This window comes from Leptidea sinapis, chromosome 25 (assembly GCF_905404315.1).
Source record: "Leptidea sinapis chromosome 25, ilLepSina1.1, whole genome shotgun sequence".
In the NCBI taxonomy this organism is placed as follows: Eukaryota; Metazoa; Arthropoda; class Insecta; order Lepidoptera; family Pieridae; genus Leptidea; species Leptidea sinapis.
Genome location: NC_066289.1, coordinates 2,930,738 through 3,002,826, shown reverse-complemented (window position 1 = coordinate 3,002,826; position 72,089 = coordinate 2,930,738). Strand labels below are relative to the sequence as shown.

General features: G+C 35.3%; 2 protein-coding genes across 2 annotated transcripts; both read left to right on the top strand.

The window, feature by feature from the left end:
* The first annotated feature begins 37,312 nt into the window (after positions 1 to 37,312).
* LOC126972228 (uncharacterized) lies at positions 37,313 to 39,047 on the top strand. The gene is made up of 2 exons (XM_050818871.1): positions 37,313 to 38,816; positions 38,914 to 39,047. Exon 1 carries the CDS (start codon positions 37,354 to 37,356, stop codon positions 38,665 to 38,667), a length of 1,314 nt encoding a protein of 437 aa, XP_050674828.1. The 5' UTR covers positions 37,313 to 37,353; the 3' UTR covers positions 38,668 to 38,816; positions 38,914 to 39,047.
* Positions 38,993 to 48,950, top strand: LOC126971984 (uncharacterized). Its single transcript, XM_050818510.1, has 3 exons — positions 38,993 to 39,134; positions 39,189 to 39,824; positions 48,817 to 48,950. The coding sequence occupies exons 1-3, from the start codon at positions 38,993 to 38,995 to the stop codon at positions 48,948 to 48,950; spliced, it is 912 nt and encodes a 303-aa protein (XP_050674467.1).
* Positions 48,951 to 72,089: the final 23,139 nt, after the last annotated feature.

Sequence of the window (72,089 nt, the reverse complement as noted above, 5' to 3'; positions counted from 1 at the left end):
TCAAGTCAAGTCTCGCTCTTGTAATAAATTAAAGAACTTAAAAAACTACGAAAAAGGTTTTATATGCGTCACGCGTAGAAATGTCATCAAACGCACGTGACAATTACCCTATACCTCTCTGGCGCCATATTAACGAACATTACACTTTGATTACTTACTTTACCTCAAGTACAATCACGGAGAAAAGTGAATATATTATAATAAATTTTATCTTTAAACAAATGAGAATTTTGAATATATCAAATATTGAAACATTTTAAAAGCATTAGTGGACAATTGGTAAAACTATTGTTGCTCACCACGGTGCCCCCGGTTCAATACTCACACGCCACGTCCCATATCCCGTATGTTTTCGGTATTCGAATCATTCTAAAAAAGAAATGGAAATGGAGAAATGCGAAAAAATGTCAAAACCTTATATCACTCGATCAATAAATCAGCAATAAGTAATGTATTTACAGAACATTTTAACACACCAAGTAATTCACTTATATAAAATCCATCTTCAGATGTTCCTCTCACATTTAAGTTTACATACTAATTTAAGTAAATCTGCTTTTGAAATATTTATAAGAGTGATTATTTACATGTGGTATTCATAGGTATGTAATTATTAAAGTTTATTTTATGGCTTTGAGAATTATATACCTGGCAAGATTCCTATTTATTGTTATAGATTTATATAAACATTTCATTCAAGATTTTACTTTTTACTGTAGAAAAATTAAAGGAGATGAAAGATTCATATTAGTGTCCCCGGAGATAAAGCCTTCAGCTCACCAGGTGGTTGGCTTAGAAGTCAACTAAGAGTTAAGAATGCTGTAGATGTTATCTTCGTGGCATTGGCTTTGGATCCCAGTTTGTACTAAAATTTTGGTAATAGTAGTAATATTATTGTTAAAAGAATCGCAGAAGTTAGAGAATTAACTAAAAATTGTTTAAGCCTTACATAATTCGCATTATAAAAATAATTATAAATTTTAGTAATTAAAACTGATTTTGAATTAAAATGGACCATTTAAATTCCATGAAATTGACATTTCATTATTTTGTTGTTGACTGTACTTCCTATTGTGCCAGACGAAATATAGAATAATGATAGTATGTTATCCACGGATGTTGTCGATACAGGATCAATTTGGCTGTTATTTATAATTCATAGAATAGTGATTATTACATTAAATCAAATAGTAATTGATGAATGTATATACGTATATCATTATTCGGATTGTATCTTTTTAGTGTTTGAAAAAAATATTTATTGCTCATGATCTCGACAATAATCAAAAGTTCCTCGTTTTGAACAATTATAATGCTTAGAAAATTTATACGTCTGGATAGAGTCTCTTGTTGTTATAAAAATAAAATAAAATAAAATTATAAAAATAGACAGATTGCAATATTTTTTTTTTTTCAAATTCATCTATATTTTTATAATTATTTTATACTTATCGATTTCTTCTATACTAGTCTTTTATGGATGATTTATAATTTCTTTTCATTTCAAATGTTGTACTTCCAGACTTGTTCAGTCATTAAAATTAAATTTAAAATCTGTTGTTATTAATCTATGCGCAATTCAAAGAGCGTCTTAAAATTATTAGGTTTATTATTATTTACCAGTGGCAGGCTCCTTTGCACAGAATGCCGGCTAGATTATGGGTACCACATCGGGGCCTATTTCTGCCGTGAAGCATTAATGTTGTTTCGGTCTGAAGGGCGCCCGTAGCTAGTGAAATTATAGGGCAAATGAGACTTAACATGTTATGTCTCAAGGTGACGAGCGCAAATTGTAGTGTCGCTCAGAATGTTTGGGTTCTTCGAGAATCCTGAGCGGCACTGCATTGTAATGGGCATGGTGTATCAATCAACATCAGCTGTACGCCCTGCTCGTCTCGTCCTTTATTTTCATAAAAAAAATACAAATTAAGTTGTATTTGAGACTAAAATAATGCCTGCAATACAGAAAGAATCCAATTCAAAACTCTCTCACTCTAATGGCCACCTTAACATAACAATTACTGCTAAGCTAACAGCTAGGTCTTAGCGCTACTGTGAAATACTTGTCATTTGACGAATAAGTATGTAATTAAGCTGACATTAAAATAATATTAATATAAAATTTCAGGTATTGGTTTTCAAAAATGAAATAAATCCCTAACACAGATTCCACTCACGAAGGTATGAAAGTGTCATCGAAAATTTTAATGCGTTAGCTAATTAGCACTATATTTATACTAATATTAAATATTTGAAGCGTATATTAACCAAGCTATAGTTAACATGAACCGCGGCTTGTTAATACAATATTAATTAATTAAGCTCATAAATGTACCGAGAGTGTAATACGAGGCGTTAAGTTTGTCGTCTGGCCTTTAACTACGGAGTATATTCTTTGAAGTTAGTTGAGTTGTTATGGTTGCTTTTACAATGACATGCGAGACGTTGAACTATATATATACTATTTAGAATGTTATGTTTTCTTGTAAGTTAATTGAAACGAAGAAGAATTTTTGTATTATGTACCTATTTGTTAAAATTTGTAAACTAATTATTCAACTCTTCAATTAATTTTAAAGAGTAAATTAATAAGAATTTAACGGAAAAGATATTTTTTTAAAACAATTTGCTATTTTTTAAAGTGATAACCCTCATTTCTGGATTTAATAAAATTATCCCAGAAGTGAGGTTTATCACAAATAATAATAATAAATTGATTAGATTTGAAAGAGTGAAATCTGAAGTCAATTTCCTAATATGCAAATATTTTGGTTGAGCAGGTAAGAGTATCTTGTATGTCTTGTTCAACCTAAGAGTTGAACAAGACATACAAGATTTATCAACAATATGTCACTCGAACGGTTGGCTCACTGGAAGAGCCCACGCATGGAACGCGAGAAAGCTGTAGAATGAACATCTTTGTGCGGTGTTTCCGGATCGATACGATTTAGTTAACATCAAAAAAAAGCGCGTACACCTTCCTCAAAGACCGGCAACGCCCCTGTGATTCCTATGATGTTGCAAGAGAACGTGGGCAACGGTGATCACTTAACAATGGTGACCACGCTCGTTTGCCCTCCTTTTCCATAACACAAAAAATTTTTAGTCGCTGACAATATTTTATAATAGCCATATTAAAATAATTACATAATAGAATAAAAATGTCAATTGTTGATTGAAAATATTTTTTTTATTATTTTACAATCAAATGAGTCGTGCTTTCGTGGACTTTCAAAACTTTTTCTTGATTGGGTATTGTTTTATTTACGTTTGACGCCTTGCTGTGCTTAAGTACCATTGCAGATGTAAACAACATTAAATACTAAGATTTAGCAAACACCTTAATAATCTATTCCAGTGCATCTGATAAATTAACAACGTTAATGAAATATTTGATAACGCCACGGTGGCAGTACAAAGCGCCCCAGACGCCAGCCACCGACGCGGAAAGCCCTTAACCGCTAAGGAACTTTGATGAAGACATTCCAGTCAAATTACACCCTTATGGTGAATAGTGGTTATACTCGGTTGGTTATAACGTACTCCGCAATATTGTACTATTGTTCTGTACCTTGAGTAATCATTATTGGTATATAAGTGTTTCAATAACGTAATAGCACTATAGAATGTTAACATTAAATATAATTTAATCACTTACATAACTTAGGTATAGAATCTTCATTATTTACTACATCGATCTGTGATTCTTATTAAGAATATGCGAATATGCACAATTCAAAATTGGTCATTGACTATATAAAACTAAACAAAATCTAGTAAATTTTTAGTCTTTAAAATACTTCATTAAATTTAGGAACAAACATATAAAGCGTTATATAATTTTCATTAATTCCAAGGCGTATAATTAACTTGAATGTTTGCACACGTCTCAATGATTGATAAAGGACCTCTGATTATTAAAATTGATAATTAAAAAAATCTAAGCGGTCTCTACATCGCTAAAGAACATTTCCCATCATCTCTCCGCACCTCAGCCGGAAGACGTCCATTGCTTGACAAAGGCCTCCCCCAAAGATTTCCACGACGATCGGTCCTGCGCTGCCCTCATCCAACGTATTCCGGCGATCTTGACCAGATCGTCGGTCCATCTTGTGGGGGGCCTACCAACACTGCGTCTTCCGGTACGTGGTCGCCATTTACATTTCCCAAATTATTTTATAATTAATTTCTACTTCTCAATGCTTGTTTTTTGGTATTTTAAACGTCATTTTTTTTATTAAGAAGTGTGTATAAGGTGTATGCGAGATATGTTTATGGACTTAATTTTATTATGTACATTTATTTATTACTTGTTATTAATTTTTATGTAGTAATACAATAATTCAAGTATGATATTAACCCACACAAGATCATTAAATGAGCTATTTTTGAATTTTTATTTAAGTACAGTTATTTTAAGACTTGTATTTGTATGTCTTATACCAAGTATAAAGTGTACATGTATTACATTGAGCATTCACAATCTAGTTTTTTTTGTATGAAAATCAGGGACGAGACGAGCAGGACGTTCAGCTGATGGTAATTTAAACGCCATGCCCATAACAATGTAGTGCCGCTCAGGATTATTGAAAAACCTAAAAATTCTGAGAGACACTACAACTGCTGTTGTCACCTTGAGACATAAGATTTTAAGTCTGATTTGCCCAATAGTTTCACTAGCTACGGCGCCCTTCAGACCGAAACACAGTAATACTTACACATTACTGCTTCACGGCATAGGTGCCGTTGCGGTAACCATAATCTAGCCGGCATCTGATGCAAAGGAGCCTCCCACTGGTAAAAAAACACTACAAATCAATTAATTGCGTATAATTAATTATAACAAATCAGGCTAATTATCATGTTTAGTTGACATACTCACTTCAAATTTAGTAACAAGAATATATAGCTAAATGATAACCGGATACGTAATAAATTCATCAGAAGACTGTGATGTCATTTCCCAAAGGTTTATTACTAATGAGATTAAAATAAAGAGGGTAGGTAATTTATTTTCGGATGTCACAAAATTCCAGGATTCGAAAGGGTCGAGGTTTATTAAAAGTTTTAAAAACGTTGTTATATGATGATTAAATTTGAAAACGGATTACCTACGCACAAAATGGCACTTGCGATATGACGTTATATAAGGCAGTATGGAAAATTTATAAAAATAGTAAGCTTTTTTCATGGTAATATTGAATAGCCCATGATAATACTAAAAATTCACCGGACGACGAAGTTAAATATTAAAAGATACCCTAAGATAGATTCAACATACTAATGTAAAAAACTAGCAATGTATAAAACTGGCAATGTACTAAATCGGCAATGTACAAAAATAATATTTACAGCAGGCAGTGACGACTCGCGAGATAACAATTTGATATACGATGAGGTAAAACTAATATTGGGGGATTTCTTAATGCAATAGATCCCATTACAAGGTTCTTAGAATGTTTGTTTGTTTTTCGTACTTTTGTTCTATTCTTTATGGGCGAAGAGGAAAAAAGAGCGTAAAGATCACCAAATCTTAAGTGATCGCCGTCGCCCAATATTACAAAATTTTTCGTTTTTTTTTTATTTATTACGAGAGGATGGTTGTTTGGCTAGTCCTAATGAGGCATAGTTCAAGTCTGGCATAAACGATTATGTTCGCCACTAATACTTATAGCTCGTCGTCAAGCCCTGCCGCATTTACAAACCACAGTATCTTCTTGATGCGAATATTACAAGCAGCATCTGGGAGCAGGGTAAAGTTGCCAAGGATGGTGTTACCAAGATGGTGTACCAGAGGATATGAAGAGGCGTTTCATCGGCTTCTAGGCAAAATGTGCAAAATGTTTCGTTTTCGATTCAACACTGAGATGCCTGTTTAGGCGACACGTGGGGTGTTCTCCAAAGACCCCACAGCCAACTTAATTTTCCATTTTGGGCATTGGCACGAATTGCCGTGAACCATAAGAGGCTCCTGTCCCTTCACGAGACTTTGTAGTTCATCCAGTCGTCCCGAAGTTTTTTGAAGTTACTCATATCGTATGGTCCTGGAAAAACCGCGCATGTAAGTTAATTCCACAGATTGGTTGTAAATGGTGATATTCAAATTTGTAGCGTATCATGAGAGGTTAAAATGCGGCGGCAGGAATCAGGTCAAACAGCTCTTTGGAAGAGAAACCAATTTTGATTGGGTTTAAATTGTTATTTTATTTTCGATCGGTTCTCAAGCAAAACAATAATCTATATTCACTCGGACTTAGATGCGGGGAAAGCACACTGTTGATTTACTTTAAAGGAAACGTACAAATTATAATACCTTTAAAATACCCTCGCAAATTAACCACTTCGTGAATTTTGTCACTTCATTTCTCATCAGCATGACTTTCAAATCACATTCGCTCGAAGTTCTGTAATAAAGCAGTCCACTGCTTCACTAAGTGGGGTTGTAATAATAAGGTCGGTAATGTCAACGGAAAGGCAAATTTGCAAGTGGGCTCAGTAATTCAAATTGATTAAACGAGCTTTCAATTATTACAGTCTACTATTTTAGGCGAGTCCTTTGGTCATATATCATGTTCCAGTTAAGTATCTCGTGATAAAGCAGGGTTTTTACTATGCGAGTTGTGCCAACAAAATATATTGTTTAAAGGTTAATTGAGATTCTGATTTACCCACGTTACGAGTTTAGCATCAATGGGATAATCACGGACGAGTAAAAACAGAAGGACTCCGTGTCACCTTGCAAAACAATGAAGCACCAAAACAAGATGGTAAACGTGTAAATACATAGCCCCACGCATACACTTACACTAACACCAGCCGATCGGCCGCCATTATGAGATTAGCCATCGTCTTTGACAGATCAGTTTGCGTCACAATAAAATATTTTTAAAATGCCGTCGTGCGTTCTGAAAAAGTGTAAAAATAGTAATATAAAAGTATTTGTGGATATGTGATTATTTAAGGGAGATAAAATTGTGTAACTGGTATACCCCGTAACCGCACACACACTAGCATAAAGGTGCTTCACTTGCTAATATCACGGCGCGGAGTCCTTCTTTTTTTTTATTGCCCGTGGGGATAATCTAAGTATTAAAATAACATTAAAACACCTAAAAAACATAAGACACAGCGTATTTCATATAACAAAAATGCTAGTTATTAAGAAAAATACGATAGTAAGTCACGGAGCAAAGTTATTGAAGTAACACCCTTACGCCGAATTGTTTGCCCCTATATTATAGACTCTTATTAAAAATTTATACACGAATTTGCGTTAGCAAAACTTAAACTAGTTAATACAAGTGATTAATATTGCATTGACGAACCGCGAGCGCGAATCTTGGATAATGTTGCTGAAACGAAGTGTTATAATTGATAGACGGAACATATACTAAACTTACTTACCTATATACTTTATCTTAGAATATAATATATGAATGTAAGAACAGTGACACAATGTATTTTGAATAAAATATGCATTCACAGTTGTCAAAATATAGTCATGGGTTATCCTTTGTGATATGCTCAGGGTGAAAGGTGATAGTAGACTTCAAAAACACTATTCCAAAACTATAGGTATAATATGCACTTAAAAGTATAAAAATAATTGCGTATTTTTATGGAATCTAATTAATTAATCTAATTATAGTAGTAACGATTATTGCTATTTTTGGAATCAGTGTCCTCCCGCCGCGGCCCGCTCTCGCCTGTGGCCTCCGACTCGCGTGCGACTCAAGCACATCTCACCTTTAACTATGTATGTAGTTATAAAGCTACCTTGGCTGACACAGACTCCAAAAATAACGTAATCGTATCTAGAATTAGATCAATTAATTAGATTGTATAAAAATACGCAATTATTTTTATACTGATTTTAAGTGAAGGTCAGAAATAAGATCAACTCTAATACAAATAATGATAATATCGTATGTTTTAGTATTCAAATTCAAAACTAGACTCATTGTTTGCTATTATTAGCAATTAAAATTTTGGGTAATAGGACTTGCATCAGGTCTAAAATATAAGTCAGTGTTTATAGGTGTTTGGCCGCAATACAAAAAAAAATTTGTTTTACAAAATATTTAAAGCGTCGTGTCTTGTATGATAGTACGGAACCCTTTTTGTGTCTCCGCTCACACTGGATCGTTTTTTTAAATTAGTTAAAATTAGAATTAAATGTTAGTTCCTTAAATTTGTTCAGTATTTGAATTACGTCTAAAGGTGAAAGAACCGTGTGGTTCTTGGCATGTGTATGCCGCCGGGTTTGGTCTGCGGTATGGAGCCATTTTTTTATCATTGCCGCTGTATGCCGAAGAAGCCGCAGTGTCGCTGTGATTATCGTTGAAGTTAGTGGTACATTCCTGTGTTGAAACGACCGTTCAGCCGGCGAGTAACATCCGCTTTTGAGCTTTGATGTGTGCCGCTGAATGACGCGAACAACGCCCGTCAGTCAAGTCCGCAAGTCAGCTGTCGGGCTTGTGTGGATCCACCTTACATACATACATACATATAATCACGCCTCTTTCCCGTAGGGGTAGGCAGAGACCACTTCTTTCCACTTGCTACGATCCTTCATACTTGTTTCGCTTCGTCCACTTTCATTATTCCTTTCATAACTGCTCTTCGGTACTCTTGACTGGCCTTTTATCAAGACGTGCCTGATTTGATCTCGAAACGTCCGCCTAGGTTACCCCTTCCAACACTTTTATTCACACTGGCCTTATACACTTTCTTCGTTCTGTCTTTATTATATAAGCAAGAAAGCAATATGAGCAAGACATTCACCTGATTGTAAAGATTACACCCTGCCCCCTAAGATTTATAATTAAGCCCATATAAGGCATCATAACCGCGCTTGTCACTTTGAGACATGCGATGTTAAATCTCATCATTTCAGTAATTTCACTAGCTTCGGCGCCGTTCAAACCAAAGCACAATTATAATGCTTTCACATTTCTGGATGGCAACATAAAAAAGCATCGCTGTGGTATCCATCTAACTGGTAAAAAATCAGAAAAAAGTTTATGCGGCTATAAAATTGTGTTCAATAAAATAACTAGCTGATCAGGCAATCGTTGTTTTGCCATATATTATAGTAATAACAAAATTTAATAATAAAACTTGCCCCTAAATAAATAAAGAAAAAAAAAACTTTTTGTGGTATAAAAATTAGATGATGACCGATTCTCAGTTCTATCAAATATACCGTACATAAAATATATCATACTACAATAATTATTGTTTTCGATTGCCATCTTGCAACACTTTTGCGGATCTGTGGATGGAACAGAAAAATATAAAAATCGTGATACAAAAATAGGTGTTTATCGTAGAGGTAAAAATTTTAATTTGTATTTATTTTTCAATGCTGAATAATAAAAATTGACAAAAAATAAAATATTAAATATTTAGGGGTGGGTCTTATCATTACGCACACAAAACTTCATACAAATCGGTTAAGCCATTTCCCAAGAGTTTGACAACAAAAACCGCGACACGAGAATTTTATATACTTATTAGATTGGTCTTAACTCCTTTGAGTTAAAATAGCAGAAGGGTTGGTGAAGAAAAACAAATGTCCACTCTAAACTTTTCTATATCTGAAAGCGCGAGATATAATGAAACGTATAAGGATGGTGTGTTATGAATACAGACTACCCCAGGCATCGATTTAACTTGTCAACAGTATAACAAATGAAGATACCGCCAAGATGAGATAATCACCTCACAACATGAACATACATCAATTTTCGTGATGATTTGCAAATTAAATAATGTTTAGACTTGACAATGCTTCGAATGCGTATTCTAGTGTATAAAATAGAAGTAATGATATTTTTAACTAACATAGTAGTCCTTTATTTATTTATTCAATCTATCAGTGATAATTACATTAAATCAAGCAACAATATAATATTAATTAAACTAAAGTTAATACTAAATGCATTATCTTTTAAGGCAGATACAGCATGCAATATAATGGAGCTTACAAATATATATGGTATAATCAAATGAAGTACTTAATAAAACATAATTTAAAAAGCGTATTAACTTATTACTGAAAAATAATCACAGTGAAATAGTTCTAGGTCACAGGTAGTACGCTATATTGAAATCAACTCAACTATTACAATGAAGTGCCGCTCAGGATTCTTAAAAAAACCCCAAAAATTCTGAGCGGCACTACAACTGCGCACGTCACCTTGAGAAAAAAGATGATTAGTTTCATTTGCCCTGTAATTTCATTAGCTACGGCACCCTTCAGACCGAAACACAGTAATGCTTACACATTAATGCTTCACGGCAGAAATAGGCACCGTTGTGGTACTCATAATCTAGCCAGCATCCTGTGCAAAGGAGCGCGCCTCCTAGTGGTATAAAATGATATGATATCAGTAGATATAACATTGTATCAGATCGTTAGGTGCTAAAATATAGTCTTTAACGTAAACAAATTGGATAATTACGAACACTTCTCTCGAATTACGAGAGCACTTGCACAGTTCCCATGGGGTGCATTACATATTTGGCATGTATAATTTATATGTACCGATATGCAAATTTCCCAACTAAGGGCCCTCTCTATTATTCGAAGTTATTCGATTCGCTCCGAGTTTCCTCGAATCATTACTGGCTAAATCTTTTGTGAATAAGATACGAGGCTGTTTGATCTTCGAGTGAGACGAGAATCAAAGTATTCCAAAGTCGAGTTTCATGTTAAAATGAATTAAGTTTTGTAGACATGTTAAATGGTGGATTGAATGGGATTTATGAATTAATTTGGATGTTTATCTTAATGGTTTTAAAAGGTTTATAAACTAATTACATTTAAAATATAAATTTCTTAAAAAAATATTGATTTAGGCGTTACTTTGCGGAAATCCATAATTATCCAAATGTTTTGAGTTTTATTTAGTGTTAATTCCGCCAATATTTGTCTACTACTGGGTCTCGTCCCAGATTTTCGCGAGTCAACATGTTCTGAGGATGCCTCGTGTAGAGCCGAAACACGTGTCGAATTGTTTTTAAAACAAATATTGGCGGAATTAACACTAAAGAATACTTAAATCTAGGGGAATAGAGAATATTAAGGGATGATTTTGATTCCAGCATTTCGATTTGTAAATAACAGTCCACCGTGTGCGTTGACACACAGCCCCAACCCTGAAAATAATAGTTTTCCGCGCTTACTAGATCTTAATGTTTCGTTTATAAAAAAAAATGGCTCTGTCGTCAATCCTACTACTCCACAGCTGAATATCTAAGTGATCGAACAGCTTGGGACTAGGTTATGATTATTTTATAGCAATAACAATGACAGTACAATATTTTATTAAAAGTAGCGCAAAAAAATAATGATGGGAGAGTTTCTTGCGCCGCTTCTTCCCTCTCAGAGCGTAGTAGTATTGGTAGTAGTATTGGAATTCTAAGGGAATTTTGAGAAAATAAATGCCTTTTATGCCTTTTTAAAGTTCTAACTACACACATTTTAGTCAGTTTGAAAAGTATTACATTATCTCTTATATTAGTTACTCTGTGGCTAGAGATATTATTAATTACGATAATGCTTATCTGCTCTACGGATTCTCATAAAGCACAGCTTATAGTGACAAACAATTTCAACAAATTGTCATGTTAATGCAACCAAACTGGGTTTCGCTCCGCAATTAATCTGCAATTACACCTCGCTATAGCATATAATTAAACATCTGACTGATTTTGCCAACGCTTTAATTTCACATTGTGTATTCTGCTGTCACACAAAGCCTGTGCAAATAAATAATGTTTTAGTTTTCGTATCGAGTAAAACTCATATTACATAATTTAATTAAACTTCCGAAAATACACCTTAAAATTTATTGTTTCGTGATGAATTTCGAAATTAACAACTGAAAGTTTAGCGGCGAGGTTTTTCGACAGTATTAATTTATCGCATACGGTTTTCGGTCTGTCGATGCAATCTATTAATATATATCACTAGGTAAGCTTCATTGAGACATTTTACCATTAGGAATAATGAAATAGTGATAAATAAATTATAAGTAATATTTTGAAATAACACCGATAAACTTAATAAATTCTGACGTATAATAATATACTACATATTTTGAACCAGAATAGATTCTTACTTTGATTTTGACGAAATTGCATAATCTTTATCATCAGCCCTAAAACATAAACTGCTGAAAATAGGCTTGCCTCCAAAAACTTCCACATTTATTGATCTGAGGCGGTCTGCATCCAACGGTTCCCCAATACTATAATGGCCGTTAGTTCATCTTGTGAAGGCCGTCCCATACTTCATTTTTTCTAACCGTGGTCGCCACTTGAGAAGGTTCTGTACCCATATTCTGGAACGGTTCCCATATGATGGGCTCCTGTTCCTCCTACCGAACAAAAACCTTCACTATGCTGGTAGCTAGGAAAGGTTTTCCAGTGACATAGGACGTGGGTCATAGAGGCCGCATGTACTACACACCAACAGTTGCGGGGCCGTCTCTTAGGGATACTCGAACATCAGACCGGTTGTGTGCTTGTGGGAAGGAGAGAAGATCGCTTACGATCTAATATGATCTGATAATCCGATGGACTTCCGACAAAAGAAATGACACACTCACCGGTGAGTGCTGTGATGCATAAGTGTAGTGTTTTAAGTGCGTATGTATGTGTACGTATGTAAGAGTATTTATTTAATTAAGGTACAAAAACGATTACAAAGTAAAACATATGAAAAATAAATTAAAAATAAAGATCTTATCACTATAAAATTGTAAATCTAACTTTTGTACACAGCGTTATATTATTTACAATCACATTGAAAATATGTAAGTACAACTAATATTTGAGTTCTATGTTACAGTGCTTCTTAATTGTTATTTTTAAATTATATAAACTTTGACTAAATATGTCGATTTCACAATTTTTATTACTAGTTAATTCGTTATATAATTGACACATACGATGAAGTGGATTATTATATGCGACATTGTTGTAACAGTGCGGTATTGCAAAATTGTAGGCATACGAGTGGCTTGCTTGCGAGTAATAAAGTGAACATCTGTTAATAAATCGTTGCTGAAAGTCCCATACACAATCCTGTGTAGGATAGCCATGTCAGCAATTTCTCGCCTGCATTCAAGAGTTTGAAATTTAAAATATACCAAGCGGTCCTCATACTCAGGTATGGCTCGTTTCAATCCCATTCACATACTTAAATTCCTAATGAATCGCTTTTGAACTGTTTCTATACTATCTTTGTCAGCTTTGTAAATGGGTGCCCAGACTGAGTACTCAAGTTGCTCTCTTACTAGTGAGGTGTAAAGTATCTTTAGCGAATCTATATGCTAGAATGGTTTTGATGTGCGCATCATAAATCCTAGCATCCTACTTGCTTTTTTCACTATGGTTTCATAGTGATGTTTAAAACTCAATGATGAATCGAACCATATTTTTGTTTGTGTGTGAATGTGTGTCAGTGCGTCAGTGTGTCCGTGTGCAAGGGCGAATCTGTTAGCGAATTTCATGTTAATAAAGAATCGTACAAACCATATTTTATTCCCTTCAGCTGAAATAAAAAAATTCTCCGGCTTCATTTTCATTATTTACCAAAATAATTATTCCGATCATATAAACTAATATTATATAATTAATATATAGATACTATTAAAATCTTATTGATAAACTTTTTACTCGATTTTGTGTTTATATTTAATCAAGCGTATAATATGGGAAGTATTTACGCACTGTGGATGAACGCACTGTTTTGAAAGTACACATGGCGTTTTGTATTGGAAGCACCGCGTTTGAAACACATTTCCAGGCTGTATGTAAAAGAAATATCCTTGAAAACCTCGCCTTTTATGTTGCACTTTATACATGAAATATGTTCTGATAACACAGCTAATGTTATTCTGATGTGCTTAAAAATAACTCCAGTCGAACTCGAAGGCTCGTCTAAATTACCAACAACATTTAATTGCATTAAAAAAATAATGTATTATTTCAACAGTAACAAACCTTGTGGATTTAAATCAAAAGCGAGTAATGGTAGGCGAGCTTTTTGATAAAAATATCTGCACATTTTTTAATTTTCGATAGCCTCAAGGCGTTGTAAATATAGGATTCGTTAGGATAATAATACCTTTTTTGATATACAGGTCTATGTTATAAGCGTTTAGCACATTCGAGCTAACTGTCTTGAAATAAACTTATGCGTGTTTCATACTTATAACATCTCTTTGTGTATTCTACCATACATTTCCACCGCAGTCTATTTTGGGACAAGCTCGTCTTATACCGTGGCTGTCAACTTTCATCTTATCTATATATATAAAAATGAATTGCGAATTAAAACACGAGAACGGCTGGACTTTGGCTAATTTTGGTCTTGAATTATTTGTGGAAGTCCAGAGAAGGTTTAAAAGGTGAATAAATATGAAAACGTTCGGAATTTAAAAAAAACAACAATTTTGTTTTTCCTTTGATGTGTCCCCCGCCGTTCAGAAATCAAATTGAAAGAATAGTTTAAAATGAATAACTAATTAGAATCTTCATATCTGTCTAATTTTCTCAGGAGTTAAAAAAACAAACTTAATTATAGTTACCTATAGTTCATACTTTAACTACAGTAGATGCTGACACTATGATGGCAATACAACGTTTGCTGGGTCAGCTAGTTTTTATAATAATTTCTTATAATGCTATTACTATACATATTTTTCCTGATATCTTAATAAGATGGGGCAGAAATCAAATGATACGTTGCCGAATTTTGAGAAGGAAGTATACTTGAAGGTCCCTAAGTCGTATCAGATCGGGAATAGAGCAGCCGATAAATCATTCTAAAGAGACTGTCCGATGCAAGTTTCAAATGATATACTTTGTTGTGGAATGCAAGATATCAACTTGATTCATCATATTAAATGCCTTTTATATCTAAGGTACAAAATGCCTCCACAATATTCTATGACAACTATATTTCACTTGCCTGATGATTTTCATTCTTCTGATGATATTCACTCTCTCTCTCTCTCTGGGTCAAGATGTGCTGGTTTGTTTTCCGCATTGTTTATCTGATAGACTGCGACTTTCGAATTTAAATATCTGATCCTTATGATTAACTAGGATTACAACTACTAAGCTAATTAATTACTAATGGCTTATTTACTACAATGTAAATAATTAAATTCATTAAACTTAAAATTATTGAAGCTGCGAATAATTTTAATATAAACTGGAATTACTTACTTGTCTTTTTCTACAATTTTATACTATTTATTCGGCGTTTCTTACTCTTTCTTCTCATCTCGTCCTCAATATCAGATCGATATGGAGAAGAAGTCTCATCAATCCTTTTCAAAGATGACCTCTTGCCAGGCCTTCTTAAGTCTCTCGTACTTTGTAGACAGCAGAACTATCACATTCATGGCTTTCCAAATAAAATATATACCGTTTGTTTTGTTAGGTATTTCAAATTAATTACAATCTTCGCTAGACTAATAATAAAACCTCATTAACTAATAAAAACAAGCAACACATTCCATTTTAGTCACTAATATAATATCTTTATTAACATAAGTCTCTCACTCCTATAGATTGTGCCTTATTATTACAAAAAAATAACGTTATATTTTATTTCCCGACTCAACCCCAGACTTATTTTAACAATTTAAGGCATTCTTCCTTTATAAGCTTAACTTCCTCCTCACCTGTTTGCTTCAGGGCCCAACTCCTTTGTAAACAGTAACATGCTACCAATAAGAGCTTTCTAGCCACTTTAAGAAATGGATTTTCATTTGAAATGGTCTATTTAAAAAATTCTATTTTTATTACAGCTTATCTGAGTGCTTTGAATATTGATTATTTTATTGGTTTAAGTTTCTTTTCAATGTAAACTTGATTTGCAAACTTAAGTTTATTTGCATTACTAAGTAAGTACAGTATGATAAATTAAACTTACATTTATGTATAATATTTCAATATATTTAAGTCAATAATTTTTGTTTCAAATGATATTGTCTACTATATAGAGAGTTAACTAATTTTTCTTTCAAAAATGGCATGATTAAATATTTATTGAAGTAGGCGTTACTTTGCGGAAATCCGTAATTATACAAATGATTTGAGTTTTCTTTAGTGTTAATTCCGCCAATATTTGTCTTTAAACAATTCGACACGTGTTTCGCCTCTACACGAGGCATCCTCAGGAAGTGTTGTCTCGTCAAAATCTCGCACGAGACAACACGTCCAGAGGATGAACGTGTCGAATTGTTTAAAGACAAATATTGGCGGAATTAACACTAAAGAAAACTCAATTCATTTGTATGAATATATATTATGTTACGGTTATTTTTCGAAATTTTCTATAAATTTATGTATATATTTCTGTGATCATTATTTGAATTATAATAGATATATGTAGATAACCTATACACGAAAGTTATATATGTCTGATAATTTTGAGTTCAAAGTTTGAGTATGACTAAGCTACAGGCTATGTGAAATCTTGATAAATACTAAACTATATTAAATAGTATTATTTATAAAAGGTATAATAATTCATGTTAATAAAACTTCTCTCAAATTGTATGAGGGGCAATACCCTCAGATGAGATGGAAGCTTCCTGAAGTTAAAGCTGGTCGTATTATTCTACAGACGGTTAGGGTCAAAAAGTCTTAATATATAAGTAAAAAAAAAGTCTTTTACGTGATGACGGGAAGTGGTGAAAAAACTTTCAAATTATGATGTGACTCTACAGAAGCCACAGTAGGAATAATAGAATATAATAGTTTTTGGGGTTTTCAAGAATCGTGAGCGGCACTGCGTTCTAATGGGTAGGGCATATCAACTACCAACAGCTGAACAGCCTGCACGTCTCGTCCCTTATTGTCATAAAAAAAGAATACAGGCAACAAAACTTAACTAGTCAAGGATGTGTTCTGAGTTCAATCGATTTTCCGCGTCCATAAAAGATTTTGATATTTTTGACTGTTCTGTTCGTAAATTATAATTTTATGTTGGTTGATATTCATGTAAATTATATTTCTTCTTTTTATTATTTCTATTATTTTAATAATTTGTTTCAAATCCTTGTCAAAATTTTAGATCGAACTTTATTTTGTATATAATTTAAGTCTTCCAATGAGAGTTGTGTATTCACCAGTAACTGGCATTCATACCAGATTATGTACCATTAAGAACATGATTATTTTAATGTTTGGTATGTAATGCTGTTGGTGTGTCAGAAAATAAAAAAAATAACTTTGCAGCACTTATCATTAGGTCCCAGAAAATGTTCAAAACAAAAGTATTACGTTATTCAAAAGAATTGTTAAGAAACGTTTGTGTGGTAAAGGTTACTATAACATATATGACTTTCTTATTGATACCACAGATGGTAATGGAGTGACCGCCCTCAGGTTATTAAATAATAAGTTTAATTACTTTGTAAATATATTTATTCGATGAAAAAAAATGCCCGCCGAGTTTGTTGCGCCCATTCTTTTCAGGTCTGATATACATTCATTTTGGAATGGGTGGTAGTTTTTGACTTTCAATATGTGATGTCACATCCTATTTCGAATAAAAATATTTGAATTTGAATTTGACCCTTGGTGCTACGGATGGCTATGGGCGGTTGCCTCACCACTCCCGATCACCTGAATCTCTTGCTCGTATTGTAGTCTTATATAATAAAATATCAAATTTTATGCCTACAAAGTCATCTATCGGCGCATATTTCTGCCGTAATGTGTAAACATATTTGAGTTTCGGTCTGAAGGGTGCCGTAGCTACTGAAATTACTGGGTAAATGAGACTTAACATCTTATATCTCAAGATGACGAGCGCAATTTTAGTACCACTAGAATTTTTGGGACTTTTAAAGATTCCTGAGTACTACAGCTACTACACTGTAATGAGCAGGGCGTATCTATTACCATCAGCTGAACGTCCTGATTATCTCGTCCCTAGGAACAAGGAATGGTAGTATCTATCTTTAAAATTATGAGGAATAGAAAGCACAGTGACTTGAATAAATTAATTTCGAATGTTAAACTCAATCCTATAAATAAACTGTAAAATAATATCCTTGGTGCACGGTCCATCTGTTGCCGACAACTGGGCGTCAGTCGGCGTCGCGAAGGCGTCATGTCTCCGTCTTATTGTGTGTTAGACAATCGTATTTTAAACGTTACATATTCTGAATAACTAATCTTGACGAGCCACTTGGTCAAGAGGCATACATATACACCTATCATGTAACTGGTTGTGGGTTCGATACCGGCTGGGATCTATAAATATTTTTCGACTTCTGCGATATAATGTGTATTTTTGACTTGCAAGTATTTTCTAATGCAATCTTTTTTTTAAAGAAAATAAGGAACAAGACGTTCAGGTGATGGTAATTAATACGCCCTGCCCATTACAATGCAGTGCCAATCAGGATTCTTGAAAGACACAATAATTCTGAGCGGCACTACAACTGTGCTCGTCACCTAGAGACATAAGATGTTAAGTCTCATTTGCCCAGTAATTTCACTAGCTACGGCGTCCTTCAGACCAAAACGCAGTTATGCTTACACATTACTGATTCATGGCAGATATTGGCGCCGTTGTGGTACCCATAATTTAGCCGGCATCCTGTGCAAAGGAGCCTCCCACTGGGTAAATCTAATCAAATCAAATCAAAATAAAGATTACAGATATTAATTTCACATAATACATTTAAATATTTACCATAACTTCAATAAAAGGTTGAGCAATAATGAGAACAATTGTCAAGAAACTCATTGCCAGTCTTTTAAATCATAATTTATAAGATAGCCGATGACGTCATTGCTATTTACATAGTTTGGTCACAGTAGACATATATCACAGTATGGAAACTAAGCATTGTTGATAATATACTTACCTACAAGCGCCTTCACTCCATTAAAGCAATAGGGTTGTAAGGTTATTTTTCTAACCGACTTTAAAGAAGGAGTAGGTTCTTAATTCGACTGTATTTTCGGTACGAAGTTCCATAAGGGGCCTATCGGAGCGTAATAAAGTAAAAAGCGTAAGATTTTTATGTAGTCTATGCATTATGGCTATACAGGGCTATAGTCTTCATGATGACTGTTTGTAGTATTTTTAAGCAACATTTTATTAAATGCCTTTGTTGGAAATATTTTTTTTATGTACATATATGTCTACTGTGGTTTGGTGTTAGATGTTTGTGTGAAAGCGCGTCAGTAAGAAGTACTTTGTATATAACGTTGGCTTGGTAACTCTATATTAAACAGTATCGTAGAAGAACTTCATAAGCCATTTATCATTAAAATTAATTTGACTTCGTGTTGCTAAACGCTCCTTATTCATTTCGATTCCTTAATTAAGCAATCTGTTAACAACAGGCCAATTAATTGGTATTTCCTCTGAATGCTCTCCAACTTTATTAACGTTGCGGTGATATTCAGGAGGCAACAAAATATTATATCGGAAATGAATTATTCAATTTGGTTCCATTTTTAATTGTTTATTTTTTTTCGAAAGCAATAAATAATTGTTTTGCTTTCCAAATTCTTGCGTTATTTATATACTAATCTTAATATATATAAATTACGTTGCTTGTCCGCGATGGACTCCTAAACTAATGAACGGAATTAAATGGGGATTACTTCATGGAGTGCAGTTTAGTCCAACTTGAGAGATAGGGTAGTTTTTATTTCGATTTGGGACCCATAATAATTTTTATTTCCAATATTTGTTTTGTATGGACATAGTTTCTGTGAGAGAATTTATTGACGCACGGTTTGACAGTTCTGCTGTGAAACAATTTCATTATAACAACAAGGAGCATATTATGTAACAATGAAATTAAATTATTGGCAAATTCATCAAAAACTGTATTTTATTTATTATGTACAGAACAACGTCTGTCGGGTCAGCTAGTTTTATATAAATTAATTTATAGGTGGTCAAAGTTAAAGTCAAATGAACTTTATTCAACTAGGCTTAAACTTAGCGCCTTTGGATTGTCACTACAAATATTTATTTTAAATTACTAAATTTACCATATGGTCTTAAAAATTGAGCTCATGAGAAGAAAATATAAGAAACTCAAAGCCACTCTTTTCAATCAAACAGAGTATTTTGCAATGGCTGTAGGGGAGCGGGGGGCTAGTTGTAATAGGGCTAAGTAGTAACAAGCATTTTTACCTACATAATAGAAGAATATTCGTTTGATTTTCAACCTAACCTACTACGTAATACCCATTCTATAATATAAGCGAGAACAGTATCACACTGAACGGAGCAGGTCGCGGTGTTGAGCCGGCGTGCCGATTAGGCCAGGTAATGGACTTTTTTTTGTTTATACAAAATTGTCTACCGTAGGTTTCAAAATGCTTAGCAGTTGTTATTTTATTCAAATACACTTAGCATTTGTTTAGTTTGATTATATTAAATGGAATTTCACACCAAGTAAGCGTCTTTTTTTAATAGAGGTTATTTCAAAAAATCTTGCAGTGGGGTATGTTGTAACACTTTTACGGAGCAAGTTGTAACATGTTACTTATAAGTTATTTATGAGTATAAATCCTATAAGCAAACATAATTGCATCTAAATTAACAACAAAATATCTTCCTAATGTAGATTTATTCGATAAGTAATCTTAAGATACCTATAAGAGTCAGTGAAATCATAAGTTCCATGGAAAATTGAAACACTGTAACTTAAATTTAACAAGAATTGAGGATACTTAATTTACCACAGCTTTACCTGGAGGTCAACCTGACTTTGAGCCGACTCCTGGACGTTCTGGTATTTAAAAGCACAATTATTTCTTTCCATTTAAAATAACACCTTATCCGAAAGTTCCACCATGAAAATTTACTAACTGCCCTCAACGTTAAAGAAAATGCTGTGTCTTAGACTAAGAAAGGCAAAAGAACGATGACAAAAGATAAGATAAAGTTATTTGAAAGACAAGGGATAAAAAGTAAAAAGGAAAGTTTTAAATTCTGCTTTGGATTCTGAACCCGAGAAATGATTTTGCTTAGCTCGTAGGGAAACTTATGATAATTCAAACGATGAGAAGATACAATGCATCTTGTGCAAGATGTGGGCACGTGTAAAATGTGCAACAGGAAATAAGATCTCACTTGTGTGTCTCAAATCAGTGATTCTGATGAAGACTGATTTCATATTTTATCTACGTCAATTAAGGCTAGGCTGATTACTGAAGAAATTGAAATATTGTTATTATAAATGGCTGTGACCCTAAAGTTCGTTTATAGTTTAAGAAATGTTTTTGTTAATATTTGATTATTTTTCTTTATATTACTAGTAAAACTTAAAAGAGTAAGTTTTTTATAACGTGCCTAAGGTTTTTATGTTAAAAATTAATCAAAAGTCTGTTTACTGAAGTAGTTAAGAATATTTTTTTTTATATGAGAGGGGGCAAACGGGCAAGAGGCTAACGGGATGGGGAGAGGTGAGCCAGCCGCCCATGGACATCCGCAATAACAGGTGTGTCAAGAAATGCGTTGCCGTCCTTTAAGGTGGGAGTATGCTATTTCTTGAAGGTCCCTAAGTCGTATCTGTTCGGGAAGACTGCTGCCGGAAGTTGATTCCACAAAGTGGTTGTGCGAGGCAAGAAATTTCGGACAAAACGTGCGGTTGTGGAATGCCAGACGTCTACGTGATGCAGATGGTACTTTGCACGTAATGTCCGGTGGTGGAATTCGGCCGCTGAAATCAACCCGAACAGCTCCTCTGAGCACTCCCCGTGATAAATGCGGTAGAAGATGCAGAGAGAACCCACATCTCTACGCAATGCTAGAGAATCAAGCCGATCGGATATGACTCGAGCCGCTCTTCGTTGTATGCGGTCAAATGGTAGAAGCTGGTACTGGGAAGCACCCGCCCAGAGGTGAGAACAGTACTCCATGTGAGGCCGAATTTAAGCCTTATAAAGTTGCAGACGGTGGCTTTTAGTGAAGTACTGTCTCGCCTTACTGAGTACACCAAGCTTTTTTGAGGCCAGTTTGGACTTCTCTTCCAAGTGACCAAGGAACTGAACGTCACTCGATATATCGACGCCAAGTATGCCAATACAGGCTGTGGCAGTTAGAGGAGTGTTCTCGAATCGAGGAGATACGACAAAGGGAGACTTTTTAGCGGTGAACGCACAAACTTGTGTCTTCTTGGGGGTGAATTGGACTCAATTTTGTCGGCCCCATTCCGAGACTTTGGAAAGCATAGTCTCGATTTCAGACACAAGTTTGTTCCGGTTCTCGTCGACGCTATCCCGGGACATATTGGCACGGCCGGTGTAGGAAGCATACCCTGTGCTGTCGTCTGCATAGCAATGAATATTGCTGATTTGCAGCATATCATTGATATTTAGAAGAAACAGCGTAGGGGATAGCACGCAGCCTTGCGGGACACCAGCGTTTATGGGTTTTAAGTCGGAGCATGCACCGTTTATAACAACCTTGATGCTCAGATTAGCCAAAACGCCAGTGACCCAGTTGCACAACTTCTCGGGAAGCCCATAGGATGGCAGTTTCGCTATAAGCGTTTTATGCCACACCCGATCGAATGCCTTCGCTATGTCCAAACTCACCGCCAACGCCTCCCCCTTCGACTCAACCACTTGCGCCCATTTATGGGTGAGGTATGCAAGAAGATCACCAGCTGAGCAACCCTGACGGAAACCGTACTGGCAGTTACTGATCAGCTGGTGCCCCTCTAGGTATCCCAACAGCTGGCGGTTGATGATCGACTCCATTACTTTGGAGAAAATGGAGGTAATGGCAATGGGGCGGTAGTTGGACGGATCTGAGCGAACACCTTTCTTAGGGATCGGCTGCAACGGCGCAGTAGCCGATGTGATACTGCAGGGCATGGATATTTTTATACCAAGCTCTGTAGTACCGATCGGTGGCAGATCACAGCCTTGGTTCGATGCGTCAGTTAAAGCAGCATCTAACTGCAAAAAACAGGCGTATCGAACTTGGGTTGCGGCGCTGGGCACAAAGGATCCGAACTGCAAAGTCCTTAAGAGGAAATATAACCGTGCCTCCAGATTTTTTAAGCGGCAAATCGCCCGTGCGAAGTCAAAGCACGTCGTCAAAATCGGCGAGCAGCATTCCAGTTACCCGACCGGAACACGCAAGTTCTGGTCGTTGTCGAAAGCTGCTCTCGGTAACTTCAACCAGCCGTCCATGCCGCCGTTGCAAATGAGGAATGACACCCTGGCCCATACGGCAAAAGAGAAAGCCGATCTCGATCTCCTGTGCGCTCTTTTCGCCTCCAACTCGACTCTTGATGACAACGGAAAAACACCGCCGACTATCCCGCGGTGTAAGAGCTCTATACCTGAAGTACAGTTCAGATAGAAAACTGTCGGCGAGCTCTGTTTTCATTGGACGTCAGGAAGTCGAGCGGGCCGGATGGCATTTCTCCAATCGTGCTTAGAACGTGTGCCCCTGTGTTGACGCCGGTGCTAACGCCTTTATTCCGGCACTCTTATTCCAAAGGCGTAGTCTCTGACTCATGGAAGTCAGCCCTTGTCCATCCGATCCAAAAAAAAGGAGACAGTTCGGATCCGGCAAACTACAGGCCTATTGCTATAACCTCCCTGCTCTCCAAAATCATGGAGAGCATAATTAGCCGCCAACTTCTGGTATACCTAGAGGGTCACCAGTTGATCAACGACCGACAATACGGCTTTCGCCATGGTCGGTCAGCAGGTGATCTTCTGGTATACCTAACACATAGATGGGTGGCGGCTATTGAAACCAAGGGGGAAGGCCTGGCAGTTAGCCTGGATATAGCGAAGGCCTTTGATCGTGTATGGCATAAGGCGCTCCTCTCAAAACTTCCATCATTTGGGCTTCCCGAGAGCTTATGCAAGTGGACCTCCAGCTTCCTCACTGGGCACAGCATGTAAGTCATTGTCGACGGTTTTTGCTCGAATCCCAAGCCCGTGAACGCTGGAATGCCCCAAGGCTGTGTGCTATCTCCCACGCTGTTTCTTCTTCATATCAATGATATGTTGGACACCTCCAACATACATTGCTATGCAGACGACAGCACTGGTGATGCCGTTTACAAGGGCCATGCAGGTCTCTCTCGGGAAAACGTCAACCAGTGCCGGGAGAAACTTGTGTCTTCTATCGAGTCCTCTCTCGAGAAGGTCGCGGAATTGGGTAAATTGAACCTTGTCCAATTTAACCCCCAGAAGACTCAAGTTTGCGCGTTTACCACAAAAAAAACCCCATTTGTCGTATCACCGCTCTTCGATAACACTTCCCTTAAAGCCTCGCCTAGTATCGGAATACTGGGTCTCGAAATCTCGAGCGATTGCCAATTCCGTGGCCATCTGGAGGGCAAAGCCAAATTGGCTTCGAAGAAGCTGGGCGTCATCAATAGAGCACGGCAATACTTCAAGCCGGCCCATATTCTAGCGCTCTACAAAGCGCATGTCCAGCCACACATGGAGTATTGCTGTCATCTCTGGTCTGGCGCACCCCAGTATCAGCTCGATCCATTTGACCGCGTGCAACGCAGAGCAGCTCGAATGGTCGGGGACCCAGTGCTCTGTGAATGGCTGGATCACTTGGCGTTGCGTAGAGACGTCGCTTCACTGTGTGTCTTCTACCGCATTTATCACGGGGAGTGTTCCGAAGAGCTGTTCAACCTGATTCCTGCCGCCGAATTCCACCTTCGCACGACACGCCACAAATTAGGATATCATCCCCACCATCTGAATGTGTGGCGGTCCTCCACAGTGCGGTTTTCAGGGAGCTTTCTTTCACGTACTACAGAGCTTCCTTGTGAGGTGTTTCCGGGACGATACGACATGGGTAGCTTCAAAAAAAGCGCGTACACCTACCTTAAAGGCCGGCAACGCTCTTATGATTTCTCTGGTGTTGCAAGAGAATGTGGGCAGCGGTGATCACTTAACATCAGGTGACCTGTACGCTCGTTTGTCCTCCTATTCCATAAAAAAAAAAAAAGAATGATTGGGTGCACTAAAGCCGCCTTCCATAATTTCGTGACTACGCATGATGAATAGGAGAGCCGGAAGAGACGGGTTAGGACCGGTGCCAGTTCCGGAGCACATGTCTGCACCACTATCGGGGGAATGCCATCGGACCCGCTCGATTTGTGAATGTCCAAGGTGAGAAGCGCCTTAAGCACGGCGCCGTGCTAGATTTTTACCTCCGGCATGTATGACTCGCACCGCGGAATATGCGGTGGTAGTGCACCTAGGTCATCCAGAGTCGAGTTGGACGTGAAGAGGGAGCCCAGGAGATCAGCTTTCTCTTTCGCGTCATGGGCCAGCCAGTCATCATCCCTGTGCAGTGGCGGAATGGCTGGCTGGCAGAAGTTTCCTTGGACAGCCTTGGCGAGCAACCAGAACGCACGAGTTCCTGAGGGAAGGCGTGCAAGTCTCTCGCCAATTCTGCCAGAGTGCTTCGACTTCGCGTCAGCAATAACTCGTTTGAAGGATCTGGAGGCATGATTGAAGTGTTTTTAAGTTCGCTGGAATTCACATCCTTAGATACCATCGCATTGACCCAAGCCTGATAGCACTCCTGCTTTCGGCGAGAGGCCATTTTGCAGGAGCGGTCAAACCATGGTTGGAACCTGCCACCTATAGGCACAGAGGAGGATGAAATGAAGAATTCCATACCTTGTAGTACCACATCAGCAACAGAGTGAGCAGCGGCATCTGGATGTCTCAGCGAAAAACAGATCTGCTTCCACGCATAGGATGCAAAAAAGCACCGCATCTCGTCCCACTCTGCTGAACTATAGTGCCACACGCGGCGACAGCCTAAGAATCGGGGCCGTGTTATGCGCGTGATCGGCACGGTGCTCCTGATCAGGCAGTGGTCCGACGATCCCAGAGGAGGGTCAACGGAAACTAGGTAGCCATTCGGATGTGAGGTCAACAGATGGTCCAACAGTGAAGGTGTATGATCTTGCACATCTGGCATTCCCGTTGGCGCAATAACCAGTTGCGTCAGACCATATGCTAAGGCGAAGTCGTAAACAGAACTCCCTGCATGATCGGTGGTACGTGAGCCAAGCCATTCGGCATGGTGGACGTTAAAATCGTCAAGAAACACGATCTCAGCAGTGGGGATCTGATCCAACACGGAATCTGTAGCCATTTGGATGTGTTTGAGGAGCCGGTCAGTCTCTGCGTTACCACTATGGGACCTGTACAGGCATGCGTAGATTCGCGGATGGTCATCGCAGTCTACACGCAGCCAGATGACGGATAGGTCCTGTCCTTCAAGAAAACTCAGGCGTCGAGAACAGACATCCTCCCTGACGTAAACGCACACGCCAGCCCGTGGTATAAAGGAGTGTTCCAAATTATACCCCGGGTATAAAAGGTAAGATGAATCAGCCAGGGAGGATATCTGTGTCTCGGTTAAAAAGAGCAGGGCCGGCTTCGCGTCTCCAGATGAAAGTGGATGGTATTTAAATTTGAGCGAAGCCCCCTGATGTTGCAAAAGTCTACAGCGAGTGTGGAGGAGGGTGGTTTGAGCCTCCTGCTCTGTTTGCGTCAGCGCAGATTTGCCCCCTCCAGAATACGCGGGACAGCCTGGGCAACCACTATTAGCTATTGCAACGTCCGACCAATGACAGCTGGCAGGTAGTGAAACGTCCCGATGACGCGATTAAGATTATCCGACGGCGAGCGCGAGATTCATCATTATTAAAAACGATATAATTACATAACGACTGCACCTATGGCTGTATAAAAAATACATTCACGTAGTTAAAAGTATAGAAAATCAACGTGTAAAATAATAAATTATGTTTTTGAACCCAAGTTATTTAAATAAAAGGTTAGAGCTCGAGATTATAGCTAGTAATGTGATAAAATTTTCATTATATTAAGTTTTTATGTAAAATATTAGCGCGCACATTAATAAAACTTGGTTATTATTAAAATAGACTATATAACCTATTGTGTCCGTGAGGACCCAACATGGCACTATCACTCCTAAAATGTCATGTCTGTAAGCCTAAAATGTCTTAGTAATTTAAGTAAAGAAAGCACATGTTATTTGTTTATTTTTGAATATTATCTGTTAATTTTAAAATTTAACTTAAAAGTCTAAACCTGTTTTAGCGTTTGTAAAAATTCGTTAAATATACCAAATAAATCTTCATTAAATACAAAACTGGCTTTCAATTCCTAATATTACAATTTGCCCCAAGCCTGTAACAGCTAGCCCCAATCACGGGGTAAGTTGTAACACGCGTCGTTTTATTTTCAAAGCCGTTTCTACAAAATATCGTTATAGGTTTGATCAAAAGTTTATTGGAAATCGATAGTTCAATTATCACAGTTAATTGAAATTAATACAAATATATAGGGTACTAGGGTATAGGGTACTAGAGGCTTAAGCCTTGCTAAAAGATACGATTATATTTGACGACCTGTATAGCCGAGTGGTTAGCGATCCTACCTACAAAGCTAGAGGTCCCGGGTTCGAATCCCGGTAGGTGCAAGCATTTATATGATGAATATGGATGTTTGTTTCTGAGTCATGGATGTTTAAATGTATTTATGTATGATTATATGTATGTTTATATGAATTTATGTATGTTTAAGTAAGTATATTGTATTAAATATATCGTTTTCTTGGAACCCATAACACAGGCTATATATATGCTTAACTTGGGGCATGATAATTTGTGTAAGAAGTGTGTCAATATTATACTATTATTATGTATGATTGAGAAACTCAATATTTAAATGTAAATTGATCCATATTAGTAGAAATACTTATACTGAACATGGATCAGTATTATATTTTTTATTTCATAAGAATCAAATTACAAAGGTAATTAGTGGTTGGCTGGTCTCTTATTGATCTATTCAAATAAATTCAATATAATAATCATAAAACAATATTAGGTATCACAAAGCATAGTTAACATAAATAATGAATAAAAAATAAATTACTAAAATGTAAAACCGTTTCTAATGTTACCAAAGTGAAGAAGAGTGATTTTATTACTTTGTTTGAATATTTTGACTTCGATATGGTAATAGTTCGGATATTTATCGCGTGCACAGTATAGTTTGAGTATTGTTGAACAAACAAGGTGGAAATAATACGCTTTATTCAAGGTTCTATCCGAGCAGCCAATTTTTCCGAGCAGTAACGGCGGTTGCATGTGAACCGGCCATTTATAAGCCGTCTGTAAGAGCCCTTAATAGACTGACGACAACGAAATGTCAACAACGCGCGTTCATTACTTTTCGGCAACATTTTCCGTATATTTGCTTGACTTTTTTGGGGCATGTGAGATAGACTAAACATATACCAGCGTACTGATGACTTGACAGCCCGATAATGAGTCATCAATTTTGTCTTCAAACGATTCGTCAAGTCTTTCTCCTTTACACGAGGCATTCTTAGGAAATGTTGACTCGCCAAACTCTGGCACAAGACACCGTAAGTCAACATCTCCTGAGGATGCCTCGTGTAGAGGCGAAACACGTGTCGAATAGATTATAAACAAATATTAGCGAAATTAACACTAAAGAAAACTCAAAGCGTTTGGATAATGTGTGTGTTAGCTAATTTAATATTCAAAATACTAAAATACTAAGTAGCTAATTCTGAGCGTGGCTGACTGTTTACGACTTGTCAATAAAAATCGGTTACAGTGAGTATGAATTCGTTTTCTTGTCTTACTGTATGATCGTTAAAGAAATTCTTCTCATTTGCACGCTTTGTTTGTCTGGGATATTGCTAAATTGAGATTTTTTCTTAGAATTGTGTATTTTGATACTAAATAAACATCCGAGAAATTTATTACGCTCTCTCTATTAATACAGAGTTGCGTAGTAAATTTCTCGAAACGGAAAGCAAATAATAAATCATACTTAATTAATTACACAAATAATATTGTCTTCTAGAGTTGCATGTGATATTATAACCACAATAATTACTTGATTTATGAAGTGAAAACTTATATAGGTATGCTGAGCACTTTATATTGTGGTTACTAAATAAGGATGAGTTGCCATCCTCAGCCTTGTAACACTCGATAGTTAGTTAGTCAAAGCAACACTTATATATACAACTAGCTGACCCAGCAAGCGTTGTATTGCTATACAAATTAATGAAAAAAAACGGCTATAAAAAATAGATCTTGGCCTATTCTACCGCCTACCCGAAATGCGCACAAAATTTCATAACAATCGCTTCAGCTGTTTCGGAGGAGTTTGGTAACAAACGCATCAATATGAGAATTTTGTATATTATATTAGTTACGAGACGAGTCTCCTGCCAGAACTCGGCGACTCAACATCTATCAAATTGGTGAAAGATATATCATACTTTGTTTATGAAAAAAAAAGAGGCTTGACGAGCAGGACGTTCAGCTGATGGTAATTGATTCGCCCTGCCATTTCAATGCAGTGCCGCTCAAGATTCTTGAAAAACCCAATAATTCTGTGTGGCACTACAATTGCGCTCGTAACCTTGAGACAAAGTGACTAATCTTAAACTTAAGATGTTAAGTCTCATTTGCATCCCAGTAATTTCACTAGCTACGGCGCCCTACATACAGAAATACAGGAATGTTTACACATTACTGCTTCACGGCAGAAATAGGCGCCATTGTGGTACCCATAATCTAGCCGGCATTCTGTGCAAAGGAGCCTCCCGCTGGTAAAAGAATTTATAACATTTGAGATATTTTAACACATTTCGTACGCTCTAATATTTAAACACTTAGTACATTATATGCAATATGTATAAAAATAAGTATGGCAGTAGTACTTCATATTTGAGCTATTCAAAATAAAACATAAAACCATTCAGAATACTACGCTGCATTCTCTATAACATAAATTATTTCCCGTTCAATATATTCCGTACCGTAGTGCTCTTTAAATACGCATTTTTTTCATAAATTTGCCACATTCGTGCAAATAAAACTTACGCTTGCGTGTTCGTACTTAATCTACTTTGACCCAGTAACTATGCTTAACCACTCTTGCTAAGCCAATTATAGTGATCAACGGCGCTTAAGTATTTATTAATTGGTAATTATTTCTGAAAATGCGAAATTATTAACGAAGTGTTAATAAAAGTACTATTATACTTCCAAATTGGAAACGTTCCTTGTTCTTATTGCTTCATAAATTTTCTTTAATTTTGTTACAAGCAAGAGACTTACGGCAAACTCTTTCGTAAATTATACAAAATAATATTAATTATGTTCGCAATTATTAACGTTTATAATTCTTAGGCTTCTTTTGTTTTTTGTTGGATATGCAATTAATTTAAGCCAAGACTTTGATTTGAAAAATTGCCACACTAAGATATTTATTTGATATTTTTATTCAATTTAATTTAGTTTATTTATTGCGTCGACACTCTAGCTCCTTCTCATGTCCAATTTACGTCAGTTGGTGCTGGGTCTGTTGCTTCGACTGCCGAAGACAGCAAGCGTCGCAAATATGTTGGTCTCAGTGAGTCTTACATCTTTGTGCCGTTTGGTGTCGAGACACTTGGCCCGTGGGGCCCAGAGGCGCTGAGAATGTTCAAAATACTATCTTCGCGCCTCAATAAAGCTACTGGAAACCCAAGCACTGGCAGCTATTTCGGTCAACCGATCAGCCTTGCTATTCAACGCGGTAACTCTGCCTGTATTCTTGGTACGCTTCCACGTAATGATAGTTTTAATTTTATGTAGTCGTGTAGTATTGTAAATATCGTTATAAGATTTGTTTTGTTTGAATAAATGTTGTTTATTTATTCATATTACATGTCATGTACACTTAGTTTTTATTTATTCGACCAACCTGGGTATAATAGGTTAGACAGGTAAATATATAATAACAAATAGATATTATATTAAGATAAAATATATATCGTTATAGAATTGTAAGTCCAACTATTGTACCTCAGCGGGCGTTTTCAATAACCTATCTACCCTTAGTTTAACTTTCGGATACATTGCTGTCACCGTTTAATGACATGATCTTATCTATCCATAGTTATAGTCCAATGCTATCTACAAATGATTTAAGTTTTCTTTAGTGTTAATTCCGCCAATATTTGTATTTAAAACAATCCGACACGTGTTTCGCCTCTACACGAGGCATCCTCAGGACTTGTTATCTCGCCAAAATCTGGCACGAGACTCTGGCAGTCTCGTGCAAGTAACGCCTAATTCAATAAATTTTCCAATGCTATCTGTCAATAGGTTATTGAAATGTAAGTAAGCGTAAAAGGATAGATTTGTCTACGTCTAGTAAGTTAAACTAGGCATAGATAGCTTATTGAAAACGGCCGCTAGATGATTTATAAGTCTAGATAAACTATGACAGCTGTGAAAACAAGTTTGGAGTTAACCTCTATTTTGAGAAAATATCTTTATAAATATTGAATAATTATAAAATAGGATTCATAATCACTTATTGAATGTCAAAAACTACCACCCATTCAAAATAGACTGCCTCAGACCTGAGAAGAACGGGCGCAAGATACTCAGCGGGCTATATTAAATAAAAATATGGATTACAATGTGATATCATAAAATAATCATTTATAATTAAAGACCCTGAGGGTGTCTGCTTCATTCCCAGTCTGTGGTATAATTAAGAAAATCATTTATCTTCTTATAACCTTTCCCATACAAATGTTTTATAACAATTATTTAAAATTTCGTAATACATAAATTTCCTTGGACATTTTGGGATCATATTGTAAAAGCATCTACATCAACCAATAAAAGACATACTATCATAAACTTAATATAATGACGCACACTAACACAATGTGTCATACAAATCGCGAGTGTAAGACATAGCTTGTCACGCACACTAAAGTATTAAACCTGGCCTGTTTTTATCGGCTGTCTAACACCAAGAGACTCTATCCAGACGCATAAATTATCTAAGTTTTTTACATAGTATAATATTATTATGAAAAAATTACATTCTAGGTCCTTACTTTTGTTTTTTTCTTACTATATTTATTTAGTGCCGCTATATTTTTGTATTTTAATTACAAAAGAGGTCAGTATCGCTCTAAAAAATAAAATGGTGCCTTGTTGTCGCTATCCGCACCAAATTAATGTCAAACACGTCTATTAACGGAAATGAAACAGTAGCTCGGACCCAACGCGTCAAAACTATAAAATTCCAAATAAAACCCATTGATAGTTATCAAAGGTTGCAGAGTTAATTTATAGCGCCGGTATACCGCCTTTATATTAAGCTTAATTAAAATATCTTCACATTCTTTGTAATGCCAAGTTTGACTTTGAAGGAGTTGGGAAGTAATCAATTTAATTACTTGATCCGAGATGAATCTCGTTAGCTCATTTAAAATTATGGTAACATTTTCGATGCTTTTAATTTAGAATCGTACTTAACACAATTTGGTATTGATTAAAAGCTTTTCAACACAATAATGTATACTTTAAATGTACGTTTGAATTGATTATTTTAAATATTAATTTAAAAATCGAAAATATTGCAAACAATAACATGTATAAATAAAACAAAAACCAAAAGATAAAAACATGTGTGCAATGCAATTCACACGTGATTGAAGTGAAACCTTCAAAAATTATATATTAGTATAATAATTTTAAGATGTGCATTCTGCATGAACCTCTAAACTGCATATGAAGTCCTGGTACATGTTGCTAGGATGGCACATCATTTCAACCGCTATGAAAGACATTACTATCACTGCTGCCATATTTATGTTTTCCTGGTGTTTATGCAGTAATACATAGTGCGCATGACGTTAATATATTCTATATTAAGGTATACTCGCGACATACATAAGACAATCTCTGCATCAACTATGATCGCCTGGTACCTTAAAAATCTCTTATCTCATTCTCTCGCCAGCTGAATCCTATACCTGTTTGTTTTTCTAGCGTCTCTACGAGTATCAAAAAGTGAGAAAGTAGCCCAAATAACTTACTCGAAAAAGTTCAAAACAAATCTCAATCGTACTTTGAAAAAAAAGCGGGTACTTTTTTAACTCCAAAACAAATTTCATTGCAATCTTGAAAATACATTGGACAAATTCCTGTTTCACAAAATAAACAGTTATGTTCCATTTCATAGGCCACAGATGTCTTTAACATTTTAAGTTTTCTAATAATACAAATGGACTTTGCCACTCATTCGAGCCACTAATAATATTATTTTATCTCCCCTGAATTGAAGCATTCCGCCTGTCAACTAGACAAAGTTTTACTTGGAACATTTTTATTTACCTATTTCACTTGGGAGTGAGAACGGAATTCCACTTCTTAAAATATTATTTCATCTTCAACTTTTGCCGTTGATTTATAGCAATGGATCTATTTATCGCTTTTGAAGTATTCGTGTGAGTTTTATTTGATTAAAATAATAACATAATATCACAGCGAAAATTTAAAATAAATATTTAAATTTACAGAATTAAATTTGTAGAAGCAGAAATGTGTAAACATTACTGTGTTTCGGTCTGAAGGCCGCCGAAGCTAGCGAAATTACTGGGCAAATGACTTAACATCTTGTGTCTCAAGGTGACGAGCAGAATTGTAGTGCCGCTCAGAGTTTATGGGTTTGTCAAGAATCCTGAGCGGCACTGCATTGTGATGGGTAGGGCGTATCAATTACTAACCTTATCCCTTATTTTTATTCAAAAAATTGACGATATAGCTAATGCCCTCTTTGATATCATTAATACATTAATGGACAAGCATAAAGTTCACTTTTTAGTAGGTGATCACCTGAATTATATCATTCATAATCTGTCACTGGTGAAGGTTTTTAAGTTTAAGTCAGGATTAAGATTTTACAAATTAATGCTGAAAAGCTCAGTACAACAGTAAGACCGTACTAAGTAACGACACTTGGTAGGATTTAATAATTAAAGTTCCCTACCCTCTAAAATACAATCCCCGAATAACATTTATACATCACATAGATTTTGAAAATAAGCTTTGCTCCCATCGGGTTCAAACCCCCACATCGCTTGCTCCATAGGAAGACACGAACTTTCGAGTAAAATGGAAATTGTGCATAGACTATACAAATGATTTAAGTTTCCTTTAGTGTTAATTCCGCCAATATTTGTTTTTAAAACAATTCGACACGTGTTTCGCCTCTACAAGAGGCATCCTCAGGACGTGTTGTCTCGCCAAAATCTGGTACGGATTTTGAATTGGATTTAAAAACAATTATTTTTTAAAAACATTTGTATCATTATGGATTTCCGCAAAGTAACGCCTAATTCAATAAATTTTCTTGTGCATAGACTTTCATCTACTGAATTCTACATACAATTTCTAATCATAGACAAATAAAATTAGAAAACACAATTTATGAACGATGCGGGACTCGAACCCACGACCTCTGGCGTTCCGTGCCAGTGCTCTGCCAACTGAGCTAACCGTTCGAGTGATATATCGTCATAACATCTTGTATGCTTTGTTCAACTCTCAGGTTGCAGCTTCATCTATAGGATAGTGTCAGAGCACTGGCACGGAACGCCAGAGGTCGTGGGTTCGAGTCCTGCATCGTTCATAAAATTATGTTTTCTAATTTTATTTGAGTATTAATCCTAGAAATGAGGGTTACTCGTATAACTTTAAAAACATAACAAATTCTAGTCATAGGTTTTTTAACAAATAATATTAATCATCAACATTAAATACAATCTAATTAAACGAAAATAACTATTTGGAAAAAAATTTAAATCAGTTTTGGAGAAGAAGATTTGTATTGATCATACACATATTGGCTAATAACTGAATATTTTATGAATATAATAAGAATTCTCTAAAGCTTTTCCTTTGAGATCGTACGTTTGCATGTGCATACATTGCATCACGCTCCACTGAATACCCAGCACTCGTAATTTAAAACAAAGCCTATACACACAAAGCAATACCGGCTTTATAGCCAATGAAATAAAAAGCACAATTGCTCACCCAAATTTGCTATTGAGTTAGCAATGTCCAGTGTATGTGAAAAAATAAGAATCCAACATGTCTGACCGTTTCCGACGGCTATTATTCTGTCTCCCTATATATCCGTTTCCGCTTGTCGCAAAACAAAATACTGCGGAGAAAAAGGAAAACTAAGTGCAATTGAAGGTACCCAGTGGCTCATTGAGTAGAACCAACATTTACAATGAGAGGATTATGATAAGTGGCTATTCAATTTTTTTTGTCCCAAGCAAATTTTATTTATTCCTGTCTTCTTTAAATCTTAATTCTTATCCCATTTAGAGAACCGACGCTCACTGAATGCAAATGTAATTTCTAAAAAGTATTTAAGCTTTTGAACAAACCGAGATCCCGTCTGCGTTTGTTTGTGATTGTGATTTATATTAAAAAAACTTTTCTTGACAATATATCTTACAAAATTCTTAAGAATTTTAGTTTTCAAGCATTAAAAGCAAAATAGGAGTTATTATAAAGGGGGCTGCTGAAAATCACCGCTGTACTGGAATTATACCAACGATGAGTCAGCTCCTTTTGATAACAATGACTGCTACACCGTACTTTTAAATTTAGAACATCACTATAATACTTATTTTGCATATATTTATGTTTTTTTTTGGTTTGTAGCGTTTTTGCTTAGATTAAGGAATGGTCTTCGCTGTGCTCCAACTAGATACCGAAGGCGTAGCCGCAAAGTGCGGTGACTAATACTATATCCAGTGTGGGTAAGTGGGCGTATTCGAGCCAGTCTCGAACAATGTGTGACGTTGATGTACCATTAAGCAAATATTATCAGCTAAGGTACGTAAATAATAAACAAACACTTCGCACTGTGTACTATGCGCTAGTTGATTCGCGTGATCAACTACGCTGTTGGTGTGTATGGTCGTACCTACAATACATATACTAAAGAGGTATATATCTTGCAAACCAGATTTATAAAATATTTGGTAAGCAAAAAAGATAAAAATAATTGTAAAGGTGATTATCGAAAACTATATTCACTAACTAAAATACTACCTGTTGATTTAAAAACCAAATTCCAAATAGCAATAGATTTTTATTTTAACGATAGTTTGAAAGTTCCTATAAAAAATAAATATAACTCCAGAAGCGTGAGGGAGGGAAAGTTAATGGTTCCAAAGATTAAAAATTACTACGGCAAAGGATTGAATGAATATGTGGTGCCAGTCATATACAACGAGATAGCGTGGCAGAGGAGTGTTCCCAAACTATATAAAAATGCAGTTAAATTTAAGATGAAAAATGCGCTGTTGAATAGCATTGAATAACTCTCACTGAATGTTGTTCAATGTTATTCAACAATAACAAGATACAATAATAGATTTAGTAAATGTTTTCTTTTGTCTAATTTGAATAATTCTAATAATGTTTAGTTGTAAGTCCTAATAGTTTAGATTATAGTACGTAGTAGTTAAGTATGTACACATAATTAAATGTTTTTTAAGCGCATTAACTTGCCAACAAACTGTTGAAGTTGGGGTGCTTAGCAGAAACCTCCACGTGTGGGCGGTGGTGTCGATCCACGATGAAACCTCTCTTAGGCGTTCTGAATAGAGAGACACCTACCTCTCCGGTGCACCCTGGAAACATTGCGCCTGTGACTGATTTGCTATTGCGCTCGATTTTCACTAATTGCTGCGTAATGGCAGTCCTTTGCTGGCCAGTGGCTAATATCTGCTCCACTCTTCCGGCGGTTAGTGGGTGCCAACCGGAAGATTTTACAGCATCCACCTGCGTCTTTGGCCTGCGCAGTTGATCGCCGTACGCGGGGATGACGGAGTCCTGGGAGGTTGAGCGGGACAGGGGTCGGGGATTAGTTACCCCTGTAACGTAATACGCTTCCTTCGGTCCTGATTTCAAGCTAAACGGTAGCCCCGTGAGTAGCCGCCACGAGGGTAATGGTCAAGTGTCCCCGCCTTGGCAGGGCCACAGGCGAGGTTCGGCTGGTCCCCGCAAGGGGAGGTGCTCAGCCATGCTGACGGGGTAAGAATGGGTGGAGGAACTGATGGATAGGATCGAATCCATCAGCCGCTCATCTCGAGCTCCCGATGTCGCGCAAGAGGCCAACCAGCTGGACCTATATTCCCCTTGCAGCCCTGATGGTTAAGTTAACCATCCCCAGTTGCGGGCTCGGTGGAGGGTGGGGAGCAAGGGGAACGAAGTTCTTACCCGGTAAACTATGGACAACCCAAGATCCAAAAAAACCCCTAAACAAAATAATTCCCCGGCGGAGAAATCCACCGGGACCACACAAACCTCTGGAGCGTGTTCAGCACCTGCTGGCACCCAGAAATTACAGACCAAGGAGCCTAATAGGGAACCGTCTATGGGCACAGACGCCGCATCAGCAGTGTCTGCCCAATCAGTCAGCAGACTGGAGGCAGGTTGGACCCTCGTATCTTACAAGGGCCGAAACCAAAACAAACCCCGAATAGGGGAAAGTCACTCGGCACATGACAACACAGATCGCCATCGACCCAACAGGAGGCAAAGGCGCATAGCAGCTCGCCTTCGCAAGGCCAACGCTCAGAAAGCTAGCGCCTCAATGCCCTCCTCTGAACCCGAACCGCAACCCAGCACCTCACGAGGTTCGGATATGCCGGTCAGGCAAGCCCGGTATGATCCTAGGAAGGCCCCAGACAACCGAAGGCCTCCTTCCAACAAAGCAGGCGGAGTAGCCCAACCCTCGACATCCACCAAACGCACTCGCTTGGACGACACCAACTCTCCGAGGGGTGACCACAAGAGGGCCAAATTGCTAAATCGGCCCAAACCGACAACATACGCCAACGCTGCGAAAACCGACCCTGTTGTGGCCATAACATCTACCACTACAGGGCATATTGACGCGAATATGGCACAGCTTATACAAAGCAAGCTTGAAGATAAGCTCATGACAGCCATGATGGCCGCTATGAATGAAGACAGAGAAGGGCCTGCGTTTCTGGGCAAACCCGTCTATGATGGGGGCATCCTAAAACTGTGGTGCTCTAATCTTAAAACATTGGAGTGGCTGAAAATAGCTGTCCCTGAAATCCAACTCCCTAACGGTGACACCCTGGCAGTAAAAAACATCTGGGAAATACCCAACCGCGTCAGGTGTGGCATTCTACTACCAGGTGAATGGAAGGACACCAAAGCAATCGGCGGGATGCTACGGTTCCAGAACTCTTGGGCCAAAGTAGACAGCTGGTTGTTACACGCCCTTTATCACCACAACGACCACAGCTTCATCGTGGTAAGCATCCCGGAGGACCAAATCCCCAAAATCTTGGAGCATGAGCGCCGGCTATCATTCATGCTGGGCTCAGTATATCTGAAGTTCCAGGGGCCAGGAGGTAAATACACCGAGACCCCCCCCTCTAAGGATACAAACGGTGAGGCATCGACAACAACTGGGAATAATATAGACGACAGTGATGCACTGCCGGAACCCATGGACGCTCAAGCAATTGACCCAGCAGACGGCAACTGCGCCACTAGCTCTCCCTCGGAGGAAGTGCTCGACAGCCTAAAGGAGCTCGAAGAGCTTCTGGCGACGGGCACCAAAGGCGATGCCGACTGCACCAAGGGCATTGAAGAGCTCTGCATCGGGGATGGCGAGGAGGGTGTGCTATCCAAAGATGGCATCCCCTTCTAAGTGCAGCACCATCCAAATAAACCTCCACCATAGCGAAACCGCAACGGCCCAACTTCGGAAATGGTTGGAGGTTAACCCTACAGCTCTCGCCCTAATCCAGGAGCCGTGGGTTAGGCGGGGCCGGATATGCCATCTCTCCAATATCGGAGGTAAGCTTATACATTACTCAGGACCAGAACACCCTAGAGCCTGTATCTACATTTCTAATAATCTACATGTGCAACCCCTAACAGATTTTTGTTACAGAGACTTATGCGCAATAAAAATACTGGACAGACACATCCTTCCAACTCACCAGAGAGCGATAGTGGTCGCCTCCGTCTATATGCCGGACGGGGAAGACCCACCGCCGGAAGAACTTGTCAAACTGGTGAACTACTGCGAGACAATCAAGAGCGAGCTTATTGTGGCTGCAGACTGCAATGCACATCACCCGCTCTGGGGCATGCAAACAACCAACAAAAGGGGTAAGCAACTCACTGAATACCTTTTTTCTACTAACCTTAATATCTTGAATGTAGGTTCAGAACCCACCTTTGTAAATAGAAGGAGCAAAACAATTATAGACATCACCTTAGCAACAGAGGGAGTGTCTGATTACATATCCAATTGGCATGTGTCGAAAGAAGCATCCTGCTCAGACCACAAATGGATACTTTTTAACATGGAGGTAAACATCACTACACCGCCTCCCAAGAGGAAACCCCGCAGAACGAATCTTACTCAGTACAAGTCGCTGATGGAATCGCGTCTAAAGGACGAAACACTCCCAGCCAGGATAATCGGAGTAGACAACATCGAAAACCAAATAGAAAAAATATACAAATTCATGACTGCCAGTTATCATGCTACATGTCCCCTCACCAGCCCTCAATCAGACAGACCAAGACCCCAGACCTGGTGGGGACCTGAATTAGAAAGGCTCAGGAAAAAAGTGAGGAGACATCTGAACCGCGCAATGAACACAGGCGATCAATACGACTGGGACATCTACAAAGAGTGTAAGTCTGAATACAAGAAACGCATCAGATACAGAAGATCAGAAGGCTGGCGTAAATTTTGCAGCAGCATCCAATGCCATAACCAGGCCAACAGGGCAAGGAAATTAATCTCTAACCAACCCAGGCAAATCCTTGGATCCCTGCTGAAACCTGACGGTACATTTACCAACTCACCAGAGGAAACAGAGCGAGTCCTGACGGAAACTCACTTTCCAGGATGCAAAATAATGCAGCATATCGAGTGGGTAAATGAAAACATAACCGCTGAGGAAGCTGACTGGCAACTAGCACACAAGTTGGTGACAACCGATAAAATAAAGTGGGCTATAAATTCCTTTCACCCCTTTAAGTCAGCAGGACCTGATGGGATCTTTCCCGCCTTGTTGCAATGGGGAGGAGAAGGTCTCCACAACCGGCTGATCAACATTTTCAGGGCGTGTCTAGCGCATAGATACATCCCTAGGATATGGAGGGAAGTTAAAGTGATCTTCATACCTAAACCAGGTAAAAGTGACTATTCAAACGCTAAATCTTACAGACCCATAAGCCTTACCTCTTTTACCCTAAAGACCCTAGAAAGGTTGTGTGAAAGAGAACTGAGGGAGAATTACCTTAAGAACATACCCCTACACCCCAACCAACACGCATACAGTCAGGGTAAAAGCACCGAATCTGCACTCCACGCTGTAGTGAACGTTATAGAGGGCGCACTTTCGGAAAAAACCTTTTGTCTAGGAACTTTCGTGGACATTGAAGGAGCCTTCGATAAGACAAAATTTACAAAAATAAAAGAAGCATTACACCGCCATGGAGTATGTACAACTCTGTCATCATGGATTGAAAACATGCTCAAACACAGAGTGATTTTACTAAATGAAAGTGAGACACAGAAAGCATTTGTAGCTAAAGGCTGCCCCCAAGGAGGAGTTATCTCACCTCTTTTATGGAACTTGGTAGTAAATGATCTAATTACCACTCTAAACGAAAAACACTACTTTACGGTAGGCTACGCAGACGACCTAACTATATTAATAAGCGGAAAGTTTGCCAGTACTATATGTGAAGTAACAAATGCAGCATTGAAAATCGTGGAAAGATGGTGCATAGATAACGACCTATCAGTCAACCCACATAAAACAGAATTGGTAATGTTCACAAACAAAAGAGTCCTGGGTAACTATAAACTGCCAAAACTGTTTAACACCGAACTCCAACTAAACAGCGAAGTGAAATACTTAGGAGTTATACTTGACAGCAAGTTAAACTGGGCGGCCCACTTGGAAACTAAAATAAATACAGCTACCGTAACCTTCTGGCAATGCCGTAGAATGTTGGGAAAGACATGGGGACTTGCCCCGAACATCGTACTATGGCTCTACACAGCTGTGATACGACCTATGATATGTTACGGCGCAGTTGTATGGTGGCCACGCACCAAGCTGATCACTACTTGTAATAAACTGCAACGATTCCAAAGACTAGCGTGTATGGCTATCACAGGATGTATGCGAACTACACCTACCGCGGCTGTAGAAGCTATGCTGAATCTTCCGGCACTACACCTCTATATAAAACAAGAGGCGGCCTGCGCCGCAGTAAGGTTGAAGACATTAAATCTTTGGAAAACCACTCAATCCCCACACCCAGAGGTTCTAAATGAGGTGATTGAAAAGGAGCCTCTGCTGTTGGCAGTAAGTGATAGATCTCCAAAGGAATACATATTCGATAAGAGATACAAAATACAGCTGCATGAAGAACTGAAAGAGGACCTCAGTACAAAAAACCTCAGGATTTTCACAGATGGCTCAAAGACAAGGTCGGGCACGGGATACGGAGTGTTCTCGGATGACCTAAATATAAGAATAGCTGCATCACTAGGAGCTCATAACACTGTCTTCCAAGCAGAATGTATGGGTATCATAGAAGCAGTCACTGCTACTTTGACTCGAAAGGTAAAAGACTACTCCATCCGCATCCTTTCAGATAGCAAATCAGTACTACAAGCCCTACAAAGCCACACTATCACCTCTAAGCTAATATACAACTGTCACCAATGTCTGAGGGAGTTATGCGAAAATAACAACCAAGTAACTCTTCAATGGATAAAGGGACACAGTAACTCACGAGGGAATGATGCCGCTGATGAATTGGCCAGGAGAGGCTCAGCGATGACAGCAAAAGGACCAGAACCAACTATCCCTCTCCCGCCTAGCTGGCCTACGAAGGTAATACGCCAACACACCAAGGAATTACATAATAAGTACTGGATGAACGTAAGTGGGTGTAGACAAGCAAAAGAAGCTCTACCACAAATAGACCCCAAGCTCTCTCGCAAGCTAGTAAAACTTCCACGACCTAGGTTACGGAAAATAACTCATGTACTAACGGGTCACGGCCCTTTTAACAAGCATCTGTTCAATATAGGTGTCACCGACAGCCCACTCTGCAGAGCCTGCACGAAGGCGGACGAAACGGCCACACACGTCATTTTGGAGTGTAGGAGTGTGGCCTCATACCGGGCCAAACACCTGGGGTCACCGAGGACTCTCCCCGAGGTCATGGGTGACATCAGAGGTTTGATACATTACCTTGAGGAACTAGGGTGGCAGGATTAGCCGCCCTCCTCACCACGCAAAATAGGCGCGCTGTAGTCGTCGAGTTGCGGATAATAGCCCGTGATAACCTATAACCTATATATATAACTGTTGAAGTTTGGCAAGATATATTAATAAGTTAAAAGTGTACTTATTTAATTTAAAAAAATTAATAAAAAAAATATGCCTTTTCAGGCCACATTAAACTTTACTAATTATAATTGAATCAAAAATGCCGGGTTGCGTAGTAAATCTTTGGGATCACAATATATCATCAGTAAGTATTTTGTATTTTATTAATTTCAATTAAAAATAACACAAAGCGTTACTAGCATCAAATAGTTGACGTAATAAAAAAGCTATTGTCTTAGGTAGTGCGGTATCTAGTTGGAGCGCAGCGAAGACCCTTCATCTAAGGTTTTGTTTTTGTATTTTTTTAAAATAGTATTTTATTTTTTTATTCTAACATATTTTATAACTCTTTCTTAGTTGTATTATATATAATAACAAAAAAATCTGTCAGTCTGGCCATAAATATTAGATACTTAAACATAAAAATTTCTCTTTTTAATTTGTACTCAAATTTGTAACGGTGACAATTTCCCGCCATTACACATATTATTTTCGAAGTTGATAGTAGGTATATCACAATATTTGAATGAGGTATTGAAGAAGACAGAGTTTCAGGAATAGCTTTGCACAAAGTAGGAAGGGGGGGTATACTTCAAAGCTATGTACATACTATTGGGCGTTTGTTCGTATACCATACAATTGATAGATATGATGCGTTGGTCATATTCATGATAAAATTTTCTGTTTCTAATGGAAACAAAAAATCTTTCGCGTGAAATGACACATTCCGCTAGGATTTTCTGCGTTTCATTAAGAAATGTCCTAAACTTATTGCTATCTTACGACATGACATACCCTATATAATACCTTAACAGTATTAAGAATAGCTCTATCGAAATGCTAGCATTCTGTGAAAGAAAATAGACACACCCATCAATACATAAAATATTAATAATTTCAAATCTAAACTTCATAAATCTTAATAAAAATTAAGGAGGCAAACACTAAGAACTTATGAACCATTTTTATATTTACTTTACTTAATATATTGACATCCTCGCGTTTTGCAAAATAAATCAATCTGCCCGGTATCTTTTAAATATTATGTATTGTGGATATTTTGGGCGTCTATTTTTACTTTCCATCAGGTTAGGCAATTACCCGTCTGCTCCCTATAATTAAAAAAAAAAACAGTTAGACTACAAGTCAGAAGTAAAAACTGCATAGCTTTTCAATTTTGTTAACACTATTTATGGTAATAATAATATTGACACACTTACACAAATTATCTTGCCCCAATCTAGGCATAGCCTGTACTATGGGTACAAGACAACGATATATTTAATACAATATACTTACTTTCGCAAGTCCTATCTGGAGGCCTACATATCAATGTTATATTGACCGCCTTGAAAAAATACAAAAGATATTTATAAAAAAATTGAATTTTAAATCTCAATTCATTCCTATAGACTACAAAGAAGCCTGTAATTATCATAAAATCGATACCTTGGAAGATAGAAGAGATGTAATTGATATGTTACTCCTTTATGATATATTACATAATAAATTTGACTGTCCAGATATCTTAAATAAAATATCATTCCAGGTACCAACATTACGTACTAGGCATACTAATTTATTTAACATTCCCTTTGCCTCTACTAAGTATCTTAAATATTCACCTCTATTTCGAATTCCTGACATATATAATAAGAAATTTTCTTCCGTCGACATTTTCAACTTATCATGTCTGAGGTTCAAAAAACTGATATTAAATTGTTTAAATTGCAGGAGTTAATCATCATTATATTCAGGATAAATTATTAGTCTCACATCGTAATTTAAACATTATATTCGAACACTCACATTCACTCACTCCACTCACATTCACTCACACTACTCACACTACTCACATTCACTCACACTACTCACACCACACAACCTACTCACCGTTTCAGTTACTCAATATGGATACGATTTCTTCTTTTCTTTCTATTTAATTTTTTCTTGTAAGTTTTTCTAGTATTTTTCGTTTTTGTCTTAAACTACTTTGTCACATACTTATTGTACTGTTAATAGTATTCCTTTTAATTGGCGTATCTATTCTGTATAATTTTTAATATACTCTTTTCACTTTGTTAGCTGTAAGGAATCATAAATAAATAAATAAAATAAAATAAATAAACATACATAAATACATATAAACATCCATGACTCGGAAACAAACATCCATTATCATCATATTATAAATGATTGCACCTCGGATTCGAACCCGGGACGTCTAGCTTAGTAGTCAGGGTAACTAGCCATTCGGCTATATGGGTCGAATATTTATAGGTTATAAATTTTTTATAATTTTTTAATTTAGTTTGATTGTAATGAATTCCATGCACCATATTATCCCACAGTATTATCATGTCTTAATGTCTTAATGTGACAGTACGAAACCAAGGAGCAACAAGAAATACTCGTTTAAATGACATTATACGATGAATTATACTTTAAAACAGCACTTTGAAGTCACATCGGATTAGAAAGGTCGAATTTCTTATTTACGCTCTGATTTATTGATGACAGACCTTGAGGTATGGCTCGTGTGTTCGTACTTAATCTTGATTTAAGATGGTGTGGTTTGTGACTGGCCAGCGACGATTTTAAATTATTTACGATCTATGCATGGTTCTTGTCAAGACCGGCATAATGCTTGCGGTATTTTGAAAATAACCCGTCTATTAATATAAATTTAAAGTATAATATTTACACTTATAAGTAAAGTAGCTGTGTTGTTGTTATTTGAATTCAAATCACTTATTGAACGTTAAAAACTACAACCCATTCGATATAGTATGCCTCAGACCTGAGAAGAACGGGTGCAAGACTGCAAAGCAGGCCTTTTTTATTGTTAATTTACTTACAATATATTATTTAGTATTGTACAGTAAATTTTTATCATTAAAGCCTGAGAACATTCGCTCTATTCCCAGTCTGTTTATTATAATTAATTATATATATAATTTCTGCTCTTGAATCTTAATACTACATAGTTTAATATTTATACATATAAAACATAATAATTTGTTTTTTATTACAGTACAGTAGTGCACAGGATGTCGGCTAGATTATGGGTACCACAACGGTGCCTATTTCTGCCGTGAAGCAGTAATTTTTAAGCATTACTATGGTTCCGTCTGAAGCCGTAGCTAGTGAAATTACTGGGCAAATGAGACTTACCATCACATGTCTCAAGCGCAATTGTAGTGCCGCTCTGTATTTTTGGGTATTTCGAGAATCCTTACCTTTAACCCAAGAGTGGCATTGCATTGTTATGGGCAGGGCGTGTCAATTACCATCAGCTGAACGACCTGCTCGTCTCGTCCCTTTCTGTCATATAAAAAAATCATATATATCATAATAATAATAACAAATAAAGTTAACAAAAACAGAATATTTTTTTTTAATAAGGGTTAAGTAGATTTTGTATCAATAACTAAAATACATACATGCAATAATATAAAAGTGATTCTTGTAATATTAGAATAAATGGGCGATTTTATTACCCTGTTAAAATATGAAACATAATTGACCATTGAAAAATGAATTTTCGTTTCACATTTTTGTTACAACAATATCTTATTTTCTATCGTCCATCAACCAGAAAATTAAAGGGTAACCTGTTTGTTTTAACATCGACTCGCTCGTGGACGCTGTAAGTGTTCGCACAGACAGAGCTCGCGATTTCCATTGCGTTCTAAATTTATCTCAAAATAAGTTTTTGAGTATAAATTTACAATAATTATATTAGGTTTATAAACCTAATAATAATAATAATATTGACACACTCTTGTACAAATTATCTTGCCCCAAAATAGGCATAGCCTGTATTGTGGGCACAAGACAACGATATATTTAATACAATATACATACAGTTTAAACATACATAAATACTAATAAACATCCATATTCATCATATAAATGTTTGCACCTACGATTCTAACCTCTAACTCAGTAGGCAGGGTCACTAAACACTGGGCTATAGGGGTGATATATGATATATGCATGTGATACACAACCCTCATTCTTTTTTGGATTAATTCCAAGGTGAAGGCGCCTTTACTTAGAGAATCACATCCTCCAGGGTATAATGGAAGGCACAATGACAGCAATGAGCTCCTCTGTTATATAAAAATAACAACCTTGCTACTCCAGAACCAAAACCAAGTTCAGAGAGCATCAATTCCAATGCGGTTCAGAATTTTTGTTTTTCGAAGAATCCGGAACTGCATTGAACCTAATGCGCAGTAGTAGTGGTGAAAGTCTTTTACGATTCATCACTTTTTCTCATAATATTTACGAAGACTTATTAAAACAGTGGTCAAATATTTATATTAATTAAGCTTACAGTACAATTAAAAGCAAAATTTATTCTCGACTGGTTTAAGACTGAAAACGTTGATCGTTCTGTGTGTGCAAGCCTTATTGATCGAAAATATAAAAAGCAAAAACGAGTAATATCCGGCGGGGTATTGTATCCAGGTTCAAGTAATCGAAATTAAGTGATCCATTACAAGATACCCGCCTCTTGTTATGTTAAGCAAACGACATTATTATTTATGGAACAAATTTTTATGCGTCGTTAAGTAATATAGCTTTTTAGTTTCCTTTCTACGGGTAATTTATTATAGTTAAAATCGGCTTTTAATTGACTTTCATTGGAAGTTCTTTCAGTAGATACGGATTTCAGTTACGAAACTTAAATTTAATGATAAATTTATTTAAATGATTATGCTAAAACTTCGAGTCATTTGGTAAAATGAACAGATTAAAAGTAGGTAATAAATAAAATATATAAAAAGAGCGAAGAACATGTCGAATTATTGATGTTTCATTCTGTGGGTGTAAATCACAAAACAGAAGATAATCTACCTGATATACCCAACATTATCTGCCCATGATAGTGTCAGTAAGTCCAGTACGTAATACGATACAATAGCATCGCTACATACATATTCGTTCATCATGACTATTATCACATTATGAAGTTTATGTAGCATTTATCAAGTATAGTATTATATCCCAAAACTGTTAAGTGTTCCACAGGGAGTACAAAACAAAAGTGGAATCGCCATCAAGGCGAAGTTAAAAATATTTTTTTTATATTCATTAAGTGGGTGATATATTTATAATAATGTACTAATTTTGTTAATTTGTTATTTTTGTTCGACACATAGATGGCCGTTGGGGCAGTAAAGTCCTCGAATGGCGAACATACCGGAAGACGCAGTGTTGGTAGGCTCCCCACAAGATGGACCGACGATCTGTTCAAGATCCCCGGAATATGTTGGATGAGGGCAGCACAGGACCATCGTCGTTGAAATCTTTGAGGGAGGCCTTTGTCCATCAGTGGACGTCCTCCGGCTGATGATGATGATGAACCATAATAATATTTATCATATTATGAACTGATCGTGCTCCGATGCGAGCTGATTTTACCCGAATGTGCGTTACACATTTAATACACACAAAATAAAATCTTCAAATCGCCTAAAGAAGTTTCGGCCATAGACTTGGAATGACCTGACAGCGCGATTTTCTATCTTAGAAAAGAGAAGATCTAAGAGATCTTCTTCTTTCTCTTTCGCACTCTTTGTTTATCTATAATATGATATTGTGATGCAAGATTTTGGCTTCCACTGCAAAAAAATCATACAGTCCTCTTTGTATAAATTTACTATAATTTTTTTCAATTTTTCAATGCTTTTCCCGTTCGAATAGTGGCCAGTGGACGTTAAAGTTAAAGTTTAAAAGTTCGCCAACAAAACTCAATAAAAGCAAGTAAGCCCTACTTATTTCAATTTAGCTCCGAATTTCAACTAATTATAGAATTCAATTATACATTGCTCAATAAATATATTATGTATCACTAACCCGCAGGAAAACTTAATTACTACATTTATCAGTTTTCACCCTTTTAATCATATCTTAAAAGCAATCTTCCGGCCGGATGGTTGGCATATTAATCTAGTCATCTCAATAACACCCTTATCATAAAGGAATAATGGCTAAATTTCACAGAAAAGAGAATCCGGTTATGGCTAGCAATTTGAAAGTTCCAAGAGTCATATTACTTTATTCGTGAACATCTGAATCAAAAGTCCTAATCTTTCATGTTTGTCTGATTCGCTTTAATCTTCGGATCGTTTTGAATTACAGTCTAATGAATGTTTTGCAGCGAATTTCTTACGTAAAAATTCGTCGGAAATTAATCTTCTTCATATTTTAGCAGTTGTGATTGGTTAACTCTTTAGACATTTAAGTTTGATGTAGTAATTACCAATGGTTTTTTCAGCTGTCTCTTTTCTTGTTTATTGTACGGATAAACTGAAAATCACAATTGTATAAATGGCCACGGAAAGAAGTATTGAAATACTCTTGAAATATAGAGAATTAGGAGTAGTAATGTATTTATGGTGATGGGGAAGGTAGAGGGGAAAAGGCCGAGAGGCCAAAGTCCGAAGAGATGGTTGGATCAAATATCCGAACACCTGGATATTCCGGTCATTGCACCTGGCCACAGACCGTAACCGATGGAGGCGTGCTGTTGACAGTATACTGAGTCACGATCCTCAGTAGTGAGGGGACGACGAAGAAGATGCAGTAGTAAAGGCTTAAAAATAGTTTTAGTACGGATGTGCTCGCTTGCCTAACAGGTAGGTGGAATATGAAAACGTCAAATTAGAAAGGACTGTAGGGAAAACTGAAGTTGGCAGACCAAAAAGACTTCGGTCTGACGACAATGCTGGAAAAGGTTGGATGAATCTGTTCAATAACAGAGATGAGAAAATATGGAGAAAGCCTTAATCCAGGAAGGGAATTCATGAAGGATAACGATACAACATAATAAGTTTTAGCTATGCTATAAAAAACATTTTTAACTTAATCTTACTTCAAATACAACTAAAAACAAAACGAAACTATCAAAATAGGTATAAAAATGCATATGTGAAAGCAATCTGGATGTGTGGCGGTCCTCCACAGTGCGGTTTTCAAGGAGCCTTCGTCCACATACTACAAAGCTGTGGTATGAGCTTCCTTGTGCAGTGTTTCCGGGACGATACGACATGGGTACCTTCAAAAAAAGCGCGTACACCTTCCTTAAAGGCCGTCAACGGTCCTGTGATTCCTCTGGTGTTGCAAGAGAATGTGGGCAGCGGTGATCACTTAACACCAGGTGACCCGTACGCTCGTTTGTCCTCCTATTCCATAAAAAAAAAGCAAATGTGTTTGTTTTGTTATTTGTCCGAAACAGGCATTTCGCACGTACGTCAGCCCTTATTTAAGTGACAATGGCGGTTCTAACATATATATTCGTTAAATACTATCAAAACATACTTTTAAGGTTATAAACTTAGCTTTATGTATTATTTTTAAATAATAGTAAAAAATACGCTTAAGTTGATTGAGTTTAACGTATCACAACTTTAATGACACTTTATTACATCATAAAGTTAACTCTACATTTTATCAGGCGAGACCGTTACATTGAGGGCATTAATAAATATTAATATGGAAGCATTAAGTTTATGAAGCACAAGAAGTATCAACAAATAAAAGGGAAGTGAATATTTATTACAAACCTTGCTTCCACGTAATATACTGCATAAAGTTAGAACATCTCGTTTTAACTATAAATAGAACGACAGTGTTTCATCAAAGAAATATATAATATTATGACTCTTTTAATATTTACATATATTAAACTAGCGAACCTGACAGACGCTGTTCTGTAAATAAAAAAAAATATGTACCTAAGTGTTCGGGAATAACGTTGTCTAAAGCCGAATGTAGAAATGAATGAATGATAAGGATTAATATCGTATATGTGTAAACAGCTTTTACATAACCTCTTTATCATGACCAATTTTTAAAGTATTAAAATGGATGTAGTATGTTATTCTTAATTAATTTTAATATCTATAATAGTTGCCACCGCGGATTTTTCTATAGAACTATACATAAATATAAAAGATACACAATTCCACGATACATTATTTTGTTAAATCTCAGTGGGTTTTCGTTGAAAGCTCCCAGACGGCTTATTTTGGGGAGCAACAACAGAGTGTATAAAAAAATAATTGGAATGAAACATACATAGGCATCAAAGAGGATGTAAATACTACGTAATAACGTGGGACTGCCCAAGTAAAAATTGAAATTTAGTTTAGTATGAAACGTGCAGTCAATCGACATAAGTTTGAAATAATAGTAATTACAGTATGTTGATTGGCGACGAAGTATAATTCGGCTTAGTTTGAAACGTACCTTACAAAACGTAGTGGATTTCAGCTATCTCCGTTTTTTTCAAGATTATAGCCGTCATCTGTCAGTCTATTAATTACTAAACCACTTTTTTCTTAGAGATTTGAGCTACGCTGATAGACATGTCAATGATTGGCTGAACTTAGCAGAAGTTGATATGATGCATAACCAGTTGGTAGGAATCTGCAACAAAGAGATTTTTTCAAATTATTATTTTTTTATTATTTATTTTTGCAACACAAAAATTTTGTCCTCAAAAAAATGTAAATACGTGCTTATCATGGAGATTATTTGAACAGTGTTGAAGTGAAATATATATACGAACATAAATTTTTATGACTGTGATTGTGTTTTCAAGCTATACAGTAAGAATTTGCACGTGTTTTTAAACTATAAAGATGTCTATTATTTCGCATAACAAATTTTTCGATCGAGAACTTCTCGAAGTTTCAAAGAATAACAACGCTCTAACTGAGAAAAGAAAGCTAAACAAAAATAAAAGACGCAGTTAGCGAAGACTTCAGAATTCATTTCAAAAGCCGTGATTATCGAGTGGCGAACTTTATTGCTTTTATGACGAGAATAGTACTTAAAAAGAGAAGAGAAGAGAAGCATGAAATATTATGCGAAACAAAACAATTATAGTCGATTTTCATCGTTTTCTCTTATTACATTTTAACTAGCCCGTTATTTGTGTGGAAATATTTAATGATAGAAGTGACGATATGAGCTAAACGTTCACTTGATTGTTTGTGAAACGGCCAGTCTTAATTTTTTTTAATGAAAATAAGGGACGAGACGAGCAGGATATTCAGCTGATGGTAATTGATACGGCCTGCCCATTACATTGCAGTGCCACTCAGGATTCTTGAAATACCCAAAAATTCTGAGTGGCACTACAATTGCGCTCGTCACCTTGAGACATGAGATGTTAAGTCTCAATTGCCTTGTAATATCACTAGCTGCGGCGTCCTTCAGACCGAAACACAGTAATGCTTACACATCACTGCTTCACGGCAGAAACAGGCGCCGTTGTGCTAGTTACCCATAATCTAGCTGGCATCCTGTGCAAAGGAGCCTCCCACTGGTTTAAAATTTTGATGTGTCAATGTGTGCGTTAGCTAGTTCTATAATACTTTAGATGCTAAGTTGCAAATTCCAAGCGTCTCTGACTGTTTACGACCTTTCAATCAAAATCGGTTACAGCTATAATAGATTCGCTTTCCTTTTCCATCTTGCTGTATGCTAGAGATTTCCTTCTCTTTCTTTACATTACTTCAAGCTTAGTGCATACTTAACCCCTTAAAGGCCGGCATTGCATCACTTAATCAGAGAGTATTGCAGATGTCCATGAGCGGCGGGTTTTTCACTAACTTTGCTCTCTTTTTTTTAAATAAACTTAATGAGTTTTATCGTAGAAATAAATTACCACCACTATAAAAATGTTATTTTCAATAGCAAAAACAGCAAGTTAATTAGAAACCTTAAAAGGGTAAATGACTTAGAAAAATAAATAAAACGGTGTCAAAAATTCGTAGCTAAGGCTTACTGAAGGTTAAAAGGTTATAAAAGGCAGTTTCCAAATATTAAATGACACCTATAGTTTATCCAATGATACAAATTACAATAATATTTGATTATTAATATCACGGGTACAATTACATGCCGGAACTTCAATACACACTTGTTTATGGGAAAATTTATTAGAGACATAATTTGCAATTCAAAAAACTTAGAAGGAAAAGGTCGTAAAACGGATTCCCCTAACACAGTTTGCAGCAATAAAGTCATTTGAAAGCAAAAAGTTATAAACAGTACATTTAACATTCATTCATGTGTCAAGTTACACTGTAAAACCATCTATACACAGACACCGTATTTTTCGAGACAAATTTTCAAAGTGCTGACGTTTATATGCTAAAATATGGAGATAAAGTCATTAGCAATTTCCAGTTTAATAAGACGTCACTTGGGTCCAAATGCCCTTTCCTTCAGCTTTGGTCAGCAAAACGTTATCGCACTTTCGCTTTCAAATATTTTTTGGCGTGTCGCAATTTATTAAACTAATAAAATTATCATCTCTTTGTGTTGATGACGGCAGGTAAATATGAGGTTTGATTAAAGTGAGTATTTTTTATACTTATAACTTTGTGATCCTTGACTACTAATACTGTTAATAGATAACAAGGCTGTGGGTTTCTATAAGACATATTTTTTCACGTCTGAATTTGATAATTCCGTGTGATTGGGTCTTTTTACTAACAATTTTACGAAACAAGACTAAAATTTAAAATATACTAGTTTAAAAAACCGCAGGAGGGATAGAAGCACAAATAAACGTGTGGCCGAATTTCTGCTTAGTATCGTCGAACCACAGCCAATAGTCGAACAAGATGGCTCTCTTTTAAAATCACTCTTCTACGAAAATAGCGGTCGGATTTACTTATTTTTGCTAAATAATGATTATTTATGACACTATATTATGAAATAATGAATCAATAATTTAAGAAAATATCGATATTTTTTTTGTGTAAATTCGATATGAAGAGTGTGTATCCAAACCATTATTAATAATCTTTTAGCGGGATGTATTAGATATCTTCCTTTAATTTTATACCAACTATTGATGACTGGTATATTATAAAAAATATACATAACAATACACAAACTTCATAGCTGATTTAATTACTCAACACATCAAGTGAAACATAAAGTCAAAGTTCTTTATTTACCAGAAACATTCACAAGTGAAATTGTTACAAATTTAAGAGTAGGCACATGTATGCACAACTACATTTAATTTGACCAACGTAAAGCCAAAAATTACAATAATCTAATGTAATCTTAAATAAATACAACAATATTAACATATTATACCTTTGAAGTTTTAAAAGTGTCGACAGAATACGCATAATTGAAAGAATATTATAATAATAAAGGTCAAGACAAAAACATACTTAAGGCGCCACCACTTCTCCCACACAATCTGGACATATTATTTTAATTCCTGTCACTAGAGGCGTGTGTATTTTTGGCAGCTCATTGTTATTGTAGCATCCCCAACGTATGACAGCGTTCTCTTAATTTCACCAATCGAAGACCTCTTTAGCGACGATCTACAGCTGAATCAACATTCAAAGCTTTGTTGTTAAGGCCACTACAGACTATCGACAATATTTGTTTACCTTACGACTTTGATGTTATAAAACAAAATAGAATAGATTAAAAATTTATTTTCAGTTTTACATAATATGTTTACAAATGAAACTTAATGATAAAAGAACAAAAAAAACTGAAAAAGTGTTCATTCTCAGCTTAATGCTGTAATATATTACATAGCATACATGGAGTACCAGAAATTTGAATGCTAAAACTTCAGTGAAATACATCCATGTAGCTGAATTAGAACTGAAAATTAAATATATGAGATTAAAAAAAAGTTAAAATTATGATAGCGAATTCGATAATATGATATACAAGAGCATTCTAAAAGTAGATGGTGTTTCATTGAACGATATTACAAAACTCTTCGTATGCGAGTTAAAATTCCGAGTTTGAGACGTTGTAATGAAAACTAGTACTTCAAATAACAATAAAAATAATATAAAAGGAAGAGAAGATAACTTCATTATCATGTCTATTATATATAATCACAAATAATTGTTTAAAACTTTTTATGGAATTACGAATAGTCGGTAACGTACGAGTATATTGGGATATAAAATCGACTGTATACATATAACCAATAATATCATGTTATAATTAGGCTTGATTTGAATACTAATTAAATTTATGAAAGCTAATGAGAAAATCAGGTGTGCCACAAAAAATAACCTTCAGAATGACTTATGTGATAAATTTATGCGTTATTTATTTATTTAATAGAAACAAACGGTCACATTAATAAATTGTTTACATTAACAGGATATTAAATCTAGACCTAAACCTACCTTATTTTTATAAGCAGCTAATATAGACATTAAAATTAGTAAGGTAGGTACAACTAACTATATTTTATTTAAATTGAGATACAGGTTTATATACGTATGGTTACAGAATTTTTAAATTATGCTATATAGTGATTTAAATGTGATAAGGTCTAAGTTGCAAAGTTCAGTATCTGATAAAACAATTTTTAACATAAACGGTACTACTATGCGGAATGCTGAATAGTGTGCATTATGTGTGTAATATCGTTTAACTGTAATATATTATGTATTCATGATAATATTTGTCAGTAATATCTACTATCTAAAACATAATGTCTATTAAAACAGTCGCACATCTGAATTTTGCCTAAAGATAACAAAATCATAATCTTTTTATAATATCATGCACTGCCATATGAACGTCGTCAGCAGAACTGGTGACTAATATCTTGAGAACAGAAATAAATTACGGGTTAATTTATAGTTATCTTAATAAGTGTGAAGAAAGATTTAATGAGCAAATGTTGCGCTTAGTGATAATTTATATTATTATTAATAACTTTAATTAATTTACTTTTCTTAGATGTGGCTGGTGTTAATTATTGAAGAGGAAATCGCTCCTGTGTATGTTCGTCGTACTGGAGTACTACCATTTTATTACTTTGACGGTTGGTGTTACTATCATAACATTATGAAGCTATTTTTAGACGTTCATCATCATGCTATCGTATGACAATTCGATACTAACAAGCCCCTTAAATTTTCTAATTAAATCAATCTCTAACTTTTAAACTGGTTTAATATACACAAATAAAATTTATTAACAAAATTTATGAAATATGCGAGACTCGAACGCGACCTTTCGCGTTCCGTGCGAGTGCTCCTCCACTATGCCAATCATTCGTGTGACATCGTTGATAAATCTTGTATATGTCTTCTTCAACTCTCAGGTTGTAGCTTCATCTACAGGATCTATTTACAGTTAATAGGCTGCTCAACCCCAATATTTGCATATTATGAAATTGACTTGAGTTGTCGCTGTTTCAAATCTAAACAATTTTTTTTAAATATTTCCTATATCTACTAGAGTAAATGTATTCAATATCAAATGGGTCTTTAATTTATTTCAACATTCAATTTGAATTTAACTAACTGTACAAGCTTTAGAGATGAGAACAAAGAAGGTCTCTACATTTTGGCAGTATTAATGTACATTTGCTAAGAAGCCACCCCCGTCGTTATGAGCAACAAAACAGTCTCTTTATCCAGAATAAGAATGGACACGCACTTAAAGTAATGAGAGATTTCATTAAACGTTCCATAGAATAAACTCAAGTGCTGTGTAACGCGTTATGATAACAAAGTCATTTACGAAATGGCGCTTTTAGTGGACATTGATAACAGTCTATTGATAAGCGGAATAGTTTTGTTGACTCACAATATTATCTCTATGAGTATTGAGTTTTAAAAACGTTATTTTTTTTATATTAGAACGATGAATTAAGAATACCAATAATCAACTTTTACAAACATCTTATTATAATATAAATAATTTACTGGTCTATTATTAATAAAAGGAAAAACGGTTTTATCATTTTTATGAAAATTCAAAGCATTTTTCCAAAGTTTATTTACCTCAAATCTATATATATACTTAGTCTAGTCATAAATACTCTTACAATTAAAAATAAACAAAATATTACATTTGAATTAGGAATCTGTCTTTTTTATATTATTCATGGAGTATTCTCATTTTGGCGCCGAGTTGGGTGATAGTGATAGGGAGAACCGAATCGCTGTGATTGCATTATACAAAGTAGGTATGGAGTCAAATGCAATTTTTAAAACTCTCCATACGCTTGGTATTATATAGTTAAATGTTTGTGTACCGGGCTATTAATAGGTACAATGAGATCTCCTCTGTTTGTGACAGAAAAAGATCTGGCGGTCAACGTTGTGAGGGAAAGAAATCAAAGAAATCCTGTCCGAAAGCAAAATATTTTAACTTTTGAAATGAAGATAGCACCATATCGCGTATTTTAAAAGATGACTTAGGACCTGCAGCCGTATAAGAGACGTACTGGTCATTACTTGACTGATAATTTAGATAATTGAAACAGAAAAAATTTGTTTACGGATGAGACAATTTTAATAATTGAGCAACATTTTAACTTTTATGCTCAAAGCCTTAGCACTTCCCAATAAGTCGACAGAGTGCAATGTGGGCTCTATCCGACTTCAGTGATGGTTTGGTGGGATATTAGCTGTGAAGTAGTGACTGAGCCGTACAAAAATAAAAAGGGATCAAAATATCGGCACAAGTGCATCAAGATACCATTCTTGAGAAGATAATGCAGCCCCTTAACAAACAAATTTTCAATAACCATTGGTGAAGAATGGTACTTCCAGCAAGACACGGCGCCCGGTAATTTAGCTCGGTCTACGCAGTCTTCCTTGGAAGCGAACGTTTCGGACTTCATTAGAGCTGAAGACTGGCCGATTTTTAGTCCCGATCTTAATCCGCTGGATAATACTTTATTGTCAGTTTTAGAGAGTACGGCTCTAAGCGCAATGATAATCTGGAGTCCCTTAACCAACCCGTACGATTGGCAGTGAAGAATTTTCCCATAGAAAGAGTGCCTGCTTCATTGATAACTGGCCATCATTTTCATCAAAGCCAGGCATATACAAAATAGTACAGCCAAAGAGATTTTAATATTATTATATGAATACTTAGTCGAAAACAAGGTCTATCAATTAATATTACCTATATTTTACTTATGTAATCGGACATAAAAATTATCTTGGTTCGTTCAATGGAGTTAAATCATTCTGTTTGGATCACTGGCATTCTGTGTTAAATTAAAATCCATAAAAAATTGGACCACCAAACTAAATATTGGGCTTAAATACACACGTCATAATATTAAAAGCTACTAATGAACATTTTCATTAATAAATGAAAACCTTTACGCTGCAAAAGCGCATTTTCATCAGAATGTTGCTTTTATGGTTCACAAAAAGTATCATTTTCACACACAAGTTTCATAAATTCTGAATACTTAAATCCGTCCATTTCAAAGCAGCTTAGACTCGTGTGAAATGATTTTGAAATGTATCATGCCTCGGGGTTACTTATGAAATAGTGAATTAAGGTTATATTCGTCTAGCAGTACAAATTACTAGCTATAGCTGCCGTGAAGCAGTAATGTGTAAGCATTACTGTGTTTTCGTGTGAAGGGCGCTGTACCTAGCTAGTGAAATTACTGGGCAAATGAGGCTTGACGACTTACTTACTTACTCAGTGGCTGTTTTTCAATATTACTGAGCGGCACTGCATTGTAATGGACAGGGCGTATCATTTACCATAAGCTGAACGTGCTGCTCGTCTCGTCCATTATTTTCAAAAAAAATAGCTTAGATAATTTATACGTTTAGATAGAGTCTCTTTCTGTTAGACAACCGATAAAATCAAGCCAGGAATATAAGTTTAGTGTGCTTGACGAGCTACGTCTTACACTCGCGATTTTTATGACACTTTGTGTTAGTGTGCGTGAATTGTTTTAAATAGAGGTTAGTACTAAACTAAATTTTTTTTCGACGTTTTCATAGCTTTCATAGTCTATCTAGACTTATAAATGATATAAGCTTACTAGTTAGCATGTTGTCATTCAGATATATTTCTGTCCTACAAATTAAGCCGTGTTTTCTTACGCGTTTAATTTTTATAGCAGTCCCTCGGGAACTGTTAAATAAAAGATGTCACACTGTGTGTATGAGATGAGAAACAATTAAATGAATATTCAATTTTCTGACTATAAATCAAGATCTCTATATAATGAATAAATTTATGTTGAAATTTTAATGTATGAAAGTTGAAATGTTTGACATTTATGAATGTCAACAGTTATACTTTTAACTATTTACCACCAATTCAAAAAAAGTTGAGATTTAATTAGAAGAAGTGGCTAGTTAGTCATTGCCACCCCTTTAAATCAACATTCACAGCTTCATCGTTTTAAAAGTCATTTTATTTACTATGTATATATGTAAAGTGATGTAATAAAAATACTCAAACTTCGAATACTCAGACTAACCAGTACATGAAAAAAAAAATTAAAACAAGTTTCCGATTACAGTAGATGCATCATTGTACACACACTGTATATTTCCCCAGCCCGGTTACTCCAGTTACCACAAGATGTATCCATTCACAAGCATGATGGGAAGGGAATGATTAAGGAAAGGTACTGATATTTAAGCGAACGTAACGAAGATATAAAGACATCCCTACTAATATTATAAATGTGAATGTAAGTTTGTTTATTACGGTTTTTCGCCGGAGATAATGAACCGATTTTTATGAAATTTGGTACAGAGATAGGCTAGAGGTTGGAAAATATATATATATATATATATATATATATACTAGCTGACCCAGCAAACGTTGTATTGCCGATATTAAAATCGCGATACAAAAGTAACTGTTGATCGTAGATGGGTGAAAATTTAAGTTGTATGTATTTTTTAATGCTGACTCATAATCAAACAATTTAAAAAAATAGTCAAAAAAATTAAAAAACAAATGTGTGGACCACCCTTAAGTGGAAGTGTCTATGAAAGTTCGTCCTTATCGAATATAACAGCATGAAACCTTAAAATATTTGTTCTAGCGTTTTTAAAATTTAGACCTGTGTAGGGTGAAAAGAGGGATGAAAGTTCTATAGTTGGTAGCTTATAAAAATGTATGAACCGAGAACGTAAAAGATGCAGCGTATTTCGGATTTAGTATTTAGTATATGATTTGTTGGTAATTACTTATGGATCCTATATTTTTTTACTATGAAATACCTTATATATTCACAATATAAGGAATTCAGTCTATAACATTTAACATTACATATGATATTTTGTACAATGAACGGGTACGGTTACTTAATTTATATACCAAAACAACGTTTTCCGGGTCAGTACTCGTGTAAAATATACAGCTGCACGTGTGTTTAATATCTTGGATGGTGACAGTTAAGGCAAATGTAATAAGATTCAAGTATGTTGTGAAAAACAGGAAAACAGGCATTTGTGTGGAAAAAGATTTTGCCTTACAGTATCATTTCTCATTCTTTTATTGATGGTTTTGTTCGAGCGATTTTATGTATGATTTTATGTATGTATGATATATAATACATACATAAAATCACGCCTCTTTCCCGTAGGGGTAGGCAGAGACCACTTCTTTCCACTTGCTACGAACCTTACATACTTGTTTTGCTTCGTCCAGTTTCATTATTCCTTTCATATATGCTCTCCCGTTTAGGGTACTCTTGACCTGGCCTTTTTCAAGACGTCCCTGATTTGATCTTGAAACGTCCGCCTAGGTCTACCCCTTCCAACACACCATTCACACTGGCCTTATGTTTATAAGGCCAGATTGATTTCTTCGTCAATCGTTCTTCATTCATTCTCTCGACATGTCCAAACCATCTCAGCATATATCAGCTATATATCAGCTTGCTTATAGACAGTCTCTCAAAGAAAAATTTAAAGAAATAAATATTATGACTGTTTATTGTCAGTACATTAATGAAAATTTAATATAACGTATATTAAATTTTCAAAAAAATCGTCACCTTTTTGCTCTTAATAGCGATTTTCATTATTATAACACTAGAAATAAGGGATTGCTTGTAACATATTATAGCAGGCTTCATAAGTTACATAATAGCTTTAAGGGTAAATGTATACACTTTTATAATAAAGTCCCAGCCACTGTTCAGGCATTATCTATATATAAATTTAAATGTTTTATTAAAAAATGGCTCTGTCGTAAATCCTATTACTCCGCATCTGAATATCTAAGTGATCGGACAGCCTGGGACTAGATTATAATTATTTTGTAGCGATAGAAATGACTATACAACATTGTATATTTTAATTGAAAAAAAGGGATGCTGGGAGAGTTTCTTGCGCCTCTTCTTCTCTCTTATTTATCTAGTATAATAGAAATGACATCAAAAATAATTCTAAAGGAATCGATTTTGAGAAAATAAATGCTTTTATGTATCGTTATTTTTGCTTATAGAAAGCCATGCGGATATTATTTCAAATAAATAACTCTTACTAGAAATGAGGATAGATTCCAAAGAAATCGTCACCACTTAACGGAACAATAATTGTTAGCACAAAACGTAAAAGACACTTGTATTATTCCAACTGATATGTGGACGGTGTTTGGTTTAGTTCACGTGCGAACCGTACAATATGATGTCTTTGATTTTATATAAGAGAGGAAATTGAACAGGGAACACCCTATCAAAACATGTTGTTCTTTGTTTTATTTTTATACGATTATTCTGTCGCATTTCTATCGTTAGCAACCGACCTAGTTTTGATGATAAAAAAACTACTTTTATTTGAGTTTAAAAAAATAGGTGCACTTTTTGAAGGACAAATACTTTTAGGGCCGCTTCACCGACATGCTATAATTGTTATTGAAATTTTAACGTATTGCTTTGAAATAATATTTTTTTAAAGTGATACATTTATTACATCGTCTCAAACTTTTTGGTCTGTGTGTTGCATGTCGCGTGACGGTCAGGCGGCGCCTTTAGTTCGCAGCAGCTGACCGTGTAGTGTATAGAGAATTACACATTTGTGCCAGTGCTCCACGCTATTTTCTTTGTTTTTTCCCATTATCATTCCAATTTCCCAAGTATAAAATTAAGATTGATAAAGCAATACCATTAATGGAATATTATTCCAAAATTTTTTAGTTAAATGTCTATAATGTGAAAAAAGTTTCACCTTCACCGTGGTTTCATAAAACCACACATTTTTTTTTATATATTATGTGAATTTAGTTTTTTTTTATGATCATTGCAGCACATCATATATTTTCTATAAATAAACCATTAAGTAAATTATGTCATAAATGTAATTTTATTTTATGATTAATAAAAATATTCATTAAATATTTTCGTTTACGGTTTTAAAATTACTTTGTTTCCATTTCTGTTGGTTGATTTACAATAGTAGTAGTTTATTTTATTGACAATACAGAAACCATTCTCACTCTATCCATCATTTTCCACTCTCCTTTGCTCTTTTGTAGCATAAAAATAGATCTTAGGAGAGTGTTCTGCAGGCACGACTTAAATAATGTACTACTGTGACTCATAATCAGACAATATCCAACTATGTTAATATTAAAATTGACACAAATGACTTCAAAGAAACCATCGCACGTTTTAATTAAGATGTGGCGCCGTTTATAACTCCAAATTGATACGTTTCTTTGTTATTCTCACATTTATAACGAGGTTATTACGAGTAATTTTGTATGCCTGTGTTTGTGACCACCTACGAGTGTCATAAATCTGCTTGTTGACCACCCGCATTCTTTACGTTAATGATTCTGTATTGTATTTTTACAGCATTTTAGTTAAATTTTCAAAAAATATATTTTAAGAAAGTTTACCCAATATTGTACACTTAGATTAAGAATTGGTCGTTGGATTGGTATTTAGATACCGCAGGCGTAGTCGCAAAGTGTGGCATCTAATTCTATGCCCAAGTGGGCGTACTCGAGCCAGTCTGGAACAATGTGTGACGTGGACGTGCCACATGTTCTGTTGAACTTTGCTAGTAATAGAAACTAAAATGCCGGGTTGCGTAGTAAGACTTTGTACAAATAATTCTTCAAGAAATAAGTATTTTGTATTCTATTAAATTCAATGTAAAATAACACGAAGCGTTTGTTACAAAATTTGAAAGATGCCATTGAGTGTCAAGATGCTACACACACAAGCATCTAATTGTTGCCGTAATAAAAAAGCTATTGTTCTTAGGTAGTGCGGAGTCTAGTTGGAGCGCAGCAAAGACTAATCCTTAATCTAAGATTAAAAACAATCTGTAGATCAACTTATTATAAGAATGTAGACAGTGAAATTTTCAAGAGTTAAATCAGAATGAGAACCACGTTTCGTAGAGCAAAGGACAGTATAGAATGGAAATATTGCCGGGACTCAATATGTACAAAGCTAATGAACGTTTGCCAAAATTTACTAAGGTCAAATTTTATATCTTTGAATTATGACAAATAAGAACTTGTTGGTGTCGCCCTAATTATCTAAACAAAGTTAAGTTTCATTAACAAAAGGATCTAGTTCATTGCAAAAATTTAAAAAAATAAACTACGATTAAAAAAACCGACTTCAAAAACTGAAAAGTATCAAATAACAAAAAAAAAATATTTAATACACCTCTTATGCAAACTTTTACCTTTAATATTAATAAAATACTATTATTCATATGTGTTACCTATTGATAGGTTTTAAGTTAGTGCCAAGCCCTAAACAAAATAAAAATTAATATAATAAACAGCTTACTTACTGTATTTATTTAGTTTGTCTGGCATTGCGTGTCTGTCCACTTGGGATGTTTTTTTCTAGACGAAGCTAAAAAAACGCTCAAAGTTACGCGTGGCGAGTGTAGGTACCTTTATTACATTTGGCTTGGCACCGACTTCAATGCTATCAATATGTGGCACATACAAATAATAGCATTTTATTAATAATAAAGGTAAAGGTTTGTATTAAATTAGATTTTTAGTTATTTGATACTTTTCAGTTTTTGAAGTTGGTTTCTTTAAACGTAGTTTATTTTTTATTTTTTTCGTTTTAGAGACAGTTAATAATAATATATAATCAACTTGAATGAAAACTCCAAAAATAACCGTACCCACTCAGAAAACAATTATGTCATCCAGGTAGACGAAAATTTTCATATAAATGTTCATAAAATGAAAACTACTGGGCCAAACTATATAACTTTTTTATGGGACCAAATGGCATCTATTTAGCATCAAAACAAAAAAAGAATTACGTAAATCGGATCATAAATCTCAGAGTAATCGGTGTACATACTTAAAAAAACACCGATCGTATTGATAACGTCCTCCTTTTGGAAGTCGGTTAAAAAAATTACATAAGTATATTTTTGACATAAATATTGCCCGGTAGGTATGAATATGTTAGGTATTAAAAAATCATTATTACGAATCATATTTAAGCATTGAACATCAGATGCATACAGGAGGCATAGAATAAAGAATGGTCATGGAGTAGTAAAAATCGCAAGGCCTAGATCTAGATTTAGATTTAGATAGGCAAAGATCTAGATTTCATTGATGTCCATGGATTTGACAAGATCATCAGTCCATCTTGTGGGGGGGGCGTACCAACACTGCGTCTTCCGATACGTGGTCGCCAATCGAGGACTTTCCTGCCCCAACAGCCATGTCCGTCGGACTATGTGCCCTGCCCACTGCCACTTTAGTTTCGGAATCATTTCGGCTTCGAATCCCGGTAGGTGCAAGCATTTATATGATGAATATGGATGTTTGTTTCCGAGTCATGGATGTTCAAATGTGTGTTATATGTATGTTTATACGAATTTATGTATGTCTAAGTAAGTATATTGTATTAAATATATCACTGTCTTGTAACCCATAACACAGGCTATATATGCTTAACTTGGGGCATAGATAATTTGTGTAAAATGTGTCAATATTATTATTATTATTATTATATCGGTAATTTTCCTTTGACTCTCCTCATTTCTGATTTGTAAGCATTTAAAAAGTAAGTAATAATTAACTTTATATATTTCAGCAAATAACAAGAGAATGTGGGCAGCAGAGATTACTTACATCACTAGTTGGAGGCTCCTTTGCACAAAAAGCCGGCAGATTATGGGTACCACAATGGTGCCTATTTCTTTCGTGAAGCAGTAATGTGTAAGCATTGCTGTGTTTCGGTCTGAAGGGCGCCGTAGCTAGTGAAACTGTAAAAAAGTGTGTGTGTCAGCTCCGACACGCGACTGGAGTTTACTCCTCAAGAACGATTGTCTTTGAACAGGTACTAAACAAAATCAAGTCCAATGGAGTAGACCAGGGGCGTGCATTGGTTTTCCAGCAAGGCAGGCATGAAGATCAAACTTGTTGTAGTTGGGCTTTGTCCGACAGCACTAGGTTTTGAGGTCAAAATATTGAAGTTGTTTGTGTTACGCGTATAGTTTCGATACCATTAATTGGTCAACCTAATATTTAAGTTTTTATCACTCTGGTTAGGTACAAGTACCTAATAATATAAAATTATGTAGTTAAAAATTTAAAGATTGTACAGCACAATTTTAATTTAATTAATTATTCGTTTTATATTTTCAACAAAATAATTTTATATTTATATGATTTAAATTAAACTCTTCAAAAATGACATAGAGTCCGCTTTTTTATTAGCTTCAGAATATGTTAATTGGTTTTCCTATTGTAGCTCCATAACCATAATAGGTACGCGTAGTTTTTTTTTTAATGATTTTGCTATTAAAATTAATTATATACATATTTTCATTTTTACCACCCTCTAGCGGTAAAGACACAAATTGCAATCACTGTGTAGATTTTCCATGCATTTATGATGTTGCATAAATTTAACATCGATTTCATGATCACTAATAATATTATAATGACGTGATATTTTATTGTGTATTTTCATATTTTTATAAGTCACCAGTAGAGGCAGTAGATGTCACTCATCCGTGATCCAATTTGAACTCTAATTATTGTAATAATATGTATTTGAACCATTTGTTCAAAAACAACTTTAATCTCAATCGATATAATTTTCAAACTTATAAACTCAAAATACATATTACACAGTACAATCGGTCTGCTTATCATTCAAAACTAATATATTTTTCTACATATTGAAAGTATGTCTAATATTTAGTGGGTAATAATTATATTAATTCGCTTACCACAGTTTTTGCGGTGTTCTTCGTGTTGTTACTTGAAGGTATTGTAAAGTAATAGCGATCGAACAAAATTTTCACCATCACAGATATCTGAAGTAATATTAATTTGTTTCTGCCTATTTGCCTAAATTGAATGCATGTCCCTGAAACAGACATACATGCTAATAAAAGCGTATTAATTAAAAAAGATCGACATCATAATATGTAAGGGTAATGCATTAATGAAAATTCTTAAAGGATATATATATTTTTATTTTATCTACATTTTTTACGACTATTCGATATATATCAAATATTTTACACTTAAGTACATCTTACATGATTACATCATTATAATTATACTATCGAAACATTAACTATCGTAACTGAAACTAGAAAAATAGTTAACAGAAAATAAATCATAATAACTTTAAAAAAATTATAGATATTAAAAAAATAAAACAATAGGTTAGGTTAAAAATTGTCTATTTGGCGTGAAATGCGCTAAATATACTCTCCATGTTAAATTAAACATTTAATTATTTGCATAGCTCATATAAATTTGTATGAACTATATTGAATAATTCAATATTTAATAAATACAAAGCTCACATGTTTATTTTATATACAATTTCAATAATATAATAAAGCTTCAAAATACAAGACAGTGAAAGGTTCGCGAGAAATTATGGGCACCAAAAACGTTACTATGAGATTTGATGAGTAGATTTTAGTATCCATATTTTTCTCATACCGGGCGCCTTATATGAAAATCGATTCTTAAAGAGTAAACTCCAAAAAATACCCAATAAACAATATTCCCGGGGCTCAAACCTGCAACTTGTTTATTGATAAACAGATAAACTTCATAAATCTGTAGATTTCTCTTTTTATTTATATACTCAATACAAAGCATATTAAGTAACATTTGTATTACAACCAGCATGGTGTGACCAGTTATCATTTTGATTAAACGTCAAAATATTACTTAATTAAATAAATTACCGGCATAACTATTCCTAGACACGCCATTCAAGACAATAAAAAAGTAATGGTTGGATTAATATTATATTTATCAAATAATCGATACGAATTAGAGAAATAAAACTTATAATTATTTAAGTTAGAGCAAAACAGAGTTAGAAATACATATACTATTTTATGGAAATGAATATGTTGGACTAAATTTATTTACTTACAATCAATAAACATCCTTAGAGATGTTAGCACAATGTTTGTTTGGTTTGATCACCGGTTCCAAATTTATCTATTACAATCTAACTAAACATGTTAAAATTCAACAAATTATTTATTCATTTTTTAGTTCGAATTCAAACTCAATTCGAATATGTGTTGATGGACCATTTATTATGTTGTACGTAAATGCGTCAATAACTATATTGTGTTTACAGCATACAAATAAAAAACATATTAGAAATAAATTGATTTAAAATAAATAAAACCGGGTGTGGCTGTGTTAGACTGTACCACTGTTGTAACGTTTTTTGTTTGATATTATATTGTGTGTTTTGATATATTTTTTCTCTTCTTGTTAATTTTACGTTGATTTGATTCATATAATTTATTTTAATGTATACATTGCATAACTTGTTAACCCTTAATTAGGCGCATTAAGAAAGTCACACATGGGGACCCCAAAGAATTTTGAAATTATTTATTTATCTAACTGACAGATTGTCAGTCTTCACTTTGAGAGATCGAAGAAGATGATAAACATTGCTTATGGCCGTCTTTTAGTCCTCTCTTTAGTCCTTAGCGCATAGTTGATCATTGCAGTCGACACCTCCTTTGTTTATTTGGTACTTTAGATCATTTCACTTTTGGTTCATTTCCTTGAGTATATCTAGATAGAAAACAGTTACCCTCCGATGATCCAGAAACATTTTGGCTATTTTCGGACTTTTGGATCTCAGTTACCGATTCATGGCCACTATGTACAGGAATATCATTTGCAATTTTATCTTAAAAGATAGAACCCGCGACATCTTGCTCTTCATTTTCATTTTTTTTTTCATCCGACAACTCTTACAGCCATTGCCGTATTTGTCTTTTTTGATTCATAATGACAACAAAAAGAGAAAAAATACATTAATTATATTATACAAAACAAATTTACAACATAATTTGTCAAAATAAATTAACTAAAAATTGTAAATAAAAAGAAATTAAAACGTAACGTAATTGGTCGCACGGGGTCATTACCCAAGAGAACAGTGACGTGTGCGTAGGGGCTGATAGTCTGTTCGAAGCTGATTTTCGTACCCCGCGGGGAGGTAGGAAGCTAGAAAGAGTGCTGTCGCGGTCTAAACACTCAAATACGATTTTTTCGATTAGAAATTGTCTAAGCCCCATGCGCCTAATTAAGGGTTAAATGTAAGTCGTGGATTAATATTTACTTATTATTATTTGTATAGTTATTGTTTTATTTTTCTTTCCTTTAGAGAACATAATAATATAGATATTATATCTAATGATGCCCCACATGCAATACAATCGAGCCTTAAGTTAGACTAATAAGTAATTCTACTTCAACTTAAACTGCTAGAAACATTTAAACTAAGAATATGTCCACTAACACATTTCTTAATATCTCTATTAAGGGGAAGTCACTTTGTTCATGTGTCTTTAATGATATCACCGTATTGTATTGTTCCAGCCATTATTTTTATTTCACCCAGTATTGTATTTCTAATTTTCTTAAGCTCTCGGTCTACGTTATAATATCGTATTAGGCGTGCTCAGTTCAAATTATATTCGTAGCATCGCTGTATGAGGCGACGTAACTAACGGCGAAGAGTATCAGCAACTTTTGGAGCGGCATATTATCTTGCACACAACCCATACAAAACATTATTGATCAAATGTTATGCAGCAAGTTACAAACTGATATTTATGAGCGTAGAGTAAGTGCTCTTCTAGATCGGTTACTTCGGGAAGCTTTGTTTATTGCCTGCCTTCGTCTCTGGAACGGCATCTCGCTTATGAATATTGATAACCAACTCGCTTTCCGGTTCAACTTTTTAAACAAAGCCTCGTTAATACTGGCTAGTACTCCGACCTCTTTGGTGTTTGTATGCGGTGTTTTGTGATGAGTTAATTTGTTGCTTTTTGAATATTTAAAACCTTCAACATGTTATACATTGAGAATGGTCGACATGAAACACCATAACAATGCTTTGTACATGTTAAGTTTAGAAAACTGTTTTTTTTTTTCCTACTCATCAGCCCACATACACACATTGAATATTGACTAATGAATTAAATGTCGTAACAACTTTTGTTAACCGTAACTATCCAAGCTTCACCGGTTAAAGCTATTTTAAATGTGTTATAGCTAAAAAGCGACCTGTCAAAAGTTTCAAATTAAGTTTCGATAGGTATCGACTTGATATTTCACTATAACTTTAACTATGCCAATGAATACGATGGTGCAACACATTCCGCAGTCTAACAGCCAACGTTACTGTTAACGTTAAACTTTACTAAAACTGTAACTATAGCAGATAATATGATGCAAGTAAGCCAAAACACTTAAAACAATTTCTTAAGTGTGTAATTGTGTATTTTGGGACATAGCATTAAAATAATGAAAAAAAAAATATATATATGTAAATAATTTCGTAACTATTAATATTGATTGTTTAAGTAGTACATTATTTGGAATATTAGTTTTCTTCGTTTACCAGAGATAATAATTTAGTAATTATAGTATAATGAAGTAAAATTATAGTATAGCAGTTCAGTAATTTACACTGGGTTTAGATAGGTGAAAGTAAACTGAAAGTTTTATGAAGTCAATTTAGATGGATGTTTGGGAAAGACAAAGTGATAAGCGTCAGTCAGGTCGACAACAACGTGAATAAAGCCTCTTGTCCGCAGCGCGTTTTATTAAGGTTGTATGACAGCTTACTTGAGTTTTTTCTAGCAAAGCTGCAAAAGTGTCATTAGATCATAAAAGAAACTGAAAAAATTTAAAGTTTGGATATATCCGATTTAAAAATTTGTTCGTTTGGTATATTTTATATACAATAACATTACATATAAAGTTTTTAGTTATTAGTAATTGCTTATTTAACTTCATTTTACTCCCCTACTTAAAACCCGAAAACAATTACCGCCGTGAAAGTTTCAGCTCTGTTGACACTCTCATAGATGCGATACTATTAATAGAATTCTAATGTGTTATACTACAAGAGTCTACAAGAAAATAAAATTCAATTTAAAAGCTAGATGAAAAGTAGTCAAATTAAAATCCTTAAAGGATTGTAGATGTTAATATTAAAACAAGAAATTTGCAACCGCCATTGTTACCAATCTATCGCGTTATATTAATGTATATAGGCTTCATAATGTATTCTGTTACAAGCGCCCTTGTTAAACTTAGTGGATATTTGACTCCCCCAGATACAACCCATCGCTATTTCATTTGATCTGCCCTCATCAAATATTTAGACCATTTAAACTTGAGTGAGGCGCGATACAGCATCCTCTCGCAAACGTGACTGTAGCAAACAAGATTTGCCTCTCCGTGTTACTTATTTATTTTGAGTTTATTTTCCAGGAACGTACCAACTTATAGCTCTCATGAATTCTCTCAATAGAACACTGCTTTAAGCATTTCAAGAGAACGTAACAGCATTGAAAAACTCTGAAGATAAATAATTGAATTCGTTACGTAAAAGGTTCTCAATAAGCCGATGTAAGAGTGAATAAATAAACTGGAGCCCCATATGATTCGGTTTATTTTTGTTCCTAATTGTTATTACGAATTGCTTAAATGGTTTAAGTAATTATTAACCAAATTGAAAGATCTGATGTTTAAGATTATAGTATAGTTATTTATGCAACTGTTGTGTAATAAGGGGTATTAAAACACGAATGTGGCTTTATGGTAGTAAAGTGTCACTACAATAAAGAGTGTCTTAATACCTAATTATCAACAATTCCATACAAGACTTTATCTACACCCATAATATGAATCCTCTATAAAAGATTCTGAAACAGTTAGCTTACTGCTAGCATTAAAAAAACCAATCCTAGTAACCATTACATCATCCAAACGAGTGTTGTAATGTTGTACTGAATTTCATTACAACACTCATTTGGATGATGTAATTGTTATAAGGACATTGGCTGTTTTAATGTTGGCAATAAGCTAACTGTTTTAGAATCCTTAATAGAGGATTTAATTATGTATTAAGAATAAATTATATTGAATAAGTTACGAAGAAGAAATTATATTATATTAAGCAAATTTTAGAAATTGTAATATACTTACATAGTTTTTTAAGCCTGTTACTAACAAAATATGGGCCTCTTTTGCCCCAATAAAGAATATTATTATTATTATTATTAAAGCATGGGTGTAGATAAACAATATTAACACACTTTTACACAAATTATCTAGCCCCAAACGAGACATGTATTATAAATGCTCACAACGATATAGAAAAAAAGACAGCAAACATTAATACATATTATAAATATACATGACTCGGAAACATAATAAACATCCATATTCATCATATAAATGGTTTCATCTACCGCGACTCGAACCCCGGGACCTCGGGTCAGTGGGCAAGGTCACTGGTATATATGGGCCGTCTCTATTTAAGAGTAAGCTTATAAAAATTTTTTTTTTGGGTATTGAACTGAGACTGAGCTGTTACACTCGAATACAACTCGAGTTCGGGTAAAATCTGGTCGAGTCAACTAAGCCAGCACGATCAGAAGGAGCAAATATAATTAAATACTACTGTGTCAAAAAATGTAATGAATTTAACTTAATTTTGAGATTTATTATTTATTCTTTTAATGAAATTACTTATAAAATTTTATGCCTATTTATAGCTCCGCCTGTTATTAATTAATGATTAAGTTAGCCTACCTATGCTTTATTTTGTTTTACTATAGTGTCTTGGTGTAAAAGTTTAATTAAGTTGATTTGACGCGGTTGTAGTAGAATAATCTACTATATAAGTTGCTAAATAATTATGTGCTATTTTCAGCAGGTAACCCTATCTGTTAAATTACCACACCTTTCGGTTAAATAATTTAACCTAAAGTTATAAAATTTCACTCATAAGTTTCGAAACTCATGCATTTGCTTTAAAAAACTGAAACAAGTATTTTTCAAATACTATTAGAACTTCGGTGATTTTCGGCGTTTTACCTTTGAATAGCACTATGAAATAGTGCTTTTTAATTGTTATTACAGTAATTTATTTTGAACAGTGATTCTAAAAATCTGTTTATGTTGAGTTTCCGCATAAAACCCACTGTCAATTTAGATTAAAATATAACAACATAATATTGTACCTATGGAATTTGATAACAAAAAATACTGTATTGCTTAAATAGAAGATAAACATTATAAAAAATAAATATTAACATAAAATATACTTCCTTCGTTACCACTTTTAATTTGCTTTCGTTTACTTATTCAAAACGACATAAAAAACAATATTTTAACTATATTTACAATACTATGATTACATGGAATTAAAACTACCATTACGGGGAAGCGTACAAAGAATACTGGCAGCATTTCCGCGTTGGATAGCTAGGCTGATCCGTTGACCGAAATAGCTGCCAGCGTTTGGGCTGCCAGCAGCCGTATTGAGACGCGAAGAAGTACTTTGTATATTCGAAACGGCACAAACATGTAAAACTCACTGAGACTGGCATGTTTGCGA

Excerpts from the sequence above, each read along its gene's own strand:
- LOC126972228 (XM_050818871.1), top strand. The coding sequence starts at position 37,354 with ATGGGCACAGACGCCGCATCAGCAGTGTCTGCCCAATCAGTCAGCAGA.
- LOC126971984 (XM_050818510.1), top strand. The coding sequence starts at position 38,993 with ATGCCGGACGGGGAAGACCCACCGCCGGAAGAACTTGTCAAACTGGTG. Across the intron at positions 39,135-39,188 it reads GCAAACAACCAACAAAAGGG|GTTCAGAACCCACCTTTGTA; the intron begins GTAAGCAACTCA and ends TCTTGAATGTAG. Across the intron at positions 39,825-48,816 it reads ATCCCTGCTGAAACCTGACG|GTAGAGGGGAAAAGGCCGAG; the intron begins GTACATTTACCA and ends GTGATGGGGAAG.